Source organism: Rosa chinensis, chromosome 1 (assembly GCF_002994745.2).
Source record: "Rosa chinensis cultivar Old Blush chromosome 1, RchiOBHm-V2, whole genome shotgun sequence".
Taxonomy (NCBI): Eukaryota; Viridiplantae; Streptophyta; class Magnoliopsida; order Rosales; family Rosaceae; genus Rosa; species Rosa chinensis.
The window spans coordinates 34619653-34691741 of NC_037088.1; the positions used below are offsets into that span (position 1 = coordinate 34619653).

A 72089-nucleotide genomic window follows, 5' to 3' on the forward strand; every position below is an offset into this window, starting at 1 on the left:
CACCATAAAAAACAGTACCTTCGATGGGAATATGGCGGCCGGAGGTGGCCGGAAATCGGCAAAATCCCAAAACTGCAACCGGGGAGGAATTTCCTTCGATCCGAGCTTTTCCGGCCAAATCGTCCAAGGATACCTCCACAGACGTGACCGGGGGAAGAAACCGAGCTTGGGGGTGGCCGGATTACGTCCGGAGTCGGCCGGAAGAGGAAGAAATCGAAGGGGAAAGAATTCGGCCGAGAGGGGAGGAAGAGTCGGGAAGAGAGAGAGAGAAAGAGGGGTGGGTTTCCGGTTTTGGAAACCTACCCGGGTAACTTTCCTTATATATCAAAAATTTACCATGAACAGTAATTTTCGTAATTCACTCATAACTTTTGCATACGAACTCCGATTTTTACGTACCACATATGCACGCGCTCTGTTTAACATCCTCTACAACTTTCATGAAGGAAATTTTCTCAAATTTTTAACTCATAAAAAGTCAATTTTTAACCACCCCCTAAACGTTAAAATTATAATCGCGAACGGTAACCATAAAGAATTTCATGTAACTCAATAAAAGGGGTATAACAAGTGTGGGGTATAACAATTCACCCCCCCTAAAAAAAATTTCGTCCTCGAAATTTACATACCTGTCAGAACAGATGGGGGTACTGTCGTCTCATTAAATCTTCCGGTTCCCAAGTGGCTTCTTCCACCAAATGATTACTCCACAATACTTTAACTAAAGGTATCGTCTTGTTTCTAAGGACCTGCTCTCTTCTGTCAAGTATCTGGATCGGTTTCTCCTCATAAGTAAGGTCCTCCTTCAAACGAATGGGTTGTTCTTCTAAAACATGGGAGGGATCAGCAATATACTTGCGGAGTAGGGACACGTGGAAGACATCATGGATCTTTGATAACCTCGGAGGTAGAATCAATCTGTATGCAACTGGGCCAACTCGATCTTTAATCATAAAAGGTCCAATGAATCGGGGACTAAGCTTCCCTCGCTTTCCAAATCTTACAACACCCTTCCAAGGGGACAATTTCAAGAATACCCAATCACCTTTTTGAAATTCCAAGTCTTTTCTGCGGTTATCCGCATAACTCTTTTGTCTACTCTGAGCAGCTTTGAGTTTCTCTTTGATCAACTTAACCTTTTCGGTGGTAATCCGCACAATCTCTGGACCTATGAGCTTTCTTTCTCCCACCTCATTCCAACATAAAGGAGTACGGCACTGTCTTCCATAGAGAGCTTCGTAAGGAGCCATGTCAATACTGGAATGGTAGCTATTATTGTAAGCAAACTCAATCAATGCCAGATGACTATCCCAACTTCCTTTGAATTGCATAACACAGGATCTCAACATGTCTTCCAAGGTTTGAATAGTCCTCTCAGATTGCCCATCAGTCTGAGGATGAAATGCCGTGCTAAAACTTAATCCAGTACCTAAAGCCTCATGTAGACTCTTCCAAAATTTTGAGGTGAAACGAGGATCTCGATCAGAGACAATGGAAACGGGTGGTCCATGAAGTTTCACGATTTCATTAACATAAAGTTCCGCCAGCTTGTTCAACCCATAAGTCTTGTTAACAGGTAAGAAATGAGCAGACTTGGTGAGTCGATCCACAATCACCCATATACTATCATGACCATCGCGAGTTCGTGGAAGACCTGAAACAAAATCCATGGTGATGTGCTCCCACTTCCACTCCGGAATAGGCAAAGGCTGAAGCAATCCTGAAGGTTTCTGTCTTTCGGCTTTTACCTGTTGGCATATCAAGCACCTACTCACATACTTTGCAATTTCCCTTTTCATATTCCGCCACCAATAATATGGTTTTAAAGTTCGATACATTTTTGTCCCGCCAGGATGCATAGCGTAAGCAGAACTATGAGCCTCATCCAAAATTTCTCGTTTAATATCAGGAAGATTAGGTACACATATTCTATTCTCAAACATTAAGGCTCCATCTCCTCTAAGAATAAAGTCCGTTCTAGTGCCATCACTCACTGCTTCTTTTAAATATCTTGAATATTCATCTTCATCTTGTGCCTCCCGTACTTTATCAATGAGATTCGGCCTCACATGGAAGCTAGCTAACAATGCTCCAGACCCTTATTCAATTGTCTAATTAACTCCTGTAGATCGCAATTCATAAAGTAAAGGGACTCGAACTGCCTTCAAATGGGCTAAAGAGCTAGAGGGCTTTCGGCTAAGTGCATCAGCTACCACATTGGCCCTTCCTGGATGGTACTCGATAGTGCAATCATAGTCCTTAATCAACTCTAACCACCTCCTTTGCCTCAAATTTAAGTCCCTTTGGTTAAGTAGATACTGGAGACTTTTGTGATCCGTAAAAATTTGGCATCGTGCTCCATAAAGGTAGTGTCTCCATAGCTTAAGTGCCAAAACTACAGCAGCAAGCTCAAGGTCATGAGTTGGGTAGTTCATTTCGTGAGGTTTCAACTGTCTAGATGCGTAAGCAATCACATTCCCATGCTGCATCAACACACAACCTAAACCTTGTCTTGAGGCATCACTGTAAATCACATACTCCCCGCTATCATCAGGCAATACTAAAACTGGGGCACGAGTTAACCGTCCTTTGAGTTCTTAAAAACTTTGCTCACACTCATCCGACCAAACAAATTTAGTACCTTTCCTAGTCAATTTAGTGAGGGGGGCTGCAAGCTTAGAGAAATCCTGCACGAACCGCCGATAATAACCGGCTAAACCCAAGAAACTACGAATCTCCGTCACTGTGGTGGGTCTTCCCCAATTCAAAACCGCTTCCACCTTTTGAGGATCCACACTAATACCTTCAGCTGATACCACATGACCCAAGAATCCTATGCTGTTAAGCCAGAATTCACACTTACTCAACTTAGCATATAATCTAGCCTCCCTCAAAGTCCGAAGTACTAGCCTCAAATGCTTAATATGAAGCTCATCACTCTTGGAGTAAACCAAAATGTCATCAATGAATACGATCAAAAAAGGGTCCAAGTATGGACGGAATACTCGATTCATGAGATCCATAAAGGCTGCAGGAGCATTGGTTAATCCAAAAGGTATCACCACAAATTCGTAGTGACCATAGCGTGATCGGAATGCTGTCTTGGGTACATCGGACTCTCTTATCCGGAGCTGGTGATAACCTGTCCTCAAATCAATCTTAGAGAAGACTTTGGCACCCCGCAATTGATCGAATAAGTCATCAATCTGTGGTAATGGATACTTGTTCTTCACTGTGACCTTATTCAATTTTCTATAATCAATACACAACCTCAAAGTGCCATCCTTCTTCTTAACAAAAAGCACCGGAGCACCCCAAGGGGACACACTTGGCCGGATGAAACCTTTATTCAACAACTCCTATAACTGGGTCTTCAACTCCTTTAACTCAGCTGGAGCCATCCTATAAGGTGCCTGATATATAGGTGCAGTACCAGGGAGCAACTCAATGGTAAAATCTATTTCCCTTTCCGGAGGTAAACCAGGTAGTTCATCAGGAAACACATCCAGAAACTTCCTGACCACAGGAATATCCTCAATGTTCAACACCGCCCTCTTTGTATCCACAATGTGTGCTAAATAAGCCTGACAACCCTTATTCATAAGCTTTTCAGCTGTAATGGCCGAAATCAGGCAAGAGGAGAGAATATTCCTCTCACCACGGAAGGTGATTTCCGGTTTTCCTGGACTTCGAAACACTACTTCTTTATGGAAACAATCAACCAATGCACCATGTGTCTCCAAAAAGTCCATCCCAAGAATTACATCAAACTCCACAAGGTCTAGAGGAATTAGGTTGGCCTCTAGGCAAAAACCGTCGACCACTACTCCACAACCATTAAAAACCCACTCTACCTTAAGTGCCCTTCCCGTAGGTAAAGAAACATACCAGTCACCAATAAGGAGTGATGATGGCACATTTGCAAAACATGCGAATCTACTGGACATAAAAGAGTGCGTCGCACCAGGATCAATTAAGGTTAAAGCAGGTTGATGAAAGATAAACAACGTACCAACGATAACTTTCGATGAATCACGGCCCTCCTGCTGGGTCATGGCGTGCAGTCTAGCATGTGTCACAGGACGACCTCGCTGAGCTCTGCCCTGCTGAGAACTAGCTCGGCCTACCGAGCTGGTGCAGGCGCTGCTAGTAGAACCACCAGCAGAGGACTGACCAACAGTCTGAGTGGGGGTAGATCTAGCTCCCTGAGTCGCAAGGGGACAGTCCCTCCTGAAGTGATCCTGCTGACCACAAATAAAACATCCAGCTGTCTGATACTGCCCATACTGGGCTGGCTGGCTAGCAGAAGCCCCACTCGAACCACCATGATAACTCCTGGACCTCTCAAACTGTCCAAACTGTCGTCCACTAGACTGACCCCGAGAGAATCTCCTGTCACGTGCTCTGAATCTAGTACGGGTTCTCGAACTGGAACCACTGCTCTTTCCACTACCAACTGAAGAACCAGAACCAGATGTGGAAGTAGCCCTCTTAGATGGACCCTGGCTAGGGCCACCAGGATCCCTAGGGTGAAATCCAGCAGGTGAGTCTGACTCAATGTCCATGGCATAAGATACTGCCTCAGCAAAGCTACGGTACGGTGTGCCTAACATCTTATCCTTAAACTTTCCTCCAAGTCCCAAAACAAATCTACGAATCTTGTTTTGCTCAGTACGAACCAAATCCGGCACATGATGGGTCAAGGAGAGAAACTCCTGCTCAAACTCCAACACTGACTGCTCATCTCTCTTCACCAAGCTCAAGAACTGGTCTTGCATCCGATTGAGGTGGGCATCACTAAAGTACCGTCCATAGAAATGGGTCTTGAACATATCCCAAGTCATGGGGCCAACATTTGCAGGGTCATTAGTAACATCAATCCACCAATGCCAGGCGGTATCCTCAAGAAACTGTACTGCCAAATCCACTTTCCTATCCTCTGGAAGATCCAACTGGGAGAAAACTCTCTCCATCCTGTCAATCCACCGCTGAGCCTCTACAGGTGAGGCGGCAGAAGCAAAAGTCTGAGCCCCATGCCTCTTAGCACGCTCCACAGTATAGTCAGTACGTGACCCGGGGAGTGCTGCGGCAATCTGCCGAAAGAACTGTCCAAAAGAATCCGCAAACCCTCTAGGTATCGGCTCATCTTCCCCAACCGGAGTTCTCTCACGTGCTCGGCGATTTCGAGCCATAGTACCTGAAGAAAAGTATTTAAGAAGTTCAAGGATCAGTACAACAAGGTATCTACTTTACATGCATAATAACACACTAATACCGAAGAGCACACAATGGGGATCCGCCGCGGTCGGACCATCACTCGAGAGGTACCAGGCGTCATTAAGCATATAAAGTAGCAAGGAAGTAAGGAAGTCTACAGAATCTAGAAACCTAGTGCTCTGATACCAACTGACAAGACCCGCCCCGAATTCCACCCTGGAATCCGAAGTGGCCCTGCGGGACCCACCTTTAAAGGAGATTTACCAAAAATTTCGGCATAACCTCCCTTAAAGATGGTTAACCCAAAAACCTGCGGAAACCAAAATTCACTTCTAATCATCCAACCACAACTCCTGGAGCCACCCTGCTCCCAAATTCAGACAATCCATCTCAAGGCTAACAACATCATATATAATCTCCAAAAGGTACAAGTTACTACAATCACCAAAGTTAGGTCATAGACCTCAAATATAATACACATAAGTTGGGTCACATATCCCTTAGTAATCAGAGCATTCTAGGAATATAAATAGACAAGGAATATAGTAGGTTAACCAGGTAACCTACAGAATGTGATGGCGGAAGCAGGTGCGGTCACTATGGCTCACTCTCGTACACCGAGCAACAGTACTGCAATCTGGGCATTTGAAACCGAAGGGCCCAGGGAAAAGTATATAAAAACGTTAGCGTGAGTGGACAAAAATAAATAATTTTAAACAAAAGAGATTTTTATACTTTCCCACATTTATTTCTTTAAAAACTCCCGATGCATGCAACAAATAAGAAAACCCGACTAGCCCCGCTAGTCAAGAACAACAACAAAGAATATGGGGAAAATGGGTTCACCATACGGGAATGGAGCCCCTCAGGCTCAACCTACCCTCGACTGCCACTCACACATAGATTGTGCGAGGAGGAGAACTAATAACCTCAACTTCCATTCACACATAGATTGTGTGAGGAGGAGAATATCACCTCGACTACCACCCACGTGAGGAGGAGAAAGCTACCTCACTGCCACTCACAAACACAAAGTAAGTGAGGAGGAGACCTATTCACATGACCCGCGTATGGTGAGGAAGAAGATCGTCAAAAGCCAGTAAATCTGTATAATTTCCCCACTTATCTCGAAAAATCGGAATCCAACGAATAAAGACGTGACCCCGCACGCCAAGCTCATCTCAGGTTCAAATATAAATAGGGTATAAATAAGTATCGATTTCCGAATCCGCATAAATCAAAATCCTCAAATCGAGCATAATGAATCTAAATTCAAAAGTTCAAACCAATAAATCATTCAATAATCCAAACCAAAATAAAATGCTCGATAATTAAATTGATAAATCGATAAACTCAAAACTTGCGGAATATAATTTGCATGCATCAATTAAAATCAAAGGTCCACTCACAATATGCTGTCAATCCTGACGTCGCTCGTGATTCTCCTCGTGTGGAGACTCCTCTCGTCTTGTACGAATAACATTCATAAATATATATAATTCCCAGGACGGAACTTTAACTTTACGATACTTATAATTGGAAATTCAAAATAATCCCCCTTCCTAAAACCGACTTCTCAACACTCTACAACATCCATCCTTAATACTCCGTCAATATTCAATCACCGATGAATTAATTCTCGAGTGAATTCGAAATAATTCCGGCGTTCGAATTCACATAAACCGTTAATTATACAATTTAAAGTCAATCCGAAATTCCTCCGATGTCAACCAAACTTCACACATTACATTCTACAATCATTAACTGGTATAGGGGATTAACACGACATCTAAAACCCTTCTATACGCGCCTCCACGCGCTACCTACAGTGACCCCACGCGCCGGCGGCGACCTTCTCCGATGACCACCAAATTCCGGCAACAACATCATCTCAACAGACCCAAACAACTTCTCAACTATAACATTGATCAATTTTACCTCTAAGTGGCCGAATCGAGCCGGTGAAGGAAAGCCCCGAAGCTCCAAGAACCCTAGAATGGAAAATTATCAATTCGGCTTCTACAACGCAAATTAGAACGAACCACCTTAGGGAAAATAATCACCATCAAAAACCGTACCTTCGATGGGAATATGGCGGCCGGAGGTGGCCGGAAATCGGCAAAATCCCAAAACTGCAACCGGGGAGGAATTTCCTTCGATCCGAGCTTTTCCGGCCAAATCGTCCAAGGATACCTCCACAGACGTGACCGGGGGAAGAAACCGAGCTTGGGGGTGGCCGGATTACGTCCGGAGTCGGCCGGAAGAGGAAGAAATCGAAGGGGAAAGAATTCGGCCGAGAGGGGAGGAAGAGTCGGGGAGAGAGAGAGAAAGAGGGGTGGGTTTCCCTTTTTGGAAACCTACCCGGGTAACTTTCCTTATATATCAAAAATTTACCATGAACAGTAATTTTCGTAATTCACTCATAACTTTTGCATACGAACTCCGATTTTTACGTACCACATATGCACGCGCTCTGTTTAACATCCTCTACAACTTTCATGAAGGAAATTTTCTCAAATTTTTAACTCATAAAAAGTCAATTTTTAACCACCCCCTAAACGTTAAAATTATAACCGCGAATGGTAACCATAAAGAACTTCATGTAACTCAATAAAAGGGGTATAACAGGTGTGGGGTGTAACGCCTGGACCATGGTGCTCTAGAGGGCAGCCATTTGAGCAGTAATGTGATTCTCGAATGAGGCTTGGTTGTGGTTGATGGAGTCTATCGATTGGTGAAATTCCTCTTGGAGTAAGGCTGTGGAGTGGTGGAGTTCAGCAATGTGAGGGGGCTCGTTGTCATCAGGTTGAATAGAGGTAGAAGCAATGGAAGTGGAGGGTGGGGTGGGAAGAAGTGGTGAAACATGGGCGGAAGAGATGAGGATGGAGGAGGGAGCAGAAACTTGCAAGGTCCTTGACGGAGCCATGCTCTGATACCAGTTGATAGACTCAACCTAAACCATAAGGATAACTGAGAAGAAGAAAGGCTAAAGGGAATCCATAATTTCATTGATTCCTCAAAATGAAGTCCCAGGACAAAATATAAAGAGTACACAGCAGATCAAGATCTGAACCACTATGTTACTGACTTCTATCATTGGGCTACTTCAATACATTCTATCGGGCAGTAAATATAAAGGCTTGCCTAGGGTTGGGATTGATCCTATCAGACACCATCTTTGCACTCCTAAAACCCCAAATGCCAGTCATCTCTGAACCCAGATAATGCTTTCCGCTTCCTCAAGGCGTTTCCGATGCCACAGAGCAGCAGAGCTATTCAAACCTCCTCTAGGTCCCGATCTGTTTCCAATTCGGATTCAGAAATCTCCACCACTTACCGACCCGAACAACCGGCCATCCTTCACCACCGTAACTTCATCCATCAACCACACTCACCCCTCTTCCCAATCACAACAACAAACACTAGTGACCCAAATTCTCTCCACCATTGAAAACGCCTCTACATTACTTCAATCCCTACGCAACAAACGCATCTTCCTAACCCCCAAATCTTTCAACTACGTTTTGATCTCAGCAGCCCAAAGTAACCATCTTTACCTCGTAACCCAAATCTTCAAGCTCACAATTGCTTCCAAAATTCAACCTTTAAACTCAGATTGCTATCTCACTGTAGCCAAAGCCTTTGCAAGAGCAGATGATTGTGTTGTGGAGCTGCTCAGTTTTATCGAGCAAGTATTGGAATTGACCCAACTGAGCATGACAGTAATAAACAGGCTTCTCTTTGCATTTGGTCAATGCAAAGAGACTAATAATGCAATTTTGATCTTTGCCCAGGTGAAAGATCGAAACTTTATGTAATAACCTGTTTTTTTTATTCAAAGCAATTTGGTGGCAAACACCTTTGTTAAAAGGTAAAGTGTTCCTTGATTCAAGGCCGGTTGCTTTAATCATCATACATGTTTGCATAATTGATAGAGGCAGACAATTCTCTCTGCAATTTTGATCTTTGCCCAGGTGAAAGATCGAAACTTTATGTAATAACCTGTTTTTTTTATTCAAAGCAATTTGGTGGCAAACACCTTTGTTAAAAGGTAAAGTGTTCCTTGATTCAAGGCCGGTTGCTTTAATCATCATACATGTTTGCATAATTGATAGAGGCAGACAATTCTCTCTCTCTCTCTCTCTCTCTCTCTCTCTCTCTCTCTCTCTCTCTCTCTCTCTCTCTCTCTCTCTCTCTCTCTCTCTCTCTCGTCCGAAACCATCCAAGAAACAGAGCAATTATTCTCCAAGCTTGTTCTCGCTCCACAGGCCATCGATCGACCCCAGACCACGTTCCACGCCTTCACCTCATCCTTGCGCGCGCAGCTGCCGGTGGCAGCCTCTTGTCGTCGTGTGAGCCGTACACGGAGGTGGAGCACGAGATCGATTTAAACCCGATTTGGTTCCAAGCATGGTAGCTTGAGCTACCGATCACGAAACCTTCTCAAACTCCATCCACAGGTTCGCTTCAACCATCTGAAACTCCCAGAAGCACCCTTGCACGGTGGCGCTGTCTCTGGAGGCGGCCAGAGCTCAACCCCGATAGGATCGAAACGGAGCAAAGGATCCAAATATCTCGAGCTACAGGACGTCGTTTTGAGTGTTTCTTGGACTGGTGAACTCAGAGTGAGGAGCTGAACAACTTTCCAGAAGGGATCGACGCCTGGGGTTGCAGTTTTTACGTCGAACTAGTAGCTCGCCGTTTTCTGGGTTTTTTTCCGGCCAACCCGACTGGTTCGAGGTAATTTCTATCCCTTCCGGTCATTTTCAGCTTACATGCTAGTTAGGAAAGTCATTAGGCTTGATGAGACGAAGCAGAGCAGCCTGGCCCCGACACCATTGGCGGTGGTCGGCGGCGGCTCTGCCACTAACTCCGGCGGCCATTTCCGGCCACCTCCGGGGACCTTAAGGGCAGTTTCTACCCATTTTTATGTTCTACATATTAAGACGATCATTTCGATATATTACACGAAATTTTTGGATATCGTATGATTAAGTTATGAATTTTTACGTTACGATCGATTTCGATAGTTCGATTTATGATCTATGAAGATCTGACCGTCTGTTGGACTTGTAGTTTTGATATGTTGATCGTATGACTGTCCCAGTGACTTTGTGTGATCATGGGCGAAGATCCGACCGTTAGATCTTCGTATAATTGTGAAATAGTGATTTGGAAGGCGATTCGTGAGAATCCGACGGTCAAATTTTCATATAAATTTGTGGAGATGTTAGTAAGGGCGATTCAGGAAGATCCGACCGTTGGATCTTCGTGATAATTTAGGAGGATGATCCTAAGGGCGATCTCTGAGGATCCGACCGTTGGATCATCGTTTAATTTCAATCTAACCGTTGGATCGTCGTTTAATTTTGTTTATGAGTTGTTGGCTAAGTTAAGATCGTATTGGATTAGGTGATTGACGGATTGATTTGGCAGACGATTGTGAATCGTATCTTGAGCTGTTAAGAAGACGCAGCGGGATTTTAGAGGTGAGTAAACCTCACGTGGTTCATATTACGAACCGAGTACATTTAATTACTTTATTTAGTCGTAATTGTGTGAAAATATTTATGGAATAAATATTTGTTTTAAATTATATGGACTTTATCAACTACGGTCCATAGGTAAGTAAAATGATTTTTATTATACAAAAATGAATTTCACGATTTTTATGCTTGCATTGTAGTTGGTATTAGTGATTATCCCTGAGCGGATAATTACGTATATATATATTTACGTGATTATATATGGAATGGTGTGACATTGAGGTGTGTGTGGAATTGCGATAACTTGGTTATGAGATGATATTGTTTTTGAAATTGCCATGATTATTTGTGATAATGGTGACCGATGAATGTTCGTGATAATCATGTTGACCTTCTGAGTTGAATAGAGGGTAGAGAAGGTAGGGTTCTGAGGACAGGGGTCCAAGGAGCGAGGGTTATTAAATAACCCGGAAATATGTCGTTTACATTGAACCTAGGCCAAGGTGACAAGTAACGATGTAGTTAGAGCTCTAAAATGTTGTGGGAAAGACCACAGTGGAGATACTGCACGGGTGGGAAAGACCACATGCAGTGAGGAGGATTGCACGGGTGGGAAAGACCACATGCAATAGGAATAGTAATGTGTTGTGGGAAAGACCACAGTGGGGATAACTGCATGGGTCGGAAAGACCACATGCAGTGAGGATAATTGCACGGGTGGGAAAGACCACATGCAATGGGAATAATAGCTGGTTGTGGGTAAGACCACATAGGTGATATAGAGGTCAGGGAATTTTAAGAATGTATTCCTTGTTGTTTCCCGTAAGTTGGTTGACGTTTGCATTGTGGATGTTGAGATTGTTGATTTTTACTTGAGTTAAAGGAATTGAAATTTAATAAATCAACAGTTCATTCTTGTTTACTCATACGAGCTGTCAAAAGCTTACCGGGTTTGGTGTTGTTGCAATCCCGGTACACTATTTAAATTGTGTAGCGGGTAATCCTGCAGGTCAGGAGAATCAGGGCGGTGATCGTGCGGGTTAGAGTATTTGTTACAGATTTACAGAAATTGTAATAGTGAGGTGAGTTAAGCTCATTTGAGCCTTACAATTTGATTGGTGAGAGTGTGCTGTAATAAATAACTTGAGGATTTGGTTTATTGTATTATTGAGAGGTGTGAAGTGCGGTTGTTTGTGAGAAAAAAATTCAGGACGTTATTTGTAATTGTTATCATTCATGTTTCGGACTTTGAATTGATCATTCAAAATTCGGGACGTGACACTTTACTCCGGATATGTACACATACAACACTGTTCTTGAGGTATTGGGCCGGGCGGGTCGGACAGGTGAGATGCTGGGGCTGTTTGGGGAAATGAAGGAAGCTGGGATTGACCCGGATTTGGTTTCTTACAATACAGTGATAAACCATGTGAGGAAGTTTGGGGAAGTTGATATGTGCTTGTTGTATTTCAAGGAAATGTGTGAAAAGGGTGTTCAGCCTGATTTGCTTCCTTACACTGCAGTCATTGATGGGTTGGGGAGGTCAGGAAGCATTGAGGAGTCGTTGAAGTTGTTTGGTGAGATGAAGGAGAGGAGGATTCGGCCTTCGTTGTATCTTTATAGAGCAGTGATTAGTAATTTGAAGAAGATGGGGAAGGTGGAGATGGCGGCGAGTTTTATGGAGGAGATGAATTCGTGAGCTTCAAGTCTTCGTGCTAGTCGTAAATCGAATAAATGCGAGTAGAATTGGTGAGTGTATTTTGATTTGGAGTTTATAGGTCACTTGCTATTTGTTTAGTTATGCTACTCAGTTTCTGTGTTCATCTTCAATATGATGCTTGTGAAGACATTGTTTAAACACTTTTACATGTCATTTTGATCCTTTGTTCTGTATACAATAAGACTTGACACATACAAAACAAGCTTGAAGGTGAATTGCCTAGGAAAATGCATACATCAGATCGTCAAGCTAGTGGAAAAAAAAAAAAGCGAGTTGCTTGCACTAAAGTTGTATGAAAAGAATGATCATTTCAATCGTCATTACAAGTTTGAAACTGTAAATAAGAAATGAAAACAAGTCTGTATTGCTCTTCCTACATTGAAAGGCAAAATGATGGAAACAAAGTTATGGTTGATATCCCAGCATCTCAAATGCGACTTGAGTCCCTCTCAACTGCCGGATGATGATAAGGAAGATGGGAGCCGGTGTGAGAGGAAGCGCGTGTCATTGGTGGGGAAGCCACGTGGCATTGGGAGGGAGGGGTCAAGGAGCATTGGACCGGAGAGTAGGATGAAGAAGAGGTGGGAGATTCCTAGTGAGGTGGTGGTGTTCCCGGGTTTGGAGGAGGACGGTGTTGCTGAAATGGGTGATGTGCTGCCAAAGATTAGGATCATTTGATGTGTTGATGACACGCCGAGGGGGTCAGGGCTGGCAAAAAGGGTGGCGGAATTGATTGAGATGAAGAAGTATTTTAGCAACAGTAACGAGGTCTGCCAGGAATTGAGTTTTGCAAAAGAGGAGGATGATGAAGAAGAATAAGTGGGAGCATGGAGGATTTGGTAAGTACCAAACCCTGCATTTCAGTTGGTAATTTTGGTTCTGTTTAGTATTGGGAAGCCATAACTCTTGTTATGGAGTAAGTATGCTTTTTTGTTTCTGTTGATGGGTTTGTAAGGTGGAGTTTAGACTTGGCTTTCTCTGCTGTGAAATGATGGAGAAGGCTTTTTTTTTTTTTTTTACCTCTCTTGCTGTCTAGAAGAATTAGATGTATTCATTTCATTCTTCAATGAACATTAATAATGGTTTCAAGTATGAAACATTTTAGTACCTTTATGAGGTATTTGCTTTTACTACCTAGTCTAATGCAGAAATAGTTTAACAGCTATTCCCATTATTATGATTAAGATGATTCAGTGGTTGCTCAGTGCTGACCTAATCTATCTACACATCATTTGCTTAGGATGTCATCTTGGACAATTGATCATAAAAAACACTGAATTTAAAGTGGAGTTCCTAATTATTTTGTCAATTTGGCAAATATCTGAACCAGTTGTGTGTTATTGGGCACTTTGGCCTGAGATCTTGAATGCACTGTGATTTCTGCAGTATCGATGAGCAGGTAGCAAAGGATATACAACTAATTGTTTCCATTGCGGAGAAATGAGCACAAATATTTTTGGAATAGTGCAAATTGTTTCTCGCTGATGTTCAGATTCAGTCTATATATCCATTGTAAGAGTTTCTATTTTCCTAAAAGTAAAAACATTAATTTCTTCACTGAAAGTGTTTATGACCATATAAAAAAACCTGAAACCTTATAATCTGCTTTAACTCCATGGGTATGCCTATAGTTCTCTAGGTTTGAGGAATCCTAGAGTAAGACTCTTATTAACTTAATACTTCTATCAACTACTACAGTGGTAAGGAAGTGTGCTAATCAGTTGGAGGTATTGACTATTGCAGGATGTTGTCAAACATATATTCTGGTAAATTAAGATGATACAATGCATTTTCTAATCTGCAAAGATGTCACACAGACGTATTATTAATTAGCCATTAGGAAATCAATCAGTCAATGATCTCAGGATGACTTACATTGGTCATTGTTTTTGTAGCATCAGAAGGAACAAACCCAGTCCTATACATCAATTTATTATTAAATTGTTTCTGATATGAAAATCCAAAGTAAAACCCAAACCGAAGTAGTTAGGATAACCGACTTAATTTGGGATATAGTAACGTTCTGATTGTTTAATGAAAGTTCATTTGCAGGCATGATGTTTCTGAGCTGGAACAAAGGCTTACAGAACAATCAAAGATACTGTCAAGTCTTCAACAACAGGTTGATGATTTGGCATCAAAGGTTTGTTTCTTTTTCCTTACATATATCTTCTTGCTTTCGAACCAGTAACCATCCTACAGTTTTCCACTGTTTGCTTATTTTCAAATTGTAGTGCTGCTGTTTGTTAGTGTTATTCTGTAATTATTGTGGTAGTTGAAGTTGTTGCTTATTTAGTTTGCTGCTTTAAATAGCTTTCCTTAGTTGATTAATCCAGCGGGCATCTTGCCCATTGCTCTGTAGTCTGTTCTGGTTTAGTTTCTCCACGAAAATTTTGTTTTCACAAAGAGAGAAGAAAAGAAGGTCCAGTTTATGCTCTAGCTATGCCAGTCATATATCAGATTTCTTCAACTAAACTATTCAATATAAAGCACAGATAAATTCATCCTGATTTTAAAACAATACTACTCCTCTTCTTGTCTTAACTTGTAATATGCTGTGTCTCCTCTCTCCCATCTTTTCATGTTAATGCCTCTTCTTGCTGTCATATGGGAATGCTGTAGCAGTTAATCAACCAAATGGCATAGACTTGGCTTGGGTTAACCTCACTGGTGTTTCTTATAGTAAGCAGTTTGTGTACCAACAAACTAATAGAAAACTGAACGATAGAAAGAAGGGGAGTTATGACATTTTGTTGTTGTTTGGGAGTAGGTTGTAGACTTGTAGGAAATTGAAGGAAAAGTAGGACTGGTACTTCTCCTTTTAACCTGTGAAAGCATTTCCTATAATGATGCAGGTAAAGTCGGTGGGAACGATAAGCAAATAGCGAAATGGTTGTGGACCATTTCTGGATGTCTTTCCCTACCATGTATTCTCAATTTCTCATTAAACAAGGAAGATCTAGTCTTCCTTCAAATCCATCCTCCCATATATGTTCTTCAATTGCACAATAGAAGAGACCCAAAATCCTCTATTGAATTTTGTCCTCCTCGCTCTTTCTTGCTCCCCCAACATGTCATCACTTCCTGAGTTCCTGATAACCTTTTCTCCGTGTGTGTGTGTGTGTGCAAGGGGTAAGCAGGGAGGTTTTGGGCAGGCAAAGGTGGGATGGGCAGATAGCGGGAATTGAACCTGCATCTTCTCCTTGGCAAAGAGAAATTTTACCATTCGACCATACTGTAGTATTGGTAAACTGACCAAATTAATCTGTCTTTCTACAATAAAACCTTATATTATCCTTAATTTGCTTGCCACTAGTTCTTTTTCTTGATATTAAAATGTATTCAAAGTTATAAATAAAACAACACAAAAAGATGACACATAACATAAAAAATGCAGCTTGTGACCAAATAGGTGTGTGAGAAGTTTAAATTCTTCTTATTATAGAATACAGGGTGCACCATGATGCTGCAGTTTTACAAGGCATGACCATGAATTTGTAATAAGGCATCTCTTTTTTTTTTTTTTTGGTTTGCACTTATTGCAGTTCTTGTGGAACTTGAGGAATCATAGACACATGCTGCTCTGGCTGTTGGATCATCTGACTCACAAGAATATTCTCAGAATGTGAATCTGCATTGACAGTCTTAAGTCATGACCTTGGAATTCTCTCGGCTTCCAACTAAACCGAGAGCATGGTGGATGGGTGAAGTTATGATGACACTGCTGTTGTTTGACGAGGGCTGCAATCTATTCAATTTATTCCTCTTGATCTGTGACTGGAGAGCACATGCTGGGAAGATTTAGTTTCTTCCTCTTGCATGAAATCGATTTACAATATAACATTAATTCAAGTATGCGTAGCCCATTTCAGTTTTTTTTTTTTGGGTGATCTCAATCCAATACCTTATATTGTGTATCAGACTGACTACTCTGAGGCTATCCTTGTTAAAAATGTAATTAAAACATTTATCCCCATTTATTACTGAAACTCAGTTGTTACGGGTATTACATGCTGTGTGTCAATTTTTCTGATCACTTTTTTTGGTCATGCGACGAGATAAATAAGCGACTAGTTTCCACTTCGGAGAACGAAATTCGGCTTTGGTTGGTTAGTGATTAATGAAAAACTAGATGTCATTCTTAAATTAAACAATGCCTTCTTTCAAAGAAGAAAAAAGCACTATGCCTTTTATTACATTATGCAATATATGCCACTCAATTAATTTTTACCGCAATCAGTAGGCTTAAAAGAGATGGACTCTTTCTTGAGGTCATAGCCTATCAAGAAATTCGTTAGTGCCATACTGCCAAAGATGGCATTACCTTGAGTGATGGGTCTGAAAGCGAAGCAGACAACATCCATTGACACTCTTATGAAACTGTTCGAAGCTTTCAACTTAACAGCCGCACCGGTGAAATGTGCAGTGATTATGGGAGCTTTGATAGCCGATTTGGTCTTGTAGCAAAGGCTTAAGTAGCGACTAGCGTGTCTTACACGTTTTGATCTTATGGCCTTACTCATTGTAAAAGTCCTTTGGTAACATTGTTAGTGTAGTCCCAGAATCAACTATGATATTTCCCCTTCCTGGAGCTATTGGCATCAGTGTACTGTTGTATTGCAATTTCTTGCGTCCCACACTCATTGCTTCCAGCTTTACGAAATAGAAAGATTTTAGGTCTCCTGAAACCAAGGTGTTAAATAATAATATTAATAGATCGGCTGTCGACAAATATCAAAAGTGTTACCAGCCTGAATTTCTAGGCTAGGGGTATGTTAAGTTAAATGTTCAGTATATGTACACAAATATATCGAAACGATGTATCAAATATTGGTATTTGCTAAACAAAAAGTTCGAAGTTACTGTCATCATTTTATACGTATACCATACCTGAAAGTAATGGGGTAGAAACCACCATGGCACCAGAAACCACAGCATTATTACCAAAGCTCATTTTGCTTGAAGAGTTGAGTGGTGAAAAAGCTGGAACAAGGCAGTAGGATAAGTTCCCATCAATTGAAGAATCCATTTGGGAGATAAGGGACATTGATCCACGTCCAAGTCCAATCACGCCTGATCCATCTTCATTAAAAAGTCCACTGTTATTGTGCCCACAACCAATTATAATCTGTGGGAGTGCAACTGTTTGACCTAAGCTAGTGGAGTTGAAAGTGATCGTCTCTGTTGATACAATTCCATTGCTGTAGGATCTATCCCTATAGAACCTTTTGTAGTGACAGGTATCTTCTGAGCAAGAGGTTCCACTTACAGATTGACATTGACTTGAGGGGCAAGAAACCACTTTGTAAGTATTGGAATTCTTCGGTTCAAAGAGCGGAGATTTTTGCTTGTAACAGCTGCTGCAAGGCATGCATTGAATCCATGTAAGATCATGAAAATACAAGGACAGAATATGAATTTCTGGAGAATGGGGATTGCAGTATATGGATCAATCCCTACTGGGCATATATCAGAAATAATAGAACAAACTCCAGACTTTTAGTTACGCAGTGAAAATCTCAAGATATGAGATTAAAAACACTGCGGGGCTCTTACTCTTGAGAACCCAAAATAAAGATCATCATATTGAAAAGGATATGTTCTTTTACAAACTTTGAATAGCGCTAGCTCGGCTATAAGATTCACACAAAATCTAATACAAAGTTTGTCTTCGTTCTTGAACTCCTTCACTTGATCAATCTTCAAATCTTGCTCTTCTTTCTTCACCGTCTCTCTACTGATCTTGAGAGAGTATTATGTATATGAAACTATGATCACAAACACTTATACATGGACCAAGTGTTTTGACTCTTTGTGAAGACACAAATTCAAACAATCATTCAAGACTCTATCAAAATTCTTTTCTCCCAAAAGCTTCCCACTCTGCCGTGCATATATTCTCCATATATCAAGCACTCACGGCAAATCATCTACAGCCAAGATTCTACCCTAATTGTCTTTTAATTAGGAAAGTAACTTTCCATATATGAAATCCAATAAATCTCAAAGATAATCAATTAGGAAAAGACAAGTCCTAAAAACCCTAGGGCCTCAACACCACGATTTTAACACTCAGAAAAATCTTTTAAAGACATAAATACATAAAACCTAAAACCTACTTTCCAAAATCGGACTCCACATAAAACTTACAGCTGACTCGGGGATTGCAACACACGTTGCAATCCCATGCTTATGCAGATGCATTTACCTGTGACTCTCCAAGATCAGTAACAGGCTTTGTCATAGCTTTGTATGGGAATGCCAATACGATATGTACAAGATTTGTACTTACAATCTCCCCCTTTGGCATTCCTATACAAAACACATCTAATCCATGCAAACTCCCCCTCAACAAGAACTTGAGAAAAATCGCATGAAGAAGTCATCAAACCTGAAACACTTAACCACACAACCTTGTGAACCAATCATGATAGTAATAAGCATAAACTGACAATTTACGAGATCCATTGTCACATTAGTTCAAAGTCAACAACTAGCTTGAAAACATGACAGAGAGCACACAAACACATTAGCCTGAACCATCTACGTCACAATAAAGCTAAACCATCTAAGTCAAAATAACATTAGCCTGAACCATCTATGTCACAATAAAGCTAAACCATCTAAGTCAAAATAAGGCCGTTTTCTCCCCCTTTTTGGATAGGTATGCCAAAGCTCACGAAGAAGCGCCAATATCGTCATGAAGGGAGTGAAGCTCCCCCTCAAGATGTTCCACGCGCTGAAGAAGAGCACCCACGTCAGTTTGAAGCTGATCCAACTTGCGGTTCACCACTGTGAAATGGTCAAGCAAGGTCCGAGAGAGAGAAGTGATGTCAACAGAGACACCCTTGGTCTTGCTTTGACTAGAGCTGCGAAGGAGAGAACTCCGGGAGAAAACCTTCAAAAGAGGTGCCATTTCATCAGAGTCCTCAAAGACAACGCCCTTGGCTTTGCAGACAGCAGTGATCACAGAGGGAAAAACTAAAGCGGCCTTTTTGTGTCGACGACCCTCAACAGCAGCTTTCCGGATAGCTGTATACATGAAGTGCTCAGGAGGAAGGTAGGGACCCTTGGCATTGAGGACATAAATGAGACGAGCTTCCTCCAAGGTAATCTTACTGCTCTGAGTAGAAGGATAAAGCAGAGTACGGACCAAATGTCCCAACAAGCGGCAGAACTCACTGAGAGCACCAGCGGAAAGCTCCATGGGTGTGGCATCCGGACGATCCTCATATAGGGCAGCCACAACAGTATCAAGGGACAAAGCAGCAAGCTCCTGATCAATCTTAGGCATCTCGGAAACAGGGGCAAGGAGACCCAAAGTGTCGCGGATGGTGGTGGGGGTGAAAGGGACAGAGACACCGCGAATATCCACATTGCATCCAATCAGAGTAGCCGCATTAAGCAAATCAACCTGCATTGGCATATTGGGGGAAAAACAGGCATAGAACTCTCTAACCACAGTAAGGTTAGGAGTTGGCAACACATCCAATACAGATTCCCAACGAAAAATTCTCACAGTTTCGGCAAACAAAGTACCCAACTCAGCGACATTGAAACGCTTTTCATAGACCAAGGGTTGGAAACATGTAAAATTTTCATAATCAAGTCGTTGAGTACGAGTGCCAAAGCGAGAATCCTTACGGGGTTTAGGTGGCGTGGTCGTCCGGAAGGTGGAAGGAGTAGAGATACCGGAAGTCCGAGGTTTCTTGGATGGCGGAGCGGTCAAGGAGGGACTAGGCGAGCGGCGCTGCGTTGTGGAAATCGGTGAAGGAGAGGCAGGGGTAGGCTCAGAAGCAGCGGAATCGGAAAGAGCAGCGGCGACGGAAGAATGCTCGGACCCAGAAGGCGATGATGGAGCGTGGGCCGGAGACTGAGATGGCGAGTCCGGCAAGGCCTGAGGATGCTCAGCGGAGGTAGGCGGGCCAGAGTCCCGAGGCCGGTGGAGGCGATTGGAACGCCGAGTAGTACTAGGGGCTAGAGGCGGGGCCGGAGGCGAGGCAATAGCCGGAGCTTTGGGGCGCCGAACGGTGTGCTTGATGTGAGCCATCGAGAGAGAGAGAACGGCCGCGAGGGAAGGAAGTTGTGAGGAAAAAATAACCTAGCTAACACACTTTAACCAGACCGTGAAAAAGAAAAAGAAGAAATTTTTTTTATTTTATTTTATTTTATTTTATTTTTTTATTTTTTTTATTTTTTTTAATATGGTCGAATAATACACAGAGACAAGAAACACAAGAAGCACAAAGGGAATCAAGAGGAAGGCGACCAAGGAACCAAGTTCCGAAACTCTCTCTTAAGTGAGAATGAGATGATTATGCAAACATGCGATGCAAACACACAATGAGGCTGGACTGAATCCACAAGGTATAACAGACTGACGTTGCATAGCCTTTTCAACAAGAGGAACACCACTGAACCGCAAATAGGAGTGCAACAAAATGAGTTTACACGTATGAAGATATTTCGACAATCACAAAGTAAAATAGAGGATGACCGAGTATTCTATATCTCTTGTTGTGAATAGTGAACATATCTCAAGATGGGGTGTGTAATATTTGTGAAAACCTGAAAAGCAAGGCTCACATACGAAACACATGTAAGCACATAGACTTTATTCCCCCTTATAACACCGTGTGGGCATGATTTTGAATTTTTCTTTTGGCCTTTCACACAAAGTAACATTTTTGCTCAAGAAGACTACGACCCATGTAACGAGTATTATGCTAGCAGCTCCCAAGTCAGATGACTTTAGGGTACTGGATATAACAAGGACATCCCAAAGAGCACATCTACTTGAGTCAATAGTTTCACAATCCACCGGGGTGACCAAACCATTCCTGTTTCTTCCCAATCCTCATATCGTTCGTCACGACCGAGGTCTGTTTACTTTGGGAATAGCCTGGCCATACTCCATAACCAATAATCAATTTTTTTTTTTTTTTTATCAAGGAGCAACCAACAAGAATAATTTCGTATATGAGCAATGAGAGCAAGTTAACCATCAAGTTAGACGTACCACCACGTTGAGTATGTGTGCATGTGAGGTTTCAAGAGTGTAGAGAATATGTTGTTCAATCTCACAAGTACAGAGTGATGTAAAAACAAGATCAAAACGTGCTAGGCACCGTATTGCACTCAAAGTTAAGAGAAAGAGCATGACTCTTGTCAATCTAAGTTCAAAATCAGTTGTCAGACACTTAGGAATACAATCCAGCATGCAAATTGAAATGAATAAGAAGTGAACCTAAACAATGCAGAAACATAAAGCAAAAGTACCTATGCTACCATGAAGACATGCAAAATGAATGCATGCAGTGATAGAAGGAATTTAAGAAAGAGTTTCAGAACTTAGAATACCAATGGCACTTCGAAGTGATTCAAATCGTGCATTATCCAATGGTTTTGTGAACAAGTCTGCTAATTGATACTCAGTGGGAACAAATGTAAGTTCAAGTATGTCTTTCTCAACTAAGTCTCTGATAAAGTGATATCTCATGTCTATATGCTTAGTGCGAGAGTGTTGCACTGGATTTTTGGAAATATTAATAGCACTTGAATTATCACAAAAAATGGTCAACTTACCTTGTGAAATTCCGTAGTCACGAAGCATTTGCTTCATCCATAACATCTGAGTACAACAGCTACCTGCAGCCACATACTCAGCTTCAGCAGTGGAAAGTGATATGCAATTTTGCTTCTTGCTATGCCAGGCCACCATGTTGTTGCCCACAAAGAAACATCCACCAGATGTACTTTTGCGATCTTTCAAATTTCCACCCCAATCTGCATCTGAATAACCTGCAATTTCAACGTTAGTATCAAAGGTAAAGTAGATGCCACAATTTACTGTACTTGAGACATAACGTATAATCCTCTTCACTGCCTCCAAATGAGATTCTTTCGGATTGGCCTGAAAACGAGCACAAACTCCAACACAATATGATATGTCAGGCCTACTAGCAGTGAGATAAAGAAGACTACCAATCATACTCCTATAGAGAGTTTGATCAACAGACTTACCTGTGAGATCTTCACTAAGTTTGGTACTTGTACTCATTGGATTGGTGACAATTTTTGCAGATTCAAGTCCAAATTTTTTCACAAGATTCTCAGCATATTTAGTTTGTGATAGAAACATACTTGCTTTCAGTTGACGAACTTGTAGACCCAGAAAGTAATTTAGCTCCCCACACATGCTCATCTCAAATTCACTTTCCATGATGTTAGTAAATTCTTTAACATAAGTATACGAGGTAGAGCCAAATATGATATCATCAACATAAACTTGAGCAATCATGACATGGTTTTTATCCCTTTTCACAAACAATGTTTTATCTACTGAACCTCTATGATATCCTTTACTCACTAGGTAGGTAGATAAACATTCATACCAGCCTCGTGGAGCCTGTTTCAAACCATACAAAGCCTTTTTAAGTCTATACACATGATCAGGTTTACAAGGGTCTATGAATCCCTGAGGCTGTTCAACATAAACTTCCTCTTCCAAGACACCATTTAAAAAGGCACTTTTTACGTCCATTTGGTACAACTTAAACCTAAGATGACAAGCAATAGCAAGAAGAAGTCTAACAGATTCTAGCCTTGCAACTGGGGCAAAGGTTTCATCAAAATCAAGTCCTTCAACCTGTGTGTACCCTTGAGCAACAAGTCTAGCTTTATTCCTAGTAACATTACCATGCTCATCACTTTTATTTCGAAAGATCCATTTTGTACCAATAACATTGAATCCACTAGGTCTAGGAACAAGATACCACACATCATTTCTTGTAAACTGATTCAATTCATCATGCATGGCGTTTATCCAATCATCATTATTCAAGGCCTCTTTAACATTCTTGGGTTCAATGAGTGAGACAAAACCACAATTGGAAATTATGTTTATGTTCACTTCATTTTCAGTCAGAAAACAAACAAGAGCAGAATCGATACTAACCTGTGATGCAGCTTGTCTGCGCGTTTGAATTCTCTCGTGTAAGTCTCCAATAACATCCTGAGTGGAGTGATCTTTCTGAACTTGTTTGAACCATGTTCTCTGAACTGGTGGAGGATCAAAAATAGGATCATTTGAGGGATAATCCATTTCTTCATTCAGTTCCACATTTACTCGGCTTTCTGAGGGTTGATCCTCATCTAGAGTAACCTGAACAGTACTCGCAGCACAATCATCAATAGATACATTATATGATTCCATTACAGACATGATTCGCTTGTTGTACACCCTGTAAGCTCTACTATCTAAAGAATAACCAAGAAAGATGCCTTTATCACTCCTAGCGTCAAATTTTCCAAGATATTGTCTATCTCTATAAATATAGCAAGGAGAGCCAAAAACACGAAGATGACTTACATTGGGTGTCTTACCTTTCCATAGTTCATATGGAGTTTTGTTGGTACCTGGTCTCAAGAATGCACGGTTTACAGTATAACAAGCAGTGCTAATCGCTTCGGCCCAAAAATTTGGAGTAAGTCCAGCTGAATGTAGCATCACTCTTCCCATATCTAGCAATACCCTATTCTTTCTTTCAACTACACCATTCTATTGTGGGGTAATTGGAGCTGAAAACTCATGTGCAATTCCATGCTCAAGGAAAAAATTAGCAAACAAGGCATTCTTAAATTCAGTTCCATTGTCAGTCCTAACTCTAACAATGCACAAGTTTGTAGAATGTTTTTCATTTGTTTTTCTTTGGCACAATCCTTCAAAGCTTTCAAATGTATCACTCTTCTCTCTAAGGAAGTTTACCCAAGTAAAACGTGAGAAGTCATCAACTACAACCAAAATATATTTCTTACCGCCCATGCTTTCGGTTTGTGAAGGTCCAACAAGGTCCATATGCATAAGTTCTAATGGATGAGTTGTAGTGGATGAATTTATTGCTCCATGTGAGGCACGAGTTTGCTTACCTGCCTTGCAACCATCACACATCTTGTATGGCTTACCACTCAGAGAAGGCATACCTCTTACACTTTCCTTGTGTGAAAGTTTTAGCAAGTCTTGAAAATTTACATGCCCCAGACGCCTATGCCAGAGTTCAAGAACATCATCTGAAGTCTTGGCTTTCAAACATGTCTGTACTTCAACAGATTTATTAGCATGTACATGATAACAATTATCTTTAGAGCGCAAACCACCCATAATATTTTTTGCCATTATTATCAGTAACAATACATCTTGTTTTATTGAAATTTACATCCTCATAATCATCAGCTAATTGACTAACACTTATGAGATTTCCATGAAGTCCTTCAACAAACAAGACATTTTGGAGATTAGGAATACCTGGAGTATTTACGGTTCCCTTACCAATTACCGTTGCCTTTTTTCCATCTCCAAACATGACTGATCCACTTGTAAACTCACTGGAAAAGGACACAAACCAACTCTTTTCACCGGTCATGTGTCGTGAGCAACCGCTATCAACGTACCAAACGTCACTTTTCTTATCTGCAAGTGCAGTCAAGGCCACAAGACAAGTGGCTTCCACATGTTCAAACTCATTGTTGGAACTATAAGATGAAAGCAAACACGTTGCATCAATACATTCAGAAGATATGTCAAAATTATCAATCTTAGTTGAGAAGCATTTGGGTCCTTTCTTAACCCAAGTCTGTTTTGTTTTCGTTTCCAGATCCACGGGGATTGAAGCCAGCTTTGCAATCCTGGCTATCAGGTTCAGCCCTTCTTTCAACTCAGCTTGCAGTGAGGCAGGTGAGTTAAATCTCAATGTTCTTCTCTGATTTTGAGTGACCCTTCGAAGCATGTTGCACCTAGGACGTATATGTCCTAATTTTCCACAATAATGACAAGTAGGAATGAAATTTTTAGAGTTTGGAACATACCTGGGCTGACGTACATTGGTGTGCTTGTCAGAACTTACCGTAGGATTTTTCTGGTGTGAAGGAATGACTCTATGAGGTTCTGTTCGTTCAACCAACTTAGAGCCAGATGGTTTGTCACTAGAGCTTTGTGAATTGCTTGATGAGCTCTCACCTTCTACACTTTTTACAAAAATCAAAGGTTTGCACGACTCGCCATTATATCCTAATCCTTCCTTATTTCCATATGCTTTGCCAATTCCCATCATTTTAGAGACTTTTTCAGATCCTATAGAGAATTTGTTAAAGCTCTCCTTGACCCTCAATAATTCTTCCTGCAATTTTTCATTCTCAAGGGTTAGAGAAACATTCAAGGAGGATTGAGCCTTTATTTCCACCTGCAAAACCTTTATTTTGTTAATGAGCTCCTCATGCTCCTTGTTCCAGTCTTGAGACTTGGACTTTCCCTGCAAAACTTTAATCTTATCAACAAGGTCAGTTCGTTCATCTTCCAATTTTTTCAAAGATAATTCAAAGTTTTGCTCAAGTTTTTCTTTCTCACTCCTTAAGAATTCAATTTCCTCTTTGAGTTTATTATTTTTCTTAAGAACAATTCTTGAGGCATTGTACAATTGTTTGCATTTTTCATTTGTTTCTTCATCAAACGTGGCATCTTCTAAATCAGAAACATTAGACAATTCAGAATTAAAAGAAGAAGTAAGAGCAAGATTTACCTCTTCACCATCGGAATGAGTGCTATCATCACTGTCACTCCAAGTAGATTTTAGTGCCTTGTTACCACGCAAATTGTACCTCTTATTGCCACAATCGGCAGCAAGATGTCCAATTCCACCACACTCAAAACATTTTGGTTTTTCAGGAAAATTTTTCTTTTGAGGGAATTTAGTAAACTTTGGATTTTTATCAAAACGATTTTCAGACATTTGATCCCTCCTTGAACTAGAAAATTTTTTTGAAGTATTCCCTGAAGAATTTTTGTTTTTCAAAAAATTCTTAAATTCTTTCGTTAGCAAAGCTAAATCAACAGAATCATCAATGGCTTCTTTCTTTTTGATAGAAGAGAATGCAACACTTTTTACCTTCTTTTCTGGCTTGAGCCGCATCTCAAAAGTCTTGAGATTCCCTACCAGTTCATCCAAGGTGTAAGTGTCAAGGTCTTGAGCTTCCTCAATGGCAATCTGCTTGGCTTGGAATTTTGAGGGAAGAGCCCTGAGAAGCTTCTTGACAATTCGGTGCTCCTCAAATGGGTCATCAAGGCTGCGGCATTGGCTAGTAACATTGAGAAGTCGAGTATGAAAATCATCAACCGATTCATCTTCCTCCATGGTCATGTTTTCAAATTCCAATACAAGTCTTTGAAGCTTCTGACCTCTAACCTTCTTGTTTCCTTCATACGTGACTTGAAGCAAATCCCAAGCTTCTTTGGCTGTGTCATAATGGCTAATTCTCATTCTCTCCTTTTTGGACAAGGCCGTGAATAGTGAATTTCTAGCCTTAAAATCACAATTCCTGTTACGAACTTCCTCTTCTGTCCATTCCTTTCTAGGTTTAAGAATTCTTGCAGATGACCCTTCCACTTTCTTTGATTCGTCGGACTTGGTTGGGTGTTCCCATCCAATCTCAACAACATTCCACATGTTTTCATCTTGAGAGTAGAGAAACGCTCTCATCATAATCTTCCATTGTGAATAGTCTTCACCATCAAATAAAGGCGGGCAATTTATAGAACTAGAGGCCCTGTCACGTTCACGTTCCATCCTTGACCACGAATCAACTAAAAGACTTTAGAACCTGCTCTGATACCAAGTGAAAATACAAGGACAGAATATGAATTTCTGGAGAATGGGGATTGCAGTATATGGATCAATCCCTACTGGGCATATATCAGAAATAATAGAACAAACTCCAGACTTTTAGTTACGCAGTGAAAATCTCAAGATATGAGATTAAAAACACTGCGGGGCTCTTACTCTTGAGAACCCAAAATAAAGATCATCATATTGAAAAGGATATGTTCTTTTACAAACTTTGAATAGCGCTAGCTCGGCTATAAGATTCACACAAAATCTAATACAAAGTTTGTCTTCGTTCTTGAACTCCTTCACTTGATCAATCTTCAAATCTTGCTCTTCTTTCTTCACCGTCTCTCTACTGATCTTGAGAGAGTATTATGTATATGAAACTATGATCACAAACACTTATACATGGACCAAGTGTTTTGACTCTTTGTGAAGACACAAATTCAAACAATCATTCAAGACTCTATCAAAATTCTTTTCTCCCAAAAGCCTCCCACTCTGCCGTGCATATATTCTCCATATATCAAGCACTCACGGCAAATCATCTACAGCCAAGATTCTACCATAATTGTCTTTTAATTAGGAAAGTAACTTTCCATATATGAAATCCAATAAATCTCAAAGATAATCAATTAGGAAAAGACAAGTCCTAAAAACCCTAGGGCATCAACACCACGATTTTAACACTCAGAAAAATCTTTTAAAGACATAAATACATAAAACCTAAAACCTACTTTCCAAAATCGGACTCCACATAAAACTGACAGCTGACTCGGGGATTGCAACACACGTTGCAATCCCATGCTTATGCAGATGCATTTACCTGTGACTCTCCAAGATCAGTAACAGGCTTTGTCATAGCTTTGTATGGGAATGCCAATACGATATGTACAAGATTTGTACTTACAGATCACTAGCTGTATCTGCAACTCCTGAGATTTCTACGGGAGGAATGCCAATTGATATTTTCATGAGGTACTCGCCCTTATCTGATACTATTGTAGATTCAGGATCGTTTAATGAAGGTAACAAATTAGTTGATCCGAAGAGATTGACACGGTTGATGGAACGTTGCAAAGCATTTGTCATGCGTTGCGAAGGTGTTTCTGAAGGATTGTAGAAAGGAGACAACGGAGAGTTGCGGTGAATGAGCTTCACGCTGAAGCCGCCCTTATGGTCAGCTTGTACTAGAGAGAAATGCAACAAATAGGTAACAGATAATGCTAATGCCATTGCAATGGGGAGAGAATGATTATTCAAAATCGCAACCATGATCTGTGGTTGAGAAAATCGATTGTATGGAAAAGACACGAAAATGAATCTGGCCCGAGTAAAGAGAGTGAATTTCAAAGCGAAAAGAGAGAAGAAATTAATCTTTCTTAAGCTTCTTTTGGAACATCTTTGATTGGGATTTGTGATGGCTAGATTTCATGAGGTGCTTTCATTGATTGTCCAGATCCTTAGTAATTATTAGAAAGTAAATTACAATATCATTGTAACATGTGGCTCTTTCAAGTCCTGTTTTTTTTTTTTTTTTTGAAAGGAATTTTCAAGTCCTGTTTATTGTTCAACGATTGGGAAAATGGAGTTGATGATAGTATCCTTCGTGACCTAGTCGCAATGGTGGATCAAGCATCGAGATTGATAAGCCCTTTCCGGAAAAAGAAAGAGGTCAGAGGGTTAGTCAGCTTCTAATTGAAAAGATTGAAACTTAGATTCTGATGGCTCAACTTGTTTTAGTGGAGCTTCTGATCCAGCTAGGAAAGTTTAGAGGTGCAAATGAGCTGAGTTGAAGGGAATACCAAGGTGATAAAGCTCGGGTTATATGTTTTTTTTTATCGAATTCAAGCGCAGCTCAAGCTTGATCATCACATTGGTATTCACCTTAGCTCAGCTCATTTACACCCCTAAACTTTCCTAAATCGATCATAAGCTCAACTGAAACATGTTGAGCCAGTAGAATCTAAGTTTCAATCTTTTCGATCTGAAGTTGACTAACCCTTTGTCCTCTTCCTTTTTCCAGAAAGGACTTACCGATCTCGATGCTTGATCCACCATTGGAGCTAGGTCATGAAGGACTTCTTTCAAGCTCAAACTCAACTTGGTTTAGCTCAATTGTGGAACGAGCTTGAGCTTGACTTAGGTTTGGCTTGACTCGATATTAAATTTATCAACATAAGATGCTGAAAAATTAGAAAAAATCAAATAAAAATAGTTACGGAAAACTACAATAATTCATAATTAATAATAAATACGCAAAATTGACAGTTACGTACACTTTGTATTTAGTACTTTTTTTAATAGTACTTAAAATAAAAAATATTTTATTTAGTTAAATATTTAATATTTTAAGTGTTTTTAAATATTTGACTAAGAATAATATAAAGTTTATTTATTTTTAAATATTTGACTAAGAATAATATAAAGTTATTCTCAAAATTCTCTGACCTAGGTCTGCTAGGGTTTACTCGACGCCAGCAGCTTTCGACAAAATTCTCAAACATGGTCGATAGCAGTGAACATCTGACTAGGAGGATGGGATCTTGTTCCCTTCCTTTCTCTAATTGGTTTGAGGGCGGTAGACGGTATATATGTGCGTGTGTGTATATATATACGGAAAGGATCAGAAGCAGATGTTCGCACTTGATGCAAAAGTGCGGACGCAGCTCAAGGAGGCTCACGGCGGTGCGGATGACAGCTCTGGTTCTGTCCTCATAGACTAGGGACATCTAAGACGACATTACCATCAAGGTGAAGACCAACGTGATCAAAGTGCGAAGTCAAAGGTGACCTTTGACCAAGGTGAAGTCAAAGGTCCACGACGGAAGTTCAACAGAAACTCTGAGCAAACCAATCTCAACTTCGAACTCGTCACTAAGGAGTCCACCGACAAGAAGAATCTCAAGATGGAGGCCTGGTTCAACATAGGCAAGATCAGTGCCACCATCTGCGCCGCCTCGAGCCGTTTTGAGCAGCGTCCTCCTCTGATCCAACACACACACACAATGAATATCATAAAATAGCATACTTTCTCATTTTTCCTCATGGATACCTGATCCTGCACCGATTCAAATATTTGAAATTTAACAAGTTTTTTTTTTTTTTCAGTCAACTAAAATTTAACTTTGATTAGCATATGATTATAGTGTTCCATGTAGTTTCCATTTCCATATCTGTTGGAAATCAAATCCCATATGATAGATCCAATTTTGGATCCATTAACCTGATTTTATACCTTTGAGAAAGATTCATGCATGCTAATATAATAATCGATTACTTAAATTTATTAACCTATAATCTTATATATTCCTCTAAGGCAAAGACAGTTCACCACTAATATTAACGTATATAACTCATGATAGGGGGCGTGGGGCATGTATTCCTCCTCATTTAAGCCCCATTAAGCAAATAATTTTTTGGGTCAAATTAATGCAAATCCCCCAGGTTACTTGACTTGATTAAATTTTCTTTTACATGGAAACTTTGTATTTACAGCAAAAATTCAATGATGAGATTCATACAATATAAACATAAAAAGAAAGCAATCTAATCTGGACAATCAAATTTAGATAGTAATTTAATTCCGATATTAAATGATATTCATGCTTTGCTTTGCAATCGCTGACATCAAATTCCATTTGACTTTTTTGCTCTTTCACACACTGTATAATCAAACCCATCGTACCACAAATGTGACAAAACCAGTTCTCTAATTAGCCATGGCAGCACTAGCAACAACAGCATTTGCACTCTTCCTTCTTTGTGTCTCTGATTTCTCTTCGGTCTCCGCTAAAGGGGGATTCACCATTGACTTAATTCACCGTGACTCGCCTCACTCTCCCTTTTACAATCCTTCAGAAACTCCATCCCAACGCTTGAAGAATGCCTTTTGCCGTTCCATAAGCCGACTCAACCATTTCAGTCCAACAGCTTCCTCTTCAGTGGCTCAGCCTAACCAGGCCGAGTCCACTATAACCAACAACAACGGCGATTACCTTATGGAGTTATCAGTTGGAACACCTCCATTTCCGATCAAGGCCATCGCCGACACCGGCAGTGACCTCATCTGGACGCAGTGCGAGCCTTGTGTTGATTGTTACACGCAAACCGATCCTATTTTTGACCCCTCAAAATCGTCTACTTACAGAACCATTCCTTGCTCTTCAGACCAATGCACTGAACTAAAGGGCAGGTGCCCCGCCGAGGGGAGTGGTTCCGGTTCGGCTTGCCAATATAAAGTGAGCTACGGTGATCAGTCACACACAATCGGAGACATTGCGGTCGACACTCTAACCCTAACTTCCACTACCGGGAATAACGTTTCGTTTCCGAAAACAATGGCCACACCCGCCATGACAATGCTGGAACCTTTGACAAAAAAGGGTCTGGTATAGCTGGGCTTGGAGGTGGTGACGAGTCACTCATTACCCAATTGGATACTTCCATAGATGGAAAGTTTTCGTATTGCTTGGTCCCTTTTGGCTCGGAAGGTAACCAAACAAGCAAGTTGAACTTTGGTGATGATGCTGGGGTTTTGGGCTCTGGCGTTGTGTCCACTCCCATTGTCCAAGATCAAACCCGAAAAACGTTCTTCTTCTTGACTTTGGAGGCTATAAGCGTCAACAACACGAAAATTCCCTTCTCATCATCATCTTCAGCCTCTGGTGAGGGCAACATTATAATTGACTCTGGCACCACGTTAACCATACTGGAGCAGTTCTCCTACTTGGAGCTAGAAAAAGCAGTTGACAAGGTTGTCGGCGGGGAGCGCGTGAGGGTCCCTCAGATTCCAATATCTCTTTGCTATAAGGCATCCAAGGATTTGAAGGTACCAAATATTACTGTGCATTTCAGTGGTGCAGATGTGAAGTTGGAGCCAAATAACATCTTTATTAGGGTGAGCGACGAGGCTGTGTGCTTTGCATTTGTTCCGTCGCAGAGTATTTCGATCTATGGGAACCTAGCCCAGGCGGGATTCTTGGTGGGATATGACCTTAAGAAGAAGACTGTCCTTCAAGCCAACTGACTGCACCAAGGTCTAATATATTTGTTATTAGATGTTGCATTTCCTTTCACTTTGGTTAATAATTAGTGGTGCTCAGTGTCCACAATAATCAAGATTAGTGTATTTCATTTCAGTTGTTATGATCGTCCATTTTAGCAAAAGTTCCATTGTAGGTACTGGTTCAATTGAATGAATTTCAGTTCGATATCTTGGTCTTCTTCTTTCTCTCTGGATTTTTTTTTTGGGTCCCAAGACAATACTTCTCTATCTTTGCTACACACACACACACACACACACACACACACACATATATATATATATATATATATATATATATATATTTCAAAAGAGGATTGAAACCTAGCCTAGTTGGGAGACTCAACTCTGCGCTCAATTCCAATTATTATAGATAAATTTATGCAATAGGAGGGACGGAAAACCTAAACCCCGTGCCATACAAAGAGTACAAAGAGAAGCAAGTAACTAAAAAAGCAAAATACAAAGTCGAACTCCCAAAAGGAGCCCATGAAAACCAAGATTAAGAGAATATCAGCTTCTGTTTAAAATTAACCTCATTAAAGTCACCTCCATCATGTTTGAACCTGTTATGTTCCATCCAAAAACTCCACAGGATATTGCAAAATGAAATAAACCAAAGAAGCTTGGAATAAATAGAAGCTAGAAATGAAGTTGTATTCTAGCAGGTCAACTAATGATGTACCTGCTGGATGAAATTGAAGTCTGAAAAGAGACACAACCCAATACCAGATCGATAGAGAAGCCTCACATGTAACAAAGAGATGAAGAGTATTTTCAGGGCTTGTTTTGCATAATAAGTGGCAGCGTGAACATAAGATTGATCCTCTTCGTAGGAGCAGCTCATCAATGGGTATTGTTGAAGGATAATCAGTTTTGTGTGCCTAACAAACTAGGAGTTGCAATGGGAGAGAATGTTTTAGAATTCCTAGTTCTATTCGGATTAGATTTCCTTGTAATATTAGAACATGTACTATGTAATCCCTATATATAGGGCTCCTATTCTCAATAATGAAACACAATTCTCCCTACAATTTCTCTCGAATTCTCTTTTCCTTAAACAAGTTATCAGCACGAGTTCTAACCACAAAACAAAAACCAAAAACCCTAAAATCTTCTTTCACCACCGCAGCCCCTAGCCCGAGCTAGCAGAGCCTTCGTTGCAGCCTGCCCCGCTCTACTCGCCCCTGCGCTCCTTCGTTGCAGCCTGCGCGCCCATGCGCTTGTAGCTCTGTATTGCTGCCCCTGCAGCCGCACCGCAGCCCTTGCTGCCTTGCCCACTGCCCCTGCAGCCACATAGCCTTGCTGCAAGCTTACTTCCCCTGCAGCCCCGCGTTCCAGCCATCTTCCACGACCAGGATTACAAACCGGTTGCAATCCCAGCTTAGGATTGAACAGCCTCTGCAATCCTAGCTTAGGATTGAATAGCCTCTGCAATCCTAGCTTAGGATCGAATAGCACTGGCAATCCCCACCCCGGATTGAAGCAGTATCTGCAATCCCGACTTAGTATAACAATCGTCCGAATTCAAGAATCAAAGTTTCAAGCTTCAAATTAACAAGTAAGTTTTTTATAATTAAAGTTCCCGCTTTCCGAATTTAATTTCTCCTTCTTTTTCTTTGGGGACTTGCAACCTCCCTTCTTCTACATCCCACCTTTCTTATAACGTAGGTTCGATTCTTGAAAAGCAGAATTGTGGGGATTCACGCAATTAACAAACTAAGAGCGTTCGTAAGACTTCGGACTAAGAGCGTCCGTAAGCATCGATTTATGACCATATAAACATCATTGTTTCGGTCTAATCCAATCATTCTTGGAAATCGATTTCTTGGTATCATAGCTCGGAAATCTTATTTATTAGTTGTCGTGGAAGTTTTAACTCCGAAACTAATATATTTCTTCTTCTTATTTCAGGATGTCGAAGCCGAAGCTTGACTTTCCTATACTTGACTCAACTGGCTTGGAATATCATAGTTGGGTCACGGATGTTGAGAACCACCTCACTTCAAAAGGGATCCTACCGTAATTCAAGCACCAAATCCCGAGCTCATATTTGAGCGTACGGCTACGAATAATGCCACCGCTCTCATCTTGATGAGACGCCACATGGATAAATCACTCCGATTGGAGTACATGGCAATCAAGGATGCTAGGGAATTATGGGTTGCGCTAGAAGAGCGTTTTGGTAATGTCAAGGATACCCTCCTCCCCGACTTGAAAGTTCAATGGAGCAATCTACGATTCGCCTTCAAGTCAGTAGCTGAATATAATTCAGAAGTTCTGCGCCTATGTTGAGGTTCTGTGGACAACCTGTCACAGAGCAAGAACTAATTGAGAAAACTCTCTCTACCTTCTCCGTCTCAGCAATTTTCCTATCAAAGCAATATCGAACCGAATTCAATACTGGACGGATCACGAGGTTTTCATCAGCTAATTAATGTTATGTCTGTAGCTGAAAAACATGACAATATCCTCGTGAAGAATTATAATTCGAGGCCTATCGGAACTAAGAACGTTCAAGAGGCGAATTATAATAATGCACCCAAAGGAGGGCCCAAGGAGCGGAACCCTAAGAATAAGGGACACAACGGACGTTTTGGTCCATATAACCGCCCTACAAAGGAAGGAAACCTCCAAAATGGAGCGGGAACACGTGGCAACAAAAGCCAACGTGGGAGAGGAGGACATAAGGCCGCCGGCCATAGGGATGGCGCCATTGTCCAACAAGGACGTCAATCTCGTCCTCATGCACAAGATGCATCTCAATTCAAGGGAGGAAATCGTACTGATGCATGCCATAGATATGGATCTATTGAACATTGGTTCAAACAATGCAATGCAAGCAATCAACTAGCTGCACGTTACAAGGCATATAGAGACTTTAAAGAGCATGAAGCCTATCTTGCCGAAGAAGAAGATGATGGTGATGATGCCAACGTTAATCTCACCATAGCGGACTTCAAATCTGACAAGGAATTGCACAAAGATGCTGCAGATTTTGATTAGTATAGTCCTTATTTTATTTTCCAAGAATTATGTAATGGCAATATGCCTTAGTCAATAAATGACATTTTGTATTAATTTTATCTTATGTGGCGCATCTAATTAAGTATGATGTCTAGGAAAGTAATTGAGATTAGTGGTATTTAAGAGAGCCTCGCTCCACCGACATCTCTCTACTTCCCTGGTCGTATTTGATTGGAGTTACCAAACGGATAGAGTGACTACGATTTGTCTACGATTTGATTTTTATTTCGGATTAGATTATGATCACGAAACTTTGATGTAATCATTGACTATTATTAATAAGGTATCGATTTATTTTATTCAATGTCTTGGACATATTTTAATTTCGAACTTTATTATTTTTCAGTATGTTTCCCGGAGAGCTAGAATGCCTCGTGGATAGTGCAACTACACATACCATCCTTCGAAATAGGCCTTTCTATGGATGACGCCATCTTGATCTTCCGTGACTACGATGGCTGGATCATCTCAATTGATTCATGGTAGAGGACCAGCCCAATTTATGTTGCCAAATGGCACAATTTTAAATGTCACCGAAGCTCTTTATGCTCCTAGGGCAGGAAGAACCCTATTGAGTTTCAAAGATATAAGAGCCAATGGTTTTCATGTGGAAACACATTGTGAGAAAGGACAAGAGTTCCTTTGCATCACCTCTAATGACTACGGACATAAAAGAGTCTTAGAGAAACTTATGTGTCGATCTAGTGGGTTGTATGCAACCACTATTCGAATAATTGAATCCAATCATGTTATGAGAGATGATTTATGGGATTCAGACACATATAGGCTTTGGCATGACCATTTGGGATGCCCAGGTCGTGATATGATGATCCGTATATTAAAGACTTCGCACGGACATCCATTTTTCAGAACGAAAAGAAGTAAAAATCGATTTTGGACCCCGAAAGAGCTCCTGTGCCCCATGGTGCTGTTCACCCCCAAAACCGGCCATCCTTGGCCAGCGCCGATGTCCCCCTGCGGCCTCAGGGTGGCATTGATGCCACCAATGCTCTTTCAACTCCAAACTTTACTTCTAAAGTCAATTGTGACTTCGTGGCTCAACCAAAATCCTCATTGGTTGTTTCTAAAGCCCATCATTTGTTCTACCAAGCTTGCTCTTTAGCAAAATTAGGATCGAGACCATCCTATGCAAAGGACACTAAAGAAAATATTCCATTCTTGCAAAGAATCCAAGGTGATATTTGTGGACCTATTCAACCACCATGCGGACCATTTCGATAGTTTATGGTGTTGGTTGATGCATCGACACGCTGGTCACATGTCATGCTATTGTCCACAAGGAACGCTGCATTTGCTAAACTCCTAGCCCAAATTATTAAGTTAAGAGCTCACCACCCTGATCATCCTATTAAGTCTATCAGATTAGACAACGCTGGGGAGTTTACATCAAAAACCTTTGATGATTATTGCATGTCCATTGGGATTGAAGTTGAACATCCAGTTCCTCATGTTCACATCCAAAATGGTCTCGCAGAAGCCGCCATTAAACGACTACAAATGGTCGCTAGGGCATTGGTAATGCGCACCAATCTCCCTATTTCTGCTTGGGGCTATGCAATATTACATGAAGCTGTGCTTATTCGTCTAAGGCCCACTGCCACTCAACCCTTTTCTGCGTCCCAGATGGTAACTGGGTATGAGCCTGATGTCTCACACTTACGCATATTTGGGTGTGCAGTCTATGTGCCAATTGCGCCGCCACAGCGCACTAAAATGGGTCCTCAACAACAATTAGGCATTTATGTTGGATATGATTCTCCAACAATTGTCCGCTACTTAGAACCCTTGACAGGCAATCTCTTTACCGCTAGATTTGCGGATTGTCACTTCGATGAGACAGTCTTCCAGTCGTTAGGGGGAGATACGAACATAACTGTTCAACAAGAACGACATGAATTGTCGTGGTCTATCTCCACTCTGTCTCATCTTGATCCCCGAACCACACAGTCCGAAATTGAAGTGCAGAGAATTCTCGATCTTCAGAACGTAGCAGAATCGATGCCTGATGCGTTTTCTGATACCGCTAAAGTGACGAGATCACACATACCCGCTACAAACGTGCCTGCAAGGATTGATGTCCCTAAAATTAGAGGACATGACGCCATCTCAAGGGCGCCTAACCATGGCGCCAACGTCCCCTCTTATAGTGATGGTGATATTGTGGCTAGGCCCATGGCTCCTGCCAGGAAGTGCGGGAGGCCAATAGGTTCGATGGATTCTCGCCCAAGAAAGAAAGCGAGTTTGGCACAAAATAATCCATTAATCATCGATGTAAATAATCCATCTCATGAGAATATTCCGGATTATGGTTATGTCCAAGAGACATCATTGGGGGACGCTCCAATGTCAAAACCAATTCCAGAGAATAGAGAGATCTCCATGAATTACACTAGTGTACCTGAGATGATGGATAGAAATTCTATGGCAATTGATGATGCATAGAAATTCTATGGCAATTGATGATGCATTTGCATATCATGTTGCAAAAGGAATTATAGAATATGATGATATCGAACCTCGCTCTGTCGAAGAATGTCAACGAAGAGCGGATTGGCCTAAATGGAAAGATGCGATCCAGGCTGAATTGGATTCACTAGCAAAGAGACAGGTATTTGGGCCTATAACGCAGACACCCCCAGATGTAAAGCCTGTTGGCCATAAATGGGTCTTTGTTAGAAAGCGTAATGAGAAAAATGAGGTGGTTAGATATAAAGCTCGCCTCGTGGCGCAGGGTTTCTCACAACGCCCTGGAATCGACTATGAGGAGACATATTCTCCCGTAATGGACATTATAACGTTCCGCTACCTTGTTAGTTTGGTAGTTTCCGAAAAACTTGACATGCAGCTTATGGATGTGGTTACAGCATATCTCTATGGGGATCTAGATTCAGAGATATATATGAAGGTTCCAGATGGACTTCAATTACCGCAATCAAGTGGCTCTAAACCACGGAGCGCGTTTTCAATAAGATAAAACGCTCACTATATAGATTAAAACAATCCGGACGGATGTGGTATAACCGTCTAAGTGACTACTTGATTGGGAAGGGATATATTAATGATGAAATATGCCCATGCGTGTTCATTAAAAGAACAAGTTCCAGATTTGCAATCGTAGCAGTTTATGTCGATGACATGAACCTAATTGGAACTCTAGATGAGTTAAAGGAAACTGCTAAATACTTGAAATCCGAATTTAAGATGAAAGATCTTGGGAAAACACGGTTTTGTCTCGATTTAGAACTCGAGCACCGTAGTGATGGAATTTTGATCCATCAGTCTGCATACACTCAGAAAATTCTAAGGCACTTTAATGAAGATAAAGCAAAGCCTGTGAGTACTCCCATGATTGGTAGTAGTCTTGAGCCCGGAAAAGATCCGTTTCGTCCAAAGGATGAGGACGAAGAACCATTAGAGGCCGAAGTGCCCTATTTGAGTGCAATAGGCGCATTATTGTACTTAGCTCAATGCACAAGACCAGACATCTCCTTCGCAGTGAACTTGTTAGCTCGACATAGCTCTGCATCAACACGCCGCCATTGGATTGGTGTAAAGACAATCTTTCGATACCTTAGAGGTACAATTGATATGGGCCTATTCTATCCCTACAGAGAGAAGAGGAATGACGGAAATTTGGGACCGGACCCCAAGAGGCAAATTGCCACCGTCCATAACATGACAGCCGGCCATGTTGCCGCTGCCAGCGCCGCCGCCGCCCATGGCGGCTGGCCTTACCCTACTCCCCTCCATCAAAACAACAACAATGTTTTGATAGGTTTTGCTGATGCAGGGTACCTCTCTGACCCTCACAAAGGTCGCTCCCAAACAGGTTATGTCTTTACCATGAGAAGCACTGTGATATCTTGGAGGTTTACAAAACAGACCCTTGTTGCTACTTCCTCAAATCATACAGAGATTATTTCTCTACATGAAGCTGTGCGTGAATGCATATGGCTAAGGTCTGTAATTAGACATATTCAAGGAAGTTGTGGTTTGAAGTCTACCACAGATGAACCTACATGCATTTATGAGGATAATGCAGCTTGTATTGAGCAAATGAAGTTAGGTTTCATCAAGGGCGACAACACCAAGCATATATCGCCCAAGTTCTTTTATAATCAGCAACAACAATCACTTCTAAAGATTGAAGTGAATCAAATCCGATCAGAGGATAATGTAGCGGACTTATTCACTAAGTCGTTACCTAAATCCACCTTCGAGAAACATGTGAAGAGCATCGGATTGAGAAAGTTATCCGAACTCCCATGAATGTAGCAATCAGGGGGAGATATCGACATCAGAGGGAGTCATGATGTCTACATGTTCGATCTCGAAGAATGAAGGACGTGTTGTACTCTTTTCTCCTCCTCGAGCGTGTTTTTGTCCCACAGAGTTTTTCACTCGAGCAAGGTTTTTAACGAGGCAACGGATGAAGCGTCACCACCAAGTTTGAGCGGCACAAGGGGGAGTGTTGAAGGATGATCAGTTTTGTGTGCCTAACAAACTAGGAGTAGCAATAGGAGAGAATGTTCTAGAATTCCTAGTTCTATTCGGATTAGATTTCCTTGTAACATTAGAACATGTACTATGTAATCCCTATATATAGGGCTCCTATTCTCAATAATGAAACACAATTCTCCCTACAATTTCTCTCGAATTCTCTTTTCCTTAAATAGGTATTTTATTCAACAAAACTTTCCAAGTCACTAAACTTTTCTGAGGTTAGATGACACCTTGCTGTATCTTATGCCCCTACCTCACCACTGGCTTCGGTTAATTAAGCAAGGAAGTTGTTGGAGCAGAGAGCAGACCATACCGCTCCAGAACCCATACTAGCTGATTTAACACGTCAATGGAAGGTAATGGAATGGGAGAAACAGCCACAGCTGCCTCTGAATGAACTAGCTAGATATTGGAATTCTCCATTTATTATTGTGAATAAAATTACAAACCTTGTCATCAAGGAATTAAAGAATTTATGGAGTCCAAGGAGAAGAATTTATAGGTGCTTCACCTACCAACTATCCTTCCAAAAACGAATCAATTTACCATCACCAACAACCCATTGCAAATTAGCATGAAACCATGGCCAAAGCTTTTCGAGCCCAACCAAAACGATGATTTCTTATAGTAGCTAGAATCAAACAAACATGAACTTAAGAAATGATCATGAAGCTAGAAGAATCGCAGAAGGAGTGTCTTTTGTGACTATATCCCAGCAACGCTTCAGGAGCAATGACTTATTAAGTGTAAAAAGATCTTTCAAACCCAAACCGCCTTGATCTTTGGGAGCATAACAATTCTTCCAGGCTACAAGTGCATAACCATCCTTCAAAGGCACCATTCCAGAAAAAATTACAAACCCACCTTTAGACTTTCTTTAGATGTCACGACCCGATTTTTAAGCACAAATGATAAACAATTAAACAACCACAAAAACACTGGGCGTGATGGTTCAGACATTAGCACTAAATACCTGTAATTTTTTTTCTTTAAAAACAAGTACTTGATGGCATCCTGAACCCACGTCACACATTGTCAACACAGACTCATTCTTTAAAGTCATATATTACATTACACAAAGTTCCGTTAACAAAATAATAAGTGAACGCTCCTTCTAAGCAAACCACGAAACGGAAATCTAATAAAATCATAATAACAAAAATTAGCTTCCAGCACCTACGACTATGACTGCAAGACTTCAACTTTAGCCACGATCATCACCCTGACCTGCAGGATTAAACCCTACACCATTGAATAGTGCACGGGGTTGCAATAACAAATCTGGTAAACTTTTGAAGCTCATGTGAGTCAACTCAAAACAACCAAAACATAAACACATGCTTAAGTCATCTCAACCTAAGCATTCAATAAGCATATATCACAACTAAAATCATCAGTTTCACATCCTCCAATATCATGCTTACTTCAGTCAACTCATGACTAAAACCCACATGCTCTAACTCTCAACTTAGAATCCAATTATACAAAACTTTAACTAATAATTCCAGCTCAAGTAACATTTTAAAACATTTTAAAACGCAACAACAGTCTACAAAATCGTCCTTCATTTGTTTCAACAAAAGTAGCTGTCACCTCAATGACATTTCAAATTATTTTTAGTCTAAATTTAAAATCCACAAAATCACACTCATTTCCTCTCGGCAAGAAGCATTTGTCATCATTGTTACATCATGAATCATTTCACCACTCACCACAATCTCGCGAAGAATATAAATCTCAAACCACAAACGCACTCACAATTTACGATAAGTAAAACCAGTAATCTCTGTATAGAAAATTAGTTTAATAGATCACCCAAAATCACACAATTCAAAATCATATTAATCCCTACATATAGTTTAGTTTAGGAGACTATATTAAAATCACATACTCAAATATTATAGTATGCCTTGCGTATAGTTTAGGTCAGGAGATTACATTAAAATCACATGCTTAATTATCATAGTAAACCATGCATATAGTTTAGTTCAGGAGATTACATTAAAATCATATCAATCAAATCATGGTAATTAATAATCACAAAATCCATATATACTCTGGCATCTAAAGGTAACACCAATCTTCACAGCAACAATAACAAACTGACATACTTTATAGAACAATCACTACACAGGTCACCACATAGATACTCCCACACAGGTCACCATATCTTAAAACACGCAATTTAGATGGTCACACTAGACCCATGGTATCTCAACAAATGAAATTTTACAATCACAACTCAATACACAATTGCACACGTACAACTCAAAACGCAATTTCACAATTGTACTCTTTACAATTGTTGTTTCCACAAGTCAAAACAATATCAAACTCAATTTCAAAAAATTGTTTTCACAACCATCACCAAAATCGTACATCCTTCTTTCAAATCTCAAAGTCAACAATACCGTCTTTCCTTTTCTAAAATCATTTATTTTCCTCAAAATGATTTCACACACTGGTCATCCATATGACCATCAGTATAAAGACCAAAACATTTAAATAATTGCACAAGACCAAAAATGTGTCACGAATCTAAATACTTTTCAAAACCATATGAATCATCATTTCCACAATCTATTGCTGTCCTCGAAAAGTCGCGTCTCAAATAATAATATGAACAATTCACTAGTATTGCTTTCACTACACAACATATCCACCAAGATATATATAGTCCACGTAACACACACACACACACACACAAAAACCGAGATATACACAAAATCAGCAAACTCATCTCAACAACTTGGTCAAACACCTAATCACATCAAGGTCACAACTCAATACCACGCAAGGTACCAAAGCGTTTAAGTTTGAAACACGTGAACTATAAACTAAAGACTACCTCAATTGAGACGAAGCTTCATTCGAGACTATCCAAGGTATCTTGAACACTTCTAGAGTCAATTTGTTAAAACAACAAGACAATCCAACGGTCAGATCTACACGGAATAAAAATGCAATGAACCAAAACTACGATTGACCTAACATGTTTCAAACGATCAAAATATGCTACAAACCATATATCAAAATGCTTGTATCGATGAGTAGATGATAACAGAGCAAGAAACATCTCCAACTATGGCTGGACGGGCCGCCCTATCAACCTCAAAACGAGGTCAATCCAACCGTCCAGAATGTAGAGTACACTAAGGGGAGCAACTTTTATACCTGGAGCTATGGCTAATTTGGCCTAGATCGGCCGGGATTGCTGTCGAAAGCTCAAAACTCCAAATCAGAAATCGGAGCTCCATACTTCAAATCGAGTTGCAAGTATGGATTGAACCAACAAGAGGAGGGCTTCAAAACCCGACAAGTTTTATGTCCAGCTGCCACAGGAATACGGAGAACGGATCGGGTCAGCCGCCGCCGCAAGTTCGAGCTTCGATCTGCCGCTTTTGGTGCAAATCGGTGCCAAACAGTGATAGAGGGAGGAAGAGCATGAGGAGGCGAGTGGGTCTGGACTGATTTCGCCGTCGAAGCTAGCTGGACAGAGCAGTTCCGGCCGGGTCTGCTTGGAGAAAAACTGTTCGGGTCAACCGAATTTTAGAGAGAGTTAGGGTTTTCCGAAAATTTCTGGAACCTTGCTAAAATGGGAAACTCCATAATATCTGGGGTTTTTTTTCCTATTTATACAAAAATTTCTGAAAAAGTAAATTACTTTCACTGACCATAACTTCTTCATACGATCTCCAATTTTCACGTGCCGCGTGTCCATGAACTCGTATTGATGCACTCTACAACTTTTGTGAAGAAATTTTTTCGAGAAAATTAATGAATAAAAAGTGAACCCTTGACCCCTCCCAAATAAAACTTTTTGAGTAATATTCATAACAAAACTAATCAATTGCAGCCTACCTACCAGCGAAAGTAATCTGCCCTTCCAAGAACTGAGCTTGCTCTGTACTTTGTCAACAATGAGTAAATTATTCTTTGCTACATTTAATAGGTGGGAAACAAAAGAGTTTGGTGGCCATGGAATTCACTTATAATTCTATAGACTTTTGGTTGGTTGATTCGCTGTAAGCACCCTTTACAAATGTGTGTGTGTGGGAAGTACTAGAAAGGAATAAATTCTCTTAAATTGTGAGATAAAGATGGTGGAAGTAAACATGCATGGACTTTCCTCTCCTGTTATTATGAATTTTGTTCTTCAGAAACATGGGGTTCCTTTTTGAGAGATGTATAAGCAGTAGAGCATGCATGTCAATACATTATGAGGTACATGTTAAATATTATTTATTTTTACACTAATTATTGTCGTTGTCGTAAAATTCATGTAAAAAGAATTATATTTAGTTAAGGAAACTACTAATGATATAATTAATTGGTAATAAAGATTACTTAACTAATACTAATTTTGCGAACTTAGGTTAGAAGGTTTTTGTTTTTAATAAGGAAAAAACGTAATTTTCAATTGTGTAATGGTCCATTAATAACAAGCATTAATTCACTAATAATAAAATTAATTAGTAATATAGACTATTTAACTAAAAGTAATTCGGTGAACCTAGGATAGAATGTTCTTTTATTTTTTTTTTAAAAAGGAAAAATCATAATTGTCAATTGTTAATTGATAATCAAACATTAATTGACTTTATTGTTTTCACCATCTTTATTGTTTTCAATTCAATTAGTAGTTTGTGTTACCAAAAAAATTAGAAAGGCTAAGGGCTAAACAAGTTACCAATTTGTTAAATATTTTGAACCATTGGATATATTACTAATCCAATGGTCCAAAATATTTAACAAAATGAGGGTATGGTAAACACCAAGGTACCCAAGAATTCTCCCATGTTTCAGACCTAGCTAGGACTCATCATTTTTGTAATATTGTTACGTTGTACCAAAATTGTATGGTGTATAGTTTCTAATTGTCTTGCCTTCTGCAGTTCTATCACCAAGAAGTTTCTGACATTTTATGGTGTTTCAATTGCAGCTTCATTGCTGCACCACACAGTGTTTGCGCTATTTAGGCCCTGCATTAAACTGGAATGAAGCTTGCATCAATTGGTCATAAACATAGCTACTGGTTACTCACATTTGTTATAGTATTATGTATAGTATTCGATATTGACTTCATATTCAAGATCATCACCTAAATATTTGAGTAGAGAGCAGATGGTTCTATTGTGTTAGCTTTGTTTTTTCATTATTTGCGATTGCTTTCTTTTTCTTTTTTCAACAAAGAGGGGTATTTTGTGATTTTCATTATGTTTAGTCATTACTCATTATAACTACAGTAAAATAATTAGATGGATGAAGCTTAGGTAGGGAACGTACCTCTTGCTGGTATCTCCTCTCCCCATAGTTCTTGAGTCCAACACTCAAGCTACCATCTAGCGCTCAGCGATGGAGATTAGTGCTTAAATTCGAATGAGCATTTAATTGAGGTTATGGGGTCACTTGAAAAATTCCAGACAATTTCTTATTGGCACATCTAGGTGGTATGGTTGACCCTGGTGTTGCTCATGTTGCATAATAATCGACGGAAGGGAGCGTTTCGAAACATATTTAATTGGTGCATTTTCTACCTCTTTTAATCGACGGAAGGGAGCGTTCCTAATTCGGACTTGGCTTCTACCTCTTTTTCATTTCTGTTTGTAACATATTTAATTGGTGCATTTTCTATTTATAAAGAAATTTGTAGCACAATCTGCATTTCTCTGCAGAGATAGGTACTTTCTTTTGAGCTTCACATAGGTTGTCGCATTTTTTTTATAAATTATATATATATATATATATATATATGCCCGCTCTAGATGACACTTCTTTACTTTTAAAATGTGAGAATTAATTTTTATTATTTTTCAATAGTATATGAGCGAATTCAACGATTTCAAGCGTTGATCCTTTAAATTTTTATGCAAGAGTTGTGTGTACAAAAAATCCACTAAATCTATAATCACCATTTAGCATATTTTGCTAGTTTGTCTTATTTTGATGATATTTGGATTGAAGACTCCCTCTATTATTGAGGATGGTCTCTTTAGATGTTTGTAATCTTACTCCAGGTCTAGGCACCACATCCCCCTTGCAGTATACTCATCCCATCAATAATAACAAGTGATCCCCTTAAAAAATCCACCAAATTTATAATCATTTGGTTATTAAAAATATGCAAACAAATGTAGCACGTTAGATAAAATTAGAATGGACATGATGCTAATGAAATAATTAAACATTTTTTCTATTTGTCAGTAAAGAAGAGGAGGAATTTACCTATTACCTGTTGGACTGTGTGATGATTTACATCAGCTGTGCGCTAGTTTCTGGAGGGGAGATACTGATGAAAAAAATAAAATTCATCGGAGATCTTGGGAGAGGCTTTGTGTCCCTAAACATGCAGGTGCAATGGGATTTAGAAATTTTCACTGGTTCAACTTGGCAATGCTGGCCAAGCCGGGTTGGCGCGTAGTGTAAAACCCTAACTCTCTATTTTGCATCTACCCATTATTATTCGTTTTTTTTAAAAAAAAAAAATTTGAGAAGAAAAGGAAATTACAAGAAGAAGCCTCTAGGGCAACCACAATTAAGAAGATCTATATAAAAAGTAGATACAGGCACACAGCCGAATTTGGAATTTGCTTGATCCAGATCTTTGGGTAGGAGAGACCATGGCCGATTGAGGTAAGAGTATCCGCAAAAAAATTGGCTTCTCGGAAAACATGAGGGAACCAGATGGTTTCAAAGGAGCAAGACAAGTTCTTGTTATCTAGGACCAAGGATTTAAGACGCCAAGGGATACCACACTTCTTATTGATACAGTTGATTACGACCTTCAACCAAAATGTACTTGTAATTAAAGCGAAGGGCAGCTTGCAGATCATCCTTGAGGGCAAAGCATTCAACAACGAGAACACTTGTAGAGCCCACGCTAATTTCATTGATCTTATTAGTAGCAATTATATATATATATATATATATATATATATATATATATATATATATATATATATATATATACAGATCCTATCCAGAGCGAGGCATCGCTTTGAAATTTCAGAGCGAGGTTAGGGTTGAGGGTCACTTTTCGGTCGCATATCCACATCTCAACCGTTCAGTTTTTAGGTACTAATGTATAGATCATCTCTGCAAAATTTCAACGAAATTGATGGTCTTTAAGGTATCTAACTCGCTTAAACCAATGGACGAACTGAATCTGTCCAACCTGAACCGTACTAGCTTTAAGGCAGTTATCAATGCCTTAACGACCATCAATTTGGCTGAAATTTTGCAGAGATGATCTATACATTAGTACCTAGAAACTGAACGGTTGAGATGTGGATATGCGACCGAAAAGTGACCCTAAACCCTAACCTCGCTCTGAAATTTCAAAGCGATGCCTCGCTCTGGATAGGATCTGTATATATATATATATATATATATATATAATGTCAGTTCAAGGACTTTTTCTACCTTTGGTACACTGCAATGCAAGTTCCAGTTACTTCCCTCGTGCTTGCAAGTCGCCTATCATCTTTTCCCAATATAAAGGTCTTGCGAGAATATCCAAACACTTCAGGCTCCATGTAGAAGCTGATTGTATTCCCATCTTTGAATGCATCCTCACCCCACAAACATAACATCTTCAATGAAGTTGGCAACGATGGTGCCAATTTGGCCAAGCCAAATTCAATCTCCGAGTCCTCTTCCCCTATCTCTTTCCTTTTCTTCTTCTTATCAGCATTATCCTTGGTAGGTTTCTAGAATAAGAAAATAAATGTAAGGTACATATCATAAATATATGCTGCATATCTACAGTTAAGTAAATTTCTATAAACAAATGAATGTTATCAAAGTAGCTATAGGTTGAATTATGCAGAGTTCTTACCTCGACTGCAGATTTTATGACTAGGTGTTTAGGCCATGCAACCCAACTCCCCATATATAGCCTGCTTCACTGTTTCAATTTCATCTTTCACAAGAAATGACACTTTTGCTTTCTCCTCAAGCGCGGCATAGATGGAAACGCGCACATTACCATCTCCTAGTGGAGTGCCATGAACGAGTTGGGAAGGATCCTCGCACTCCATAACAGTGTCATAAGCAACAATATGTTCAACAGAACCTATTGCCAACTTGCAATCAACCTCAGCTACCTTTGACTAAAAAATGGACCAAGAAAAAGATTTATAGTTGTTCCCTATATATGTTTGAAATAGTAACAGATTTAAATCTATTCCACGAACATACTCATAAGCATTCTATGAGTAACAACACGCTGCAAGCTTCAGACAGTTTCAGAAAACTGGTAACTTGAAAGAAAAATTCACCAACAATTATTCTTTCAATGATTTGAAGCACAACTTTCCAGATTTCAAGTAGACATGCAAAGGTACTATTTTTTCAGAGTTTCATGCTATTCGCAGTTCAAATGAATTGTCAAACAAGAATCTAAAGTGATAAAAACGCTGAATAAAACAGAAATCCTGAAACAGTGCAGTTTGATCAAAATAGCATAAGTATTTCATTTTAACTTCGTTTTTCACGAAACCAAGTTCAAAATGATCATTGAAGAGTCTCCTTTAAGCTGTCAAAAACTGAGAGTAAAAAAATAAGTACAGGTTTTTCAAAAATCATGAAATGCCCCATTGGTTCAGCTTGGGTGTCAAACATATGTATGCAGTAATCGAACTTTAATCTTTTCCAGTTCATTATTGGCGTTAAGTAAAACCAAATTACCTTTAATGTAGGTTGACGCATTGATACGCTTAAAGTAAGCATATAATTTAACCCTGAAAATGTCATCATTAGTATATGGTAAATAGGGATCGTTCTAACCGGGGATTGAGGGTACACCTGTAATTGCAAAAACAACTAAAGAATTAAAATAAGTATAAAGTATTATTTACAAAAATAAAACAAACAAAAGGGGGTTTTAGGATTATAAATTTGAAAATTAAAATAAATAAAATAAAGAAAACGTAAAAACATATATACAAGGGTGGAACGCAAGGAATAAAAATCAAAACCACAATCATATGCAAGAAATCCAATCACAATTCCTATAGTTGATCTTCTATGTCATGAGAAAGAAGTTGACCATGTGAAACGTTAGAAAGCAAACGATTTCCCATTTTTTACTTTCCTTCAATAATTAATCCAAGTGAAAGCACCTAAATCAATCCTATTGAACATGCAATCATAGTCTAGAAAGCTAGCTACTCAAGAACACATTCAACGCATGAAGAACAAAGAAAGGATGTCAACCAAAGTGCACAACCTAGTTATGAATAAGTTCACCTATTTGCAATCCTCCTTAATTGATTTTGACTTTTGTCCAAAGCCTTCACTACTTAAATTAGCTCCAATTACATGCATATATCCTAAGTTGGCCACCAAAGAACATAAACATATAAAAGTTTCCTGTAATCCAAAATCAATCAAGCAATCTCACATAAGCAACATATAAATCAACATAAAGAAATCACAACTTTATTTCAAAACATATAAATGGGCTTTAAACTTTGCCCTTAACGTCATGTTAACTAGAATTCATAACTCTACAAAATCAAACAAAGGAAAACAAAAGAAAGTATGAAATACACCGTGGAAGATGGATGACAAGCCTTGAGACGAAGAACTTGAAGATCCTTGAAAGCAAGCAATCTTCTAGGGACGACACAAGGGTGGATGGCGGATAGGATCTTGATGTATTGCATGACTTCTTCTCCTCCTTGGTTGAGATGCAGAGCTTCTGAACATTAGAGAATGGAGAGAATTTTTCTGATGTTATTTTCTAATGGAGAGAGTTGTGTTGTGGTGGTGTGGTGATGGTGTGGTGGTGTGGTATGGTCTTTCTGAGGGGAGAGGTGTGGTGTTTAAAACGTCTAGAGAGGAGGATATATATAGGGGAAGGCAAGGCTTCATGAATTTAATTTCCAAAGAATTTTCTGGTTGCACCACACAGCTTCGACCAATGAATTAATGACACGTTAGCTCTGCCATGTCACTCAACCAATCAAAAAGCTCCAAAATAATTCCATAATCTTTCCAAATATAATATTGCTGATTTCCCAAGATTTTATCTGATTTTTCTCTTAACTTTCGGCCAAAATAATCTTGAGTGAAAATAGGAATGAATCTGGACTTGTTTTGGACATTTTCTCCCTTAAATCTCTCCATGGCATTATCCTTAATATCCTCCCCTTGATTTTCTCTTGATTTTCACATTAAAATTGCAGATTTTATTCTCTAATTTCGGCCAACATATCTTGAGGGAATTAAGGAACGAATCTGGACTTGTTTTGAGCCTTTTCTTGTTGCACAATCCCATGAAACTCTCCCAAGATTTTCTCAACGTAATCTCCTTGATTTTCACATTATCTCTATCATTTCCCATGCAAAAATCAGATTTAATCTCCCGTAATATCTCCCACGTCATCTTCAAGCCATGTGGTCTCCTAATGCCTTCAGGTTTCCTAACCTCATCAGGATTCCTGCGTTGACTGGGATTCTTAGTTGGACCAGGAAAACTCCATTTCTTCATTTCAGCTCATTTCCTTGTCATTTATTCCAATGTACCTAGAAAATAAAAATTAAATTAAAATTTATTTATTTAAGGAAATAACTAAGTAAAATATGAGGAAATAACTATTAAAACATCGCATTAAAATGCTCCTATCATGCATCGTCAAATCCACATATTCTGCCCCCTTCTCATTCTCCGGCTCCTTGATATCTATCATATTAACATTTTCTTCAATAGCCTCATTGACCTCCTCACGGTTGACAACTACTTTCTCAAGCAACTTGGGAAACTCATTACCTTTCTTGCAGCCGAGACTTTTATCCAACCTGCCTTCCTTAACAACCTTTGTCCCTTTTCTTTTACGCATGATGGTTTTGTTTTCCATTGCTTCAAAAATGCTCAAAATTTTAGTTCTATCCACATTGTTCACTACTTCTTCCAACGGAGCTTTCTCCGTTTCTTGAGCAATCTCATCAGCTGTCATTGAGCAACTTCCATGGCCAGATACATGTGGGTGAATAGTTGCAGCCTCTTTTCCATTTATCTTTGCTTCAAGTTCAGCAAACTTGGCCTCCCACATAGCCCGCTCATCTGCAACAATTTTTTCCCTCGCTTCCTTGATTATCTCCTCCCTTGCCTCCTCTTGTATCTTCTCCCTTGCTTCCTCTACTATCTTCTCTCTCTCCTCTAACAATATTTTCTGCACACTAAGTCTGACAATAGCTTCTATGCTCTCCTTTCTAAGTTTAGGGAGGTGGAAGTAAGTAGAGGGAGTAACAAAACTTCCTACTCCCCGCACTCTTCCCCCATGCTCCGGAGTCCCCAACGCCAATGTTAAGATATCATTACTTCCTTCAGCGCTTAGTTCTCCACTGTCAACCTTTCTTTTCAAGTTTGTCTGACAGTTTAGATTAGGAAATATCATCACATATCATCTTCAGAAACTTTATACATACAAAAATAGGCTTTCTATATATGGACTTACTATCTTTTCAGCGGTCTTTTTTGACTCCTCATACTTGAAACTGCCATCCTTTGTCTGTCGTCCTCTTATCCACAAAATGGCCCTATCAACTTCTTCGTTACTCATTCCATCAGCCTATAAAATAGGATAGTTAATGCATGCATTACAAATAGGAACCCCACATCAGTAAGGTAGAAAACAGTTTCACTAACCAACTCAACCTCCAACCCTACATATCCCTTACGGGACATTCTATGAGGATACTTATTCTTGATGCGCCTCTCTTGTTGCTCACGACGCTTTTCCTACAAAATAGGGGTACTTAGTTAAATGAGTATTCTATATTTACATAACTGCATTTTATATGACTACAACTAAATGATTGAAATACAAGTGCATTTATACCAAGAATGAGGGCTTTGTCCGCATTTTGACAAATTCTGTCCAGTGATCAGCATTGATGAAAGGATAATCATCTGGAGGATATCGCAAGGCTTCAGGGTCACCCAAATAGGGGATAACGTACTTGGAAGTAAGTAGACACTTGAATTGCCTCCACTTTCTTGCAGCAGATTCCAAAACCAATTTTTTATGCTCAGGACCAATCAAAAATGGAATCTGTGCACATTTCATTGCTAACTATCAGTTCAAGTTCAGAAACTAATGAAAATTGAAAACAATGAACACTATCATACCAACCTAACTAATAACTACACCTTCAATACTAAATAAAACAAATAAGGAACTTAATCACCTGAATACGTTGCCAGATTTTGTTCTTCTCTTCAGGAGTTGCGGCTTTCCAATTTTCCCTTATTACCGATACCTTCCTTCTTGCCAATACACCAATGTAGCTTTGCATTTCCTTAGCCACCTTCCCACAAGGGGTCTCTTTTCTGTTAAATAAAACAACCTTCTTCACTTTACGACTCTTGCTGCTTGTAATGCGTGACATAGTCGCCGCATGCCGCTTCAGCAACTTTAGGCCCCTAGTTGATTCAGCTTCTTTCTTTTTGGACTTTCCCTTCTTTGAATGGGATCCATCAGAAAATGATGATGATGTCAGTGACTTCAAAGACTTAGTCTTCTTAGGCTTTGAACCATTTTCTTTCGACTTTGTCTTCTTTGATACACTAGCAGATTGCGATGCCGCCATTATCTACACAAATGTTAGCCCCATTAGTACATCAAATCCACATATATGAGTAACTTCTATAACAAACATATATGCTGCATATTAGTACTCAAATCTGCTAGTGTTTAAAATAACAGACACTTTAACATATATTACTACAAATATTAATGCAGAAAATAACAGTAATTAAATAAACAAACACTTAACACATATCCAGGCAGAAAATAAGAGTAATTAAAATAACAAACACTTAACACTTGGTACAATCAGCGAAATAGAAAATAACCAACATTGAAAACATATTTAGTGAGCCAAGTATCCTTTAGGCATGACAATTATAAATTACCTGAATACGACTATATGAACTATTCTCCCTCAACTACTATATCCTCATTCCCTGCACGCCTATAACCCATTGGCTCCTCATCTGGAGAGTTATCATGTGACTGAATAGCTGGCATTGTAGATGGGGGGGGGGGGGGGGGTGGGAAAGAATGGTGTCCCCAAGATCATCCTCCTGAACAGAATCAATGTTATCTCTTTTTGGGACTCTCACCACAACTACCCACCTACGATCTACAGGGTCTTCAACATAAAATATTTGCTCTACACTTTTTCCCAAAACAAAACTGTCGTTTAGATAACCTTTCCTATTTAAATTAACCAAAGTGAACCCAAGATCATCTACTCTAACACCCTTCTCATTCTCTACCCAATCACACTTAAAAATAGGAACCCTAAAATGACCATAGTCAAGCTCCCATATTTCGATAATCACCCCATAGAAGCTCATGTCTTCAGTAATAGGGTTTTTATCCTTAGCACTAGCTACTTGACGAGTCTTAGCAACCAAATAAACCCCACTGCTTTGTGTCAACCTAAGATCATCGCGCAACTTAGTGTTATATTGCACTCCCCCTATTCAGTAACCACTAAACTTTGGGACTTCATGGCTTGGTTGATTTGCTAGCCACCTCACAATCTCAGGGATGTCACAACTTGGTTCAGCAAGCTTTGATTCAACATGCAAAATAAAATAAAACATTAAACCAACTATGTTCTGCATTATTAAAACATTTCTGTGTATAAATTACACTTACATTAAATGGAAACTACTTACCTCTCCTTCACCCATTGAGTAAAAGTCATGTTTTGTTTGTCCACCAACCACTTTTCATTCTTTTTGTACTTGGGAAACTCCCTCTTCAAATGCTCCGTGTGTTCCCTACACAAATATTTATTAAGTATTAGTGTATAAGCATTAGAACAAGAAAATAAGCAAAACTGTAAAAATCAGAGATAGTGATCGACTTACAAAAAGTAGCTTCTAAATTCTTCAGTGTTTTGAAGCATGCAGAGATGAGTTTGCTGAAATTCTTTGCCATAAACATACTCAACAGTTGCACCAGATGTAGGCTGGTCAGCTGTGATGTTTTCTTTTGGGATGCCAACAGTCCTATCATCAAAGAAAAGTTCGGCTAAAAACTCAACCGCCTCTTCAGCTATGTAACACTCAGCAATGCACCCTTCCGAATGCGTTTTATTCCTAACATAGCCCTTGCAGACCTTCATATATCTTTCGAAATGATACATCCATCGGAAGCAAACCGGTCCACATAGCTCAACTTCTCTAACCAAGTGAACTGTTAAATGAATCATTATGTCAAACAAAGATGGCGGAAAGTACTTCTCAAGCTCACACAAAGTTTCGACCAGATCACTTTGGATTTTGGGAAGCCTTCAAGCATCTATATTCTTGCTGCAAATTTCATTAAAAATAAGGCAAAGCCTGATTACTGCAACCCTGACCGGTTTTTCCAACACCCCTCAGATAGCAATTGGGAGCAATTGTTGCATTAACGCATGACAATCATGGGATTTAAGTCCAGTCAGCCTCAAATCATCCATTGAAACAAGGTTTGAAATGTTTGAAGAGTAGTTTTCAGGAACGTTCATGCCATGAAATGATCCACACATACATCTTTTCTTATCTACTGTTAGGTTCCAGCTTGCCAATGGCAAGCGCTTCTTTTTCGGACCATCTAGATTTGGGAGCAATCCACATCTTATACCAATTTCCGTCAAGTCCAAACGAGTTTTCAGGCCGTCCTTGGTTTTTCCTGGAATGTTCAACAATGTCCCTATTAGACTATCAAACACATTTTTTTCAATGTGCATGACATCAAGGCAGTGCCTAACAGGGAGATACTTCCAATATTCAAGCTCAAAGAATATCGACTTCTTCTTCCAACATGGCCTAGTTTCATCCTCAGCCCCCTATAAGCAGGAGCAGGTTTTTTTTTTTTTCCAAATGGCCAATGTGGAACTTCAGCCTCCACCCTGCTCAACAATTCTTCTCCAGTCAATGGCACTGAAGCTGCTGCATGTTCTAGCTGGTTATTGAAAGCAGCCCTTAGCTTTCGGTAAGGATGGTGTCTTCCTAAAAACCACCGATGAATGGTACCACTAGTACAAAAATTGAATAAGACGATGGCTAAAAACTGTTGTCTGATGCGGAGCTGACTGTAGTATATCTCGCTGCCGTCTGATGAAACATGATTTAGAGAACTGTCGTCTGAAGAACTCGGCATCCATGTCGACATGCTATCGATAGCTTGTCGACATCATTAACTGTCATGTGAACGTCACTCAGACAACAGGCAACTTAAGAACCCGTTGTGTGATTGTGATTCAGAAGTCTTTTTTTTTTTTTTTTATAACTGTTGTGTGACTGTTATTCACACAACTAAAACATTGATAGCATCCGTGATCTGTATTACTCTTACACAACAGTTTTTGTTGTATGGCTGTTGTGAACATTGTGTACGTAAAACAGAAAATGAAATCAAAAATCACCAAATGAACAGTAATTATCAATATATATATCTAATATTGTTATAATCCACATAATTGTACTGAAATGTATTAGACAATATTGCCAAAAAGGAGCACTATACTACTCCAACACCAAAATATGGAGCACATCTAGGAGGGTCAAATCGACTGATTCTATTTCCTCTGTAAAATTCTTCACTGCATCAACATGCAGCTGATTCTTCCCAGCATTATCTTCATCTTCAAGTTCTCCAATTGCTGCTTCAAAGTCAATGTTGGACTGCTTGACCTTTAAAGTACAGCAACACATGGCACCTAGATAGATGAAAATGACAATAGGAATGGTTAGATGAGAAACCTTAAATGAACTCAGCATAAACAAGACTGAGTAACCTTTCCATTACTGGTTGAGATACAATTACAAGTTTGTCAGTTTTGAACAATGTTAAAGATCTATTATATGCCATTGACAGGTTAATTTATAATGGAATGGATGCTTGTGTGGCGAAAATACACGCACCTTCTGTTTGAACCCAAATTAACATTTTTTCCCGACAAAGGGGACTCGAAGAAATATCAACACGGCCAATATCAGTGGCCCAAGCTATATATTTTTGACAAGTTCGAAATATATTGTTTAGAGGCTAAATAAGGCCTACTTGAAGACTAAGCGATCTCGAAGCAAATCTGAATATTCCTGAGTTTACTATTAATAATCAAGATATTTGATAATTAATAGTGATTTACTTGGCTACGAAGATGGATCATATGGAAAGATCTTTGCATTAAAGATGGCCTCGTGGTTGTAGTTGGCTAGGATTCTAATCTACAGGGAGTCCTTGTTACGTGCATATCATGGCTTTAATCAATTAAGGAAAGAGGAAGGACGTGATGCATGCATGGTAATTATCAAAGCTACACATCAAGCAATTAAAGGTGGCATGGACATGGACCAATTCATTAAGGACTCAATTATGGCAATTATGGTTTGCCATGCAATCAAGCAATTAAGGTGGACGTGGAACATGTGGAAGGAAGGATATAATTCCTTAATTGTAACAAACAAGGACATATAATCTCATTGCATAATTGCATACCACGAGCTACCGGAGTCACCGCGAAGATATATATGCAATTAATGCATATCAAACAGTTCGCATCCAAGATATTGGTTCCAGAGGCAATTAACCTTGCCTACATTCTAGCGGCGACAGAGGAGGATAATTATTAATTATATACGATAGTTATCAAAACTATTAAGAGTTTTGATTTGATTCAAGGCCAATAACTGTGGCCTAAAGTATAGTATTTCATTCATATTTGGAAAGTGAATCTACCAGCAGCCTATATATAGAGGCTAAAGACGACACAGCAAAGAGGACCTCTCTCAAATCAATCAATCCTAGCGATTACAAAGCCTCCCCGGAGCAAACCTTCAACCTCGTTGAAACCAGGTGACCGCGCGCCAGTCCTAGTCTCTCCAAGAGTTTATTGTCAGCATCACCAAATCAACCCGGCGACCGTACTTTCAGTCCTAGTCTCTCCAAGAGCCAACTGCCAGTACCACTGCCACCGAGACTCTCTCAACCAGCAAAGCAAGGGTAACGCCCTCGCAACCCAGCGAAGTTAAAGTCACGCTTCAGCAAAACCCGTGCTTTCTCCAAACTTCCCAGTGATTGCTCTTCTCAACCTACAACGTTGAGTATCGATTCGATGACGCGAAGAGATCACATCCAAAGTCCTTATCCGTAAGGCAAGAAGTCCTTTCTCGGAAGGCTAGAGAAGAACCTTGTGGCGAGATTGGTGCTCTCCTCGTCCACAACGCTTGAAGAAGAAGTCAGGTCAAGGGATTCCCCCGACGACTGCACCCCACGGTGCTGGCACACCTGCGCACACGCTCAAAAGAAACATTTTGGCACGCCCAGTGGGACCACGCTAGAGTCTTTTGTGTTCACCATCATTGGGATGCCAGGGGAATATCTTTACCGAAAGAACTCCTAAAGTGAAATGATGACCAATGTTGCCACCATTGGCGACACTACGACAAGAGAGGCTTTCATTCCGAAGCCTATTCCAGAGGGAGCAACCTTCGAGGTAAGGTTCGCGATCATCATGGAGATTATTGAAAATCATCGCAAGAAGATAGCCGTCGATTTTGACAGGGAAACCGCGAAGACAGATCAGCTCATACGCGAACTGGACGAGTGTATCGCCCAATGGACTGAGGATACCAAGCGACAAAAGCAAGTCATGGAGGCCATCGCAAACCAAAACAAGCAGACCTCATCGGAGTTCGCGACCTTGCGCAAAGAAAGTTCCAGCTTGGTTACTCAAGTCAGTTCGCATCAAAGTGAATTGGAAAGTCAAAAATCTGCACGCAAAGAGGTCGTTTCTGCAACTAACTTGCCTATAGGTGGTAATCAACCTACGGGTCTCGTTGTTGAATCACAGCCTTACATAGAGGCTGCACTTGGAGATGATGGTCCACAAAATTATTCTTCTGGCAATACAATTGTCTCTGAACAAATATCTAATTTCTCCACTGATCAAGCCAAATACGTGGCTACTAATCAGATGCATGGGGGGCATGATATTGCCTAGGTTCACCCCCTTGATAACCAAAAGCATGTGCATAATCAATTTAATTATGATTTTGCTACTGGACATCATCATGGTCATGCAAAGAGTCATGGCCCACCTTATAATCATCAATTAAGCCTTGGCCTTGCTACTGGACGTCATGGTGAAGGTGGCCACAATCATGGTCAACTTAATTATCAATTAAGTTATGATCTTGAAAAGCCAATCTGTGGCTTTATTAATCAATTCTACTTGAATTTCTTCATATATGCTTCAAGACCAAGCAGTGGCCTTGATATATGCGGAGGATACATCTGCAACACACCTTGCAAGAATGGCCAGAATAATTATTCTAGTGGCCAGTTTGTCCTTCACGACTGCAAGTTTGAGTATCATCAATACAAGTTAACTTTTGTTTATGATTATCTCGCTTCAAATTTCTTGCAAAAGAAATTTGCTTATGATACTAAACAATCCATAGAGGTGTCTCAATATGATGCCTGGAAAGAAAATAGAGGCAAACAAATATTTGATATGCCTATTTTTGAAGAAGAGATCAATTCACTACTCTTTGGTGACTCTAAGTATGATGTCAACATGGAGCCAATATATGATGAATATGATGAGAATTATAATTTAATTATTGGTTCCAAAAGTCATATGCAGGATTCAAGTTCTTTGAAGCTCTTGATCATGAGAATTTTGACCAACAAGTGGTCAAATTCAAAAGCCAATTTGTGGCTTATTCTAGAGACACCATGTTCTATGACATGGTAGTTAGCGACAAAGCCGATCTTGGGACACCATCATCTCCAAAATTACAATTGAAGATCATGCTTCGTCAACCAACAAAGATACTTGGGGGCCAATATTACTCCTCCTGTGAGCCAATTTTCTTCCAAGTTTTCGACGCGAAGTATCTTTGTTACTTTCCTACAAGCTCTCACAAGAGAGGCGTTCATGCTATAAATTTTGATGCATCGGAGCTTAGAGTGAAGCATAGGTGGCCTCCCCCGTGGCCTTCTAGAGGTTAGCCAAATGCACTGCTGCTAGCTTCTTTCTTTGCTTTTAATTCTCTGTCAATTTTCAGTTTGCATTTTCCTTTTCGTAGTAAAAAAAAAAAACAAAACAAAAAAGAACAAAAACAAAAAGAGTTTCAAGTTGGTGCGTCGCGGAGGATGCAAAAATTGTGTTCTTGCCTAACAATGGCTTGAACTTTCTGATATACTTAGAGGCCATTGGTTTGGCCTGGGCACATATACAAGAGGTATTTAATATGCCTAGTATGGTGTCAGCCACAGAAGAAGTCAAATCAATATTTTTGCCAACAATTGTGGCGAAAAAGGAGGGTTGCGAATTGTTCGCAACGAAGTGACTTTAGTTACACGTGACATCGAGAAGAAATGACTCGCGAAGGAATACTGAAGGCTTATGTGCATGAACTTATTAGAGTTTTGCGGCCGCAAAATAAAGAAGAAGAACTAGGTTCTTTGCAGAAGAAGAAGCTCTTTTTGGAGACTTCTGTTTGGTCGCGAAGTCCAGCGACCTACAGGAGAGTTATTCAGGCCCGGCCTTGCCCAAGGGCAGCCTTGGCGACAGCCCAGGGTCCAAGGGAAGGTAGGGCACAATTTTTTTGATTTTATATATATATATATATATATATATATATATATTTGATATATTTATATATAAATAGCAATATATGCTAGGGAACGTGAAAAGTCTAGCCGATACTAGCTGCGTGTTTTCTTTTTCTTCTTCAACTCTTTGAGTCATCAAGAACTGTGAAAAGTCATGCGTCATTATAGTAGGGTCTTTCACTCTCTTCAAAACTTTGAAATCAAACAAATTTCTCTTTAAATTTGGGGTTTTTATGGTTATTAAATCCCTCAATTTACTTGCATCATTTGTCATTTTCAATCTTTCTCCTATATGTTTTTCATCTCCCAATAATCTTTCTCCTCTCTATTTTTCTGTTCTTCTGCGGTGAGTAGACATATTTTTTTGACATTCTATGATGCAGGTTGAGGTATAGATCAAAATAGATATTTGGTGTTCTTTATTTTTAAAATTTTAGATATTAGAAATTTTATTGCTTGTTTTTTTGTGATTTCGTTGATTATTCTAAAAACTTGTCATTAATTTGTAATTTTTCGAAGTCAAATTAATCTCAGAATCATCAACAACAAAAAATCTCTGGACCAGCCTTGGGCACCAAAAAAATTTTCACCCTGGGCATCAAGAACCTCAGGACGAGCCCTGGAGTTATTGAAGAGCTCGCGAGTTAAAAAAAAAAAATAAGAAGAGTTCTTATTCTTTCTCCACAATAATCATTCGTGTCGCACTATGATTTGCACTTATGGCCGACATACTTTTGGAAGTTACTTTAATAGCTAAGCCAACAGCAATCAAGAAGTGGTACGTTCTGACACTATATGTCTATATATATTATATATATAGCCTACATGGTGGCTTACAATAATGATGCATGATGGTATGAGCTGACTATAGCATGTGCTCATCCAACAAGGACAAGGTAGGCTTTATTGATTAGCCTAATGATATATATATATATATATATATATATATATATATATAAATAAAGCAACAAGGAGCACGTGGCCAGGCAGCATTAAAGGTGGCCATGCATTGTGATTCTTGATTGGGGCCATAATTCATGCATGCATGTATCACTCTGCATGGTATATACATAGGCTGCAAATTACTCGCGATTCTCGAAGACACTAGGCATGATTATCAACACTTCGCATGGAGCCAGCATAGTCGCCTGATGGCTTTTAATTAAGCATAATTGAAAACCCATGCAGTCTCAGTTTTCGCGAGGCAGCGAGTGTGATGTCTGCATATGCTATGATGGCGGCCTTGGTGGCCTCACATGCACGATCATTAGGCAGTGTAATAGCATATTCACTTTATGCGGAAAGCTTGCACTTCGCGTAAGGGATAAAAGCAAAAGGGTCGCGAAGGCAGACGTATATTTTTGTCATGGAATTTTGCAAGCAGCATGGTTAAAGGCCGCGAAGGCCATTCATTTGCGATCAAAGACGGCCTCTTTTAATTCTTCGCATAGGGGGGCACGTATGGGGGAGGTATTTCAAAATTTTTGTGGCATGAGTTTAATGCCAAACTTTACAATTAAGACTTGTTTAAGTGTCTTAATATCAACAAGGCCAATATCTGTGGCCTTTATTGGAAGCATCCATTCTATCTTAACATATTAGACCAAATCTTCATGGCATATTGCTAGAAAAATGGTTATTATTGCCAGGAGCAACATTTTTCGCATGACGGCGAGAGTTCATTAGAGATAGAGCATCTGTGATTAAAGTCCAAGGTACTCATGTTAATTATATGGCGTGTGCCATTCTTTCTAATCCATCTCACCGCTTGTCAAGGCGGTGACAATCAAGCTTCATGGCCTATTTTAGGGGCCTATATATGGAATCAGTAAGTGATTTACAATTATCAATTTTCAGTTAAGCCAATGCAAGTGGCTTTAATGCAACGTTATTGCAAGACAAGTGCTGACTCAAGACCTCTTCAGTCAAGACGGGGAACTTTGACTTTGAGGTCTGGGGGGCAATGTTTGAACCCAAATTAACATTTTTTCCCGACAAAGGGGACTCGAAGAAATATCAACACGGCCAATATCAGTGGCCCAAACTATATATTTTTGACAAGTTCGAAATATATTGTTTAGAAGCTAAATAAGGCCTACTTGAAGACTAAGCGATCTCGAAGCAAATCTAAATATTCCTGAGTTTACTATTAATAATCAAGATATTTGATAATTAATAGTGATTTACTTGGCTACGAAGATGGATCATATGGAAAGATCTTTGCATTAAAGATGGCCTCGTGGTTGTAGTTGGCTAGGATTCTAATCTACAAGGAGTCCTGATTACGTGCATATCATGGCTTTAATCAATTAAGGAAAGAGGAAGGACGTGATGCATGCATGGTAATTATCAAAGCTACACATCAAGCAATTAAAGGTGGCATGGACATGGACCAATTCATTAAGGACTCAATTATGGCAATTATGGTTTGCCATGCAATCAAGCAATTAAGGTGGACGTGGAACATGTGGAAGGAAGGATATAATTCCTTAATTGTAACAAACAAGGACATATAATCTCATTGCATAATTGCATACCACGAGCTACGGGAATCACCACGAAGATATATATGCAATTAATGCATATCAAACAGTTCGCATCCAAGATATTGGTTCCAGAGGCAATTAACGTTGCCTACATTCTAGCAGTGACAGAGGAGGATAATTATTAATTATATACGATAGTTATCAAAACTATTAAAAGTTTTAATTTGATTCAAGGCCAATAACTGTGGCCTAAAATATAGTATTTCATTCATATTTGGAAAGTGAATCTACCAGCAGCCTATATATAGAGGCTAAAGACGACACAGCAAAGAGGACCTCTCTCAAATCAATCAATCCAAGCGATTACAAAGCCTCCCCGGAGCAAACCTTCAACCTCGTTGAAACCCTGTGACTGCGCGCCAGTCCTAGTCTCTCCAAGAGCCGATTGTCAGCATCACCAGATCAACCCGGCGACCGTACTTTCATTCCTAGTCTCTCCAAGAGCCGACTGCCAGTACCACTGCCACCGAGACTCTCTCAACCAGCGAAGTAAGGGTAACGCCCTCGCAACCCAGCGAAGCTAAAGTCACGCTTTAGCAAAACCCGTGCTTTCTCCAAACTTCCCAGTGATTGCTCTGCTCAGCCTACAATGTTGAGTATTGATTCGGTGACGCGAAGAGATCACATCCAAAGTCCTTATCCGTAAGGCAAGAAGTCCTTTCTCGAAAGGCTAGAGAAGAACCTTGTGGCGAGGTTGGTGCTCTCCTCATCCACAATGCTTGAAGAAGAAGTCAGGTCAAGGGATTCCCCCGACGACTACACCCCACGGTGCTGGCACGCCTACGCAATCACATCGGCAAAAGAGACAGTTTGCACGCCAATTGATTTTGGAGCCAAACACCTTCAACTTTGAAAACATGTGAACTCCTTTTGCGACATCAATAAACGGTAGCTTTTGAGGTGTGGTAACAATAACAACAGTAGTCAATGGAACTACCTGAAAATCCAATACTTTGTCCAAATCAAAACGTAGAAATATTGAATAGAAAAAGATTTGGGTAAAATATCTACATATAACATACTAGATATAAAATAATGGTTAATCACACAAATATAAAGGAGAATGCATAATTTGATTAATGGAATTCTCTTAATCTGGACCCCTAAAATGAAAAGAAAATAAACGAATTAAGTGCATATGAAAATATAGCAGGACCTGGCACAAAGTAAGCTGAATATTACCAGCTCCAGGGGGCATGTCAACAACAAGGTAATCCATCTTTCCCCTACATAATGAAATGAACACAACTATACACTGAAAGTACGATCTTTTAGCATTGAATTGTAAGGGCCCCTGAACTTAAATTTTTTAAGTTGTACTATCAAGTATTTTTTAAGTTCACAATACTGATCACTTTCTACTGCATGCAACATTTCATCAGCATGAACTTGCAATGCAGGAAGATACATGAAACCACTTGCTCAGAAAACCAAAAATATGATTATGTGGTATCAGTAACTACTAAAAGCGATTGTAAAGTTTGTCAGTGTAATAGTACCTTAGACCTCATTATCCCATAAGTACCAAATGCCTTTGCCACTTCCCCAGCTCTGCCACAACCATCAATCAGTGCCCCATATGTGTGAACATTTGGTTCTACTCCAGCACTAACCATGAAATAAAGTGAATGATCAATCACATCTACAGAAACTTGCAATTAGATTAATTAATTATGAATGTAACATCTTTGTGTGTTTTTCAATATGATCATTGGATGGGTGGAACTTACTTGTATATTGAGGAGAAAGCCAGCTTGACTGAAAGAGCTCAAACATAAGGCTGCTGTAAGGAGTACCGCTGCAGCCGTGGGTGTGTTGGCATAGTTCAAGCACAGCAATGACACTCCAGGCCCAATGAAACCAATGGACTGTTTGGTACACATACATGTCAAAATGGTGCATTAAAACATGTATATGTTCAAGTGAGTTTACTGTAAATCAACATTTGATACAAAAGACTTTGCTTTCCTAATTGGATTCAATTAAATTCAACTTAGACTTTCCTTATAGAAGCAGATTCCATCAAACAGATAATTTAAACAAGTAAGAAATTCCCCTGTCACATGGTGCATGATTTTTGTTTCAAATTAAGATTTATTCAAGAACTCCTGTTTCCCTTTTGCAGACAATTCTTTTATAAGATCGAAGAGGTACTGTTTTGCTCTATAATTATAGTGACACCCAAAAGAGATACCTGCATGATCTTTCGGACTATCGTCAAAGAGTAGCCAGCCTTGATTAAGAAATCTGATGTTGTGCCAGCAATGCAGCTGGAAATTGCCATTGTTCCCCATGGAACAGCACTAAACCAAGCTGCTTGTTTCAAGTTTACATTAAATACCTATAACAATGGAAAATTAAAAAAATACATTGTTTCGAATGATAGTAAGTTGCCAATAGTAGTATATAAATAACACACTGATATGATGATATAGGTGAATATAAGCTCTGAGATATGTCCAGATAAGTCCTGAGCTTTTGGTGGGTAGTGCTTGAGCAATATTTAGGGTTAATGGTGTTACCATGCACAAAGAACTAGTAAAATGAACTTACAGTCTTGAAATAAACAGGCATCCAAGAAAGCAGAACAAAGTATCCCTGCAACATGATGGACCATACCAAAAACACAGAAAAAGGGAATTAAGGACCACCACCAGATAAAAGATTTCACTAAACAAAATCACTATTACTATATATTTGTAGCAACTAGTAAGCAAACTCACCCAATTATTAGTTATGTTGGCAAATATAATACTCCATGTTGGTAGTTTTGATAGTAGGAGCCGTAGAGGTGGGAACTTGTCGTTGCTTACTCACTACTACAAAAAATAGGTTTCATAAAAAATTTTAGATGACACGCAAAAAAAAGGTCACCTATCAAGGAGTCATAGTAAGTCATCTATTAGGACGTTGAAAAAACGTCCTTAAATATCTACAAGGACACTGGAAAAGTGTCCTTGTTTCCATAAATAAACGTCATATAATGTTTATAAGGACACTTGAAAAGTGTCTTTGTTTCTATAAATAAACGTCATCTAATGTTCATAAGGACACTAGAAAAGCGTCTTTATAACTTAAAAAAGCGTTATCAAATATGTATAAGGACACTAAAAAAACGTCCTTGTATCTTTTTCATGAAACAAAAAAAAAAATTAAAATATGCAAATTTACACCATTACTAACCAAACTTATATATAAACATCCAAAATACAATATCAAATGAGCACAGATTTATTTTCCCAAGTGCACTAAACTATAAGTTACAGTCTAATCTAACTACAACTTTACAAGTATTGCCACATCACATTCATTATGAGCATCCATGAGTTTGTCTTGAACTGCAATATCAATCAAATAGTAGTGAAGAATTATACCAAGTGCAAATATAAGCCTTATCATTGAAGTCTCAATTAAAACCAATATTCTCATTGGCAAATGGAACTGGAGAAAAGAAAAAACAAATTGAACTCTAGTGAATTTAAATACCTTTTCAGTCTGAATAGATTTTGCTTCATGTAAATTTTATGGCAAGCATTTGAGAATGCCAAACCTGTTTGCGACAAAATCAATTCTTAACAAACAAATAAGTGATAACTTAACAAGATTATGATAATGAATGACATGATTATGAATAAAACATTCATCTATAGCCTTCATAATGAATGTTTTATTTATTCAAAACAAAAACTCAGTTTGACAATCATTAAGTGAAGGACAAGTGATTATGGTGCGCCTGCATATATCACAAATACTAAATCTAAACAAAACATTATGTTACATAAGTGACTAATTCTCAGCAAATGCTCAATCCAGTTTTATAACTTCAACCAATCCAATCATCTATCAAGTTAATTTATGTTTGGGACCTTCCTCGTCCTCAATTGCTTTCTCAATTAGGCAAAGGCTACTTCCACTTGAAACTTCATCTATAGAAATACATGCTAAAAGATGACTAACTTTAAAGTGGTAAGACCAAATCACATGAATGAACAAAGGAAGACAAATGATTTACCTTTCTTACTTATACTGGAATTGGAGAAACAGACTGAATACAGAAGTCAAAAATAGAGCAATCAAAGGCTGCAAAACAAAAATTAGAATGAAATATACAAGCTAGAAACTTAGATCTCAAATTGAGAAACAAACCAATATTGCTGCACCAAGTACAAGTTAGAAACTGAAATCCCAACTGAGAAACAAACCAGTATTGTTGCACTAAGTACAAGCTAGAAACTACAATCCTAATTGAGAAACCAACCAATATTGTTGCACTACGTATAAGCTAAAAACTAGATAACAATTAAGAAATAAGCCAATAACACAATTATTTATCTTTGTTACCAAACTCGAACTAACTAGCCTTCATATATAATACTTAAATTAAACAACACACAATACAAGCATATAGACTACAAAAATAGGAGAATACCTACCATGCAAGCTGCCAATATTTTCAGAGGTGGGTAGAAATCCTTTGCTGGTTAATGGCAATATCCTTTTGCATCCTTTTTGAACCATCGACGCTTATCATGGTGACCTGATTCAGCGAGCAAAACTTATTCAATAAGCCATAACCTATGAAGAAAAATTAAAGAAAATAATTATTACCTTCACACTCTGTAGTTCCTCTTTAAGATCCCAAGGGTTGTCTTCTTCATCCCTTTTTCTCCTCCTGCACTGCTGAGCTTCTTCTTGTACACCTGATGCTAGTCTTCTAAGACTACTCACTTGATAGTCATAATTAGCACAGAGACGAGCAGGTCCATGTTGCCTATTGAGAAGAAGAACTGTCTGAATAGAACCACGCAAGAACCTGAAAATAAGAGAACACTCACTGGGAGACTACTGATTGCAAGAACCATATGAAAATGGTAACACATTGAATGAAAGTAATACATCCTTGTCGAAGTCAATTATCTTTCACAAGCCTTAGAAAATTAGATTAGAAGGTAAGAAACAATAATCCATAGGTTATGAAATTTAGAAGCAAAGCAAAAGTTTCTCAGCCAATTTTAAATCTGAAATTTTAATGCATAAACAAATAGGATATGCATCTGTCACTTATATTTTATGCCCATCTATAAAGTGTAGACTACCACCTTCAAATTGGGGATCTTCTGGTCAAAAGCAACTTCCTTTCCCTCATAATTTTAACAAGAACTTGCCTTCCAACACTTCCCTGGAAAAGAAAAAATGGTTGAGCAATCATGTGAAGTTAGGAAGATCAACAATATCAAATGACAAATCATGTAGAAACTGGTGAACTTACCATATCTACCAGGACATTTACCACCATATGATTTTCAGAATGGAGAAGAGAGAGTAGTTGGGTGCCTTGTCTGTGGTAGCATACGAGGTGGAATATTCAAACTACACCAGAAAGTAAGAGAGAATTATAATCATAAAAGGAATCAACATGTGTATCAAATAGAATTAAATCTCTACCTTGGTCGTGAAAAGTCATATATGATAATCTGAAGGTGATTGTACTGTGCTTCCCTTGCACATGTTCTGAGAAGTTGAGAGAGATTGGTCCAGCCAGAATTTTGAAGAATCAAACTCAAGATATAAAATTGATAAAATTAAACATATATCTCCTCTGACCAGAACGAACATTGACCCTATAAGAGATAAAATGATAAAATTAAACGTATATATCCTAATACCCAGTGATTATAGTCATTAGATTATAGATTCACATCAGCAAGAACATACTAACATATACCTCGCTTGTCATAAGGAGTTAGATCTGACCCAGCCAATCTACGGGTTTGGTCGCAATGAATATCCCTCTTCTTTCTTTCTTCTTCGCTACACCTGCCAATACAAACACAATTATCAACAAGTAAGAAAGTGTACACTAAAATCACTAACACCAATACAAAACAAAAACCCAACATGAACCTTCAATTTTGATTGAGCAAGGATTTCACACGTTTGGATTTTCGATGGTAGGGAAGAATATTAGGGTTTTCTAGGTGATGATGGATGCATCGAGATGAAGCTGAGAAAGAATAGAGAATTGTTGATTGATAGGATGAAATTAGGTGAACTATTTCCATTTGATGGGAAACTTTGATAGAAATTGAGGGAAAGTGAAAGGGAAGGGTTTGAATCTGAGAGGGAAGACAAAAATTTGAGCCATTTGGGAAAACTTGAATAGTGAATCATGTAGTGGATCGAATGCCTAGCACGGGACTTTTCTATTATTTCCCTTATTCAACTATTATGGTTTTTGGGTATCCGTGATTCGAACCCGAGACCTCTTTGGATTTTAGATGCGTTGGCCTCTGCGCAACTTTTCCCTGTTTTTGCTTTTGAAGTGCTTAAGTGGTGTTGACGTCGTGGCATATATGCAAGGACATTCAGTAAAAAAAAACGTCCTAAAAAAAATTAGTGGGTGTCCCCAATACTGTTTTCTGTAGTAGTGACTGGAGAATCAGATTTTCCAACTTGGATCAACCGGAGCTCTGATTTGCTGATGAAATCACTCTCTCTTAGATCATTTGTGATTGTATATGTCCATATTGTCAACCAGAGCAGTCCAAGGGAGGAGAAGAGAATAAAGGGACCAGAAAATCCCATTGATGACAGCATAATTGGAGTTAGTAGTAAGCCGGTAACATTGCCAAGATGAAACCCAGCCATAGAAATTCCAACTGCACTAGCTCTTTCATGGGTCGGGAACCACATGCTCAAATTTACACATAAACATATCTTAGTTGTCTAATGAACTAGTTACCAAATACTGTATACACAAAATCTGTTTAAATCCTGGCTTACGAAGACGTCAGTTGGTGAACAAATTTGACCCTAACATTATTGTAACTAAATTACAATATCAAGGATCAAAGGGGCATTACCTTGATAAGAGGGTGCTCATGGAAGGCAGGGCCACACCTTCAGCGAGTCCAAAGAAGGCATGAACAACCAATAGGCTGGTTGTAGAATGGTTGGTAGCTCAGGGAGTGAGGAGAGTGGCCAAAGACCACATGGCCACACCCCATGCCATCACTCTCTTCCCTCCATATCTGTCTACTAACACTACACCAAAAATCTTATCAAACAACGGCAGAAAACCGATGTGGGATTTGGGTCCCACCGTTGTAGAGTGAGCCGTTGTCTGATGAAAAATCAGACAACGGTGGAACACAGTTGTGTGATAAACACACAGACAACATGTATGTGTTATAGCTGTTGTGCGATAGCTCAGCAGATGCCAAGCGCAGCAGTTGAGGCGCTGTCTTCAGACAACAGTGCTAGTTTTAAGCTGTTGTATGTTAAGCGTATCAGACAACATTTTTTTATTTTGTCTGTTGTCTGATTGATCTTCAAACTTCAGTTCTTGGACTATATCTGTTGTGTGATTAACTTTAGGACAATAGAGTTCAATTGGTTCTGTTGTGTGATTAACTTTTAGGACAACAGAGTTCAATTAATTCTGTTGTCTGAGTATAAATCAGAAGACACTGATTCGTTAAAAACCGATGTGTGATATGATTGATTACAATGTGCTTCTGTCCCATTTTTGGCCATTCAGACAAGAGGTAGTGATCATTATATCTAATCTATTGTGTGATCATTTGAACATCCCATTCTGGAATTAGATTGTGCATTCATTTGGTCCATTTACGAAATGAACAGGAGTTCATCAAATACAAACATTGTAAACCATCAAATGAGTAATCTAAACACTTTAGGCTCCATGTAGAAGCTGATTGTATGACCATCTTTGAATGCATCCTCACCCCACAAGATTTATAGTTGTTGCCTATATATGTTCAAATAGTAAGAGATTTAAATCTATTAGTTAGCAGATGAATCTTTTGCCCTTTTGTTCCAAGGCCTCGCCTAGCAATTGGTAGGCGCACAATCTTCTTCTTTAAAGGTTTAGGTGTAATATCTACTTGAGCACGCAATGGAACAACATCTGGTGGGATAACAGAGGGTGGGGGTGGCAATGCATGCTCTGCCCCGTTTCCATCTGCCCAGTTTTCTCCATTTGCGTCGTTTTCTACATTTGCGTCATTCTCTCCATTTGATCCATTTCCATAGGGCTCAAATGAATCCATAGCCTAAAAATGCACCAAAAGATAATAAAAGGTAAACATTAGTAGAAGGTAATTTCATTAGGAAAAAAAGAGAATGAATGATTAAAATTTCATTTATAGTACAAAGGATAATTTGGAAAAAAAAAAACTGAACTCTCCAAGTATAGCACCAGAATAGCTAAAAATGCACCGTGTTTATATGCATCTATGAAGACCAAGAAAACCCCTTTCAATTCTAAAACAGTTATACAGAAAATAATCAAAAGGGTTTGATTTCCAAGTCGAAAAAACACGAACTAAAACCATAAAAATTGTCGGAAATACCCAAAATCCTACAAACATACTCATAAGCATTCTAAGAGTAACAATAAGCTGCAAGCTTGAGACCGTTTCAGAAAACTGGTAACAAGAAAGAAAAATTCACCAACAACTATTCTTTACGTGATTTTAAGCACAAATTTGCTGATTTCAAGTAGACATGCAAAGCTACTATTTTGCATAGTTTCATGCTATGCGCAGTTCAAATGGATGGTCAAACAAGAATCCAAAGTGACTGAAATGCTGAATTCTGCAGAAATCCTGAAACAGTGCAGTAACTTCAAAATAGCATAAGTATCTCATTTTAACTCCTTTTTTCACGAAACCATGTTCAAAATGATCATTGAAGAGTCACCTTTAAGATATCAAAAACTGAGAGTAAAACAAGAAGTGTAGGTTTTTCGAAAATCATGAAATGCCCCACTGGTTCAGCTTGGGTGTCAAACGCAGGAAGAGTCAGAATATCAAAACAGGCTTAGCCACTCGTATCAAATACTTGTAGATACTTGAACCTAGAGACGATAAGACAATATCGGTAATACTAGAAGAAAAATGCTCAGAAAATTAACAATTCCTAATATCCATGCAGAAAACAGAAATGACCAGGCCCCTGGGATCACCCTCTTACAAGATTAAACCCTTAAAAAAAACATGGTTTAATTATATAAATTAGATGAAAAGCAGATATTATAGATAGAGGAAATAAATACTTGGGAGAAGAGAAAGGAACAAGTGTACAAAATATCACCCAATACTCGATGGAGCTAACAGCTAATTAAACATAACCAATAGCTACCCCAACTATCGAGCTCAATATATCAATGATAGATAAGGAAACTTATCAGAAAAAAAAACACATTGAAGGAAATCACTACTGACCTCTACCTTAGCATGGACAATCTCTTGAAGCTCATAAGGGAACAATGAATTGGACTTTTGTTGAAGGCTCTTCACAACATGGTTGGCTGCATCTTGAACTTGAGGATCATGAGGCTGCACATCTTGCCATCCTGGAGCATGCCCACCTGATCAAAACCCAATTCATTCCCACAACCCAGTTCTGAATAATATAAATTCTGGAAATGGTAGAATAACTCCTAACAAGGTTTAGGGTCATTTTTCAGTCATGTATACCACAGCTGTTGGCGACCAAGCCTACCATTTTTGTATGAATGCATCTTAAATTAGATGTCTTACATCTACCCAAAAGTTTAAAGCTTCAAATATTGGACTCCACACAATGGAAAAATCAATAAATAGGCAGAAAGAGATAGAGATAGGAATTATCATTGATATGATTTGGAAACGCAAGTACACTACAACACCTTAGTAACTAGTGTTTGTATCAATAGAGAAAATAAATACTAACAGCAACATGGCATATTTACACCCAATTCATGGAAAATTGGTATACTACAAACCCATATTTACACCTAATGTCAATGCAACTGAGAGTTGGATGCCAAACTCACAGTTCTATTAAATTATTCAAGACAGAAATGCTAGATCGAATAGGGCCTTGTAAACCACTAGCTTGGATCTCTCTGTCAAACCATAATTCCGAGAACAGAGGTTAGACCATTATATATATATATATATATATATATATATATTTTTTTTTTTTTTTTATTAATTCGGTTTTGGATATGTGAGATTCACTGGCAACACTCATGTGGGATTGTTTATACTAGTAATATTGTAGACACTAGAGCCAACTTATCAGTTGGTACTTGCTTATTCAACTAGGCTACCAACACTGGAATAGCATTAATGTGCACTCTAGACCAACAAAAAATTTCAAAATACTGATTCACAAGATAGTCTCAGCAAAGTGAAAGAGAGAAGAAAATAAAACTAACCAATCTTTC

At 39.3% G+C, this 72089-nt stretch overlaps 2 protein-coding genes, 1 long non-coding RNA gene and 2 pseudogenes across 3 annotated transcripts; 3 read left to right on the forward strand and 2 right to left on the reverse strand.

Annotated features, from left to right (window-relative positions):
* The first annotated feature begins 11997 nt into the window (after positions 1–11997).
* On the forward strand, positions 11998–12402 carry LOC112181710 (pentatricopeptide repeat-containing protein At1g11900). The gene has a single exon (XM_024320096.2). It carries the CDS (start codon positions 11998–12000, stop codon positions 12400–12402), a length of 405 nt encoding a protein of 134 aa, XP_024175864.2.
* A 2962-nt stretch (positions 12403–15364) lies between these two features.
* LOC121051722 lies at positions 15365–16412 on the forward strand. Its single transcript, XR_005806634.1, has 2 exons — positions 15365–15669; positions 15969–16412. It is a non-coding gene; the product is annotated as an uncharacterized LOC121051722 (long non-coding RNA).
* A 526-nt stretch (positions 16413–16938) lies between these two features.
* Positions 16939–17794, reverse strand: LOC112165585 (aspartic proteinase CDR1). The gene is made up of 2 exons (XM_024302153.1): positions 17314–17794; positions 16939–17105 (listed from the first exon to the last, which is right to left on the reverse strand). The coding sequence occupies exons 1-2, from the start codon at positions 17792–17794 to the stop codon at positions 16939–16941; spliced, it is 648 nt and encodes a 215-aa protein (XP_024157921.1).
* A 13008-nt stretch (positions 17795–30802) lies between these two features.
* Positions 30803–32125, forward strand: LOC112190590 (annotated as a pseudogene).
* Positions 32126–63333: 31208 nt separating this feature from the next.
* Positions 63334–69448, reverse strand: LOC112165591 (annotated as a pseudogene).
* Between the last annotated feature and the right edge of the window lie 2641 nt (positions 69449–72089).

Coding starts and splice junctions, on each gene's coding strand:
- LOC112165585 (XM_024302153.1), bottom strand. CDS start 17,794: ATGCCTTGCAGCAGCTGTTACAAGCAAAAATCTCCGCTCTTTGAACCG. Junction 17,106..17,313: donor TTCTACCCCATTACTTTCAG/GTATGGTATACG, acceptor CCTTGGTTTCAG/GAGACCTAAAATCTTTCTAT.
- LOC112181710 (XM_024320096.2), top strand. CDS start 11,998: ATGTACACATACAACACTGTTCTTGAGGTATTGGGCCGGGCGGGTCGG.